The sequence below is a fragment of the Heterodontus francisci genome, chromosome 28 (genome assembly GCF_036365525.1).
Source record: "Heterodontus francisci isolate sHetFra1 chromosome 28, sHetFra1.hap1, whole genome shotgun sequence".
NCBI lineage: Eukaryota > Metazoa > Chordata > Chondrichthyes > Heterodontiformes > Heterodontidae > Heterodontus > Heterodontus francisci.
In genome coordinates, this window is record NC_090398.1 from 37,826,591 (window position 1) to 37,898,679 (window position 72,089).

General features: G+C 44.1%; 1 protein-coding gene across 1 annotated transcript; it reads right to left on the reverse strand.

The window, feature by feature from the left end:
* Window positions 1-49,735: 49,735 nt before the first annotated feature.
* On the reverse strand, window positions 49,736-58,189 carry LOC137345216 (probable G-protein coupled receptor 139). Its single transcript, XM_068008681.1, has 5 exons — window positions 58,105-58,189; window positions 55,909-55,966; window positions 54,546-54,771; window positions 53,290-53,491; window positions 49,736-50,640 (listed from the first exon to the last, which is right to left on the reverse strand). The coding sequence occupies exons 1-5, from the start codon at window positions 58,187-58,189 to the stop codon at window positions 49,736-49,738; spliced, it is 1,476 nt and encodes a 491-aa protein (XP_067864782.1).
* Between the last annotated feature and the right edge of the window lie 13,900 nt (window positions 58,190-72,089).

Sequence of the window (72,089 nt, forward strand, 5' to 3'; positions counted from 1 at the left end):
ACTGAGTTTGATGATAAGCCATGACCTTAATGAATGGCGGAGCAGGCCCGAATGGCCGAATGGCCTACTCCTGCTCCAATTTTCTATGTTTCTATGTGTCACTTGGAAAATTGGTCGTCCTCTATTAACAACCTTGAATATTTCATGCTGAACCTAGAGTTCTCACTTACTGTGAAGAATACACAGGAATACAAAATCATACAGCACAGGAGACCAATCAGTGCTGTGAGACAGTGCCAGCTCTTTGAAAGAGCTATCCAATCTCGCACTCCAGCTCTTTATCCCCCGTCGCCCTGCAAATCATTACAGTTCATGCATTTATCCAATGCTACTTTTGAAAGTTTCTATTGAAACTACTTGCACCGTCATTTCAGATAGTGCATTCCCGATCACAGCATCTCGCTATTTGAAATCGTTTATCCTCATCTCCCACTCTGATCCTTCTACTGCCTGTCTTAAATTCGAGTCCCTCGAAGACGTGTATTGAAACAAATCAGAGGCGGCTTGGGTAAATCGGACACGTCTGCAGGATGGAAGATGGTCACATATACAAAGACCTTCTGTATGGTTAGGTAGCCAGTGCCAGACGACCAGTGCGGCGTCCAAACATCCACTTCAAGGGTACTTGCAAGCATGGCATGAAGGTTCCAAATGTGGAGTATCACACTGGCGTGTCACTCGCTGGTGAAAGAGGTAAATGGCGAAAGGTTTGCACTACCACGATCACCAGATGGTACAGCACCCTGGCAAAACGTGCAAATGTCAAAGAAAAACAAAAAAGAAGCTCAAAGTGTCACTTGGCAACTGACATGCGGTACTTGCGACAGAATCTTCCTCTAAAGGATTGGCCTTCACACAGGGGCAGCAAGAGAAGACACTCCACTTAACTGGATTGTTTGTTGCGTGTCGATCATCTTTCATAGATGGGAGGAAGCGAACTAACATCTCCCTCTGGTTATCGACCCTCCTGCAACTGGAAACAGTTTATCCTTATTTACCCTAGTGAAAGCGCTCCTAATTTTAAACACCTCGATTAAATCTCTCCGAAGCCTAAGCACTAGATGGAAAGCAATCCGAGATTCTCCAGTTCCTCCACATTACCGGAAATCCCTCATCCCTGGTACGTTTCTGGCCAATCTCCTCTCACATCTTGCCCGAGACTCTGACATCCTTCCTAAAGTTTGGTGCCCATAATTTGAAACAACAGTGCAGCTGGGACCCATCTATCGAAGTGTAGTGTAATTTTCACATTTTGTGGGCTGTGATTCTGTTTACAAATGCCAGTATTCAGTCTATGCTTATAATTACCGCTATTTACCTCACCTGCCATAATAAATTCTTGTGTACAAATGTCCTCTGTTTCAGACTTTGTGACATTATCAGTATTGAGGGAAAGCTTCACTGTCCAAGGGTCAGCACTGAGGAAGTGCTGCTGTCAGAGGACAAGTACTGAAGGAGGGCTGCACTGTTGGAGGGCCAGGAGTAAGTTGGCACAACATTAACTGGTAGTCAGGAGTGAAGGAGCACTGCTCAGTCGGAGTGTGAATCCTGAGCAATAGGTAAACTGTTGACCGTTTAGTACTGAGGAAGCGATGTACTTTCGGAGGGACAGATCTGAGGGAGGGCTGTATTGTCGGATGCGCAGTACTGAGGGAACCCTGCACTGTCAGACTGTCAGTGCTGGGGAAGCACTGCACTGTTGGAAGGGCCATGTATGGAGGGAATACAGCACTGTTCAGGGTATATTCTGAGGGAGTACTGTCGTGATGGAAGGGCGGCCCTGAGGCAGTTCTACATTGATGGATCTGCAGTATTTTGATGATATCTTATAACGAAGTTGTGTTTGCCTTGCCGTGTGAAACTAAAAGATTCCACAGACCCTACTGCCTTCGCGAGACCCTCTGTCTCGTTGACACTCTTATGTTTCCCCCAATTTCTTCCTTTCCATCAACTACTTCCATCATTTCTTTATATTTATTTCGAGATACAGCACTACAAACAAGGCCTTCAGCCCACCGGGTCTGTGCCGATCATCAACCACCCATTTATTCTAATACTACACTAATCCCATATTCCTACCACATCCCCACCTTCCCCATATTTCCCCACCACCTACCTATACGAGGGGTAATTTACAATGGCCAACTTACCTATCAACCTGCAAGTCTTTGGCATGTGGGAGGAAACCGGAGCATCCGGCGAAATCCAGCATGGTCACAGTGAGAGTCTTGCAAACTCCACACAGGCAGTACCCAGAATTGAAGCCGGGTCGCTGGAGCTGTGAGGCTGCGTTGCGAACCACTGTGCCACTGTGCCGCCCTTTGGAAGGATCAAGTTTGAGCCGGCTGATTATCCCCCTCCTGTTCCTCTGTAACAGGACGAGGAAGATGGATCGCCTCCTCCTGTTGCAATATAACGGGCTCGTGGGGCGAATGGACTCCTCCTGCCCTGTGTAACAGGCTCAAGGGGGCAATGTCGCCTCTTCACGTACCTGTGTAAAAGAGTCGAGGGACTGAATGGCCTCCTTATATTGTTGTGTTTTCTCTGACTTATCATGCATTATGTTGGGCCGTGAATTCCTCCCCACACCACCCCCACTCTCTGTATAACCCTGTCCTTGCCCGCTTTCTCTTCCCTTCTCTCCCGTCTCCAGGAACATTTGAAGTCTCTTGTCAATGCGATAGTGAAGGTCTCGTCAGAGATTTGCTGCCTGCAGTCTCAGTTTTCCATGTTTTACAATGTGACCCGGCGGTTTCAGGTCCAGATGGATGATGGCGGCAATCTGCTTTTCACTGCACCACCACGACTGAGTGAAGGACATCATTAAAACTACATGAGATCCAAAGATGGGACCGATGGTGTTTGAAAGAACAACACCATTGTTGGCAGAATGCAACTTCTAATTTTCATTAGTTAATGAAAATTGTCCAGTATTTGCAGATTTCTAATTCAATCTTAGTAAATAGAAATATTTTCAGTCAAAACACGGACTGAAAATGATATTGTAATTTTTCAGATGAAATTCAAAGAAGAGAATATTGTGAACGATGTTGCAACGTCAATATCCCAGGGCCAATCCCAATAAGGTGTAGATTAAAGACTCTGGGAATGCATGGTTTTCGAGTTGAATGCACAGAGGCTCTGTGTAGCACACATGCACATTTTACGGTACACAGAAAATGATTGAAAAGTTGTACATTACCTTTTCCTTGCCGTTGTTGGTGTTCCTGTTGACTATAAACATCGAGGTTGTGTAAATTTGTGTGTGAGCTAATTTCTTGTTTTAGTCTGTGTTTAACAATGGTACATATCTATCTAATTGTCATAATTTTGCAGACACTGGATCAGTGATGTAATTTACTTCGGTCAAATGTCATGAATTATTTGTGTGACTTTATTGTTCTTTCCTCAACTATTGATAAATTTCCGTTTGTACCTGACATGCTCACTGAATTAGTATGGCATAGCAATAAATAGAATGTCGTGTCATGTTCAAAAGGACCTCAGTGAATGCAACTTTCTGATATTAGTGGGAGTCTTAGAGAATAAGAAATCAAACAGATTGTGGCTCACTAACCGGAGTGGAACACCTGATCTCAGAGGCCTTGAATTACTCAGAGTATCTGTCACTGTAGAATCATACTGAGTGTGCGGCACTAACCAGAGTGGAACACCTGATCTCAGAGGCCTTGAATTACTCAGAGAAACTGTCACTGTAGAATCGTACAGATTGTGAGTCACTAAATATTGTGGAAAATCTGACACCAGTCATCATATATAATTGGGTGTATCTGTCACTGTAGAATTATAATGAGTAAAATTGTCCAATCCGTTCCTATTTTTGAAATCATTTATTTCAGGTGACTGAATTCTCCATGCCACGGAGCTGCCTCTGTGTTTTATGAATGTAATTGATTGCCAAGGGGAAGATTATTGCAGATTTTGATAAGAAGAGTATACATTGAAATGACTGGGTGGTGTTCTGTTTCCAATTGAAGTCCTCCAACATAAACTGATGTTATTTATTTACTGAAAATTAAATGACAGAGCATTTCTAGTATCCTCTGGAGAATGATTTTTTCTTATTCTGCGTATAGTTTCCGTGAGCACTATTTTTGAGTATTAATTAATCATCTTCCCGCAACACGGTCCTGAGGATTTATGAGTCATGAGAGTCAATTTTAATTTTCTATTACACAGCCTGAATATTTACCTCTGTTTCCTGTAAATTCCACTTCGGTTACTGATTAACGTTAGATGGATCAATTCTTATCAAAGATTCATAGACTTTAACACATGTAACCTGCACAAATCACTGCCCTGACCTAAGTGAGGTGTATCCCTGTGAGGAGAGACTGAGAAACAAACATATCGGGCTTTCATAATGGAGATCTGACAAGGGGCAAATAATTATAACATGAGTAAACTGTTAATGATGGATTAAATAATGCTCTCAGTTCTGGTCTCATTCTGTTTGAAATAATAGCATCTGCTCCAGAGCATCAATAGCCTTTTTTTTTGCAATATGGAGACCAGATCTGTGCACCGTATGCTATGCGTTGCATAACCAAGGTTCTATATTAGTTTCATATCAGCTCTTTGCTTCCTCAATTCCATTCCTCCAGAAATTCAATCCGTTGATCTGTTACATTTTGTCCTGGCCTGTTAACCTGTGTTGTTGCTTTAAATCATTTATGAATCTATCCCTCTGAATCCCTTTTCTCCTCAAACGATGCGTGTTTGGGAAGATTACTCTTCCAACCAAAATTCAGCATCCCAGACTTAGCTGTTGCTATGACCGACTGCACCAGTCAAAGCCCTAATCAAAAAATACGATTCTGATTGTTGTGGGGGAAACACACTTTTAATTCAAACCCGCCCCTCCACAGATCGCCTGACATATCATTGTAAACTTTCCAAATTAAAGAAAGACCCAGCCAAATTGTACCATCTATTAATCCCCGAATGAGGCTAACAAAACCACGTGTCTTTAAATCAACAAAGTAACTGTTTAGTTGGAAAAATAACTAAATTCTTAAACACGATGAAGTTATAAACTACATATATAATGGAAAAAATCCTTGCAAATTTATGCTCCGGCTGAATATGAAAAAGTCCAAGGTTGTTTGAAGTTCCCAGCTGTCTGATGGGAAATAAGATCCTTCAACGGGAGAACAGTCCGTAGTCCAATCTCGAAGTCGAAAGTGTTGATTTCCTTCTGCAGCGATGAATATCTACAATTAACATCTTGCAAAAACGTTATAATGAAACAATGTGGCTTTAGAATTTTTCAGGGAAATGACCTAACCCTAAGACACAACCCCAAGTAATGGGGAAATTGTCATTCAGCCAGGTGGAGTCGGAAACATTCACCTGACCTGTACTGGGTCAGTTCCTTTGATGATCACCCTCAACCATCACAGTGCCGAGTCCTGGACAATTTCTCACATAATCAGCAAAGGTCATCGCTCATTTATATTGACCTTTGCATCCCAGGCATCAACAGTGCAAGAATGATGTAATGGAAATTCCATAAAGCACATTGGCAAAAATACAGCGAGTCCTTGGTTGGCATCATTGTAACAATAGCTATCAGTAATATACCTATGGAAGCACTATATAAACACTTCAGTGCTGCCATTCACAAAGCTGCTTGCACAGCCATGCCTCATAGCTACCTAACCATCTATGTTCCATGCCATAATGCAGAAAGCGCAGCACTTCAAAAGGAATAAGAATCATCTGGTGACGCAGATATAATAGACCACCTCATGCAGTTTCTCAATGCTGCACGTCACTCCAGATGGGAGGAAATCACAGCAGGGCGCAATTTCACTCCTTGCAGTGCTGGAGCCTGATTCGCTACCTTGGAGAAGCTCAGAAATTACCTGTATGAAATCGCCCATCAGTCACCCCGAATCAAGTTATTAGTCATCTTTTCCATTTAGCAATTTCACTATTGGTAAAGAAATAAAAACACCATCAGCTATAATGAGCTGAAAAAAAAGCAACACCAGCAACATGCAGTTCTCATTCTTTCAAGAATACAGAACTGGAGAAACCATTAAAGTGCATGAAAAGTCACAAAACAGCAGGATATGACAACATTGCACCAGAATTCCTGAAATAAATTGGTCATATGCTCGTGTCCAGCTGAATCTGTTCTATACAAGAACCATTAGCTTCAATTCACCATCGGATGTGCGGCATTTGTCAAAATCAATGCCATTCCAGAATACGGAAGAAATCTCACACTGGCGGCCAGTTATCCACCAATTTCACTACATTCTGTGTGCCTTAAGATGTTTGCACGTTTTATCCTGCAAAACGCTTCTCCAGCAGCAGAAGCCATTCTTAATGTCTACCAAGTTGGTTGCCATTAGGAGCGCAGCATATGTGATCATGTTCTGGCACTTACCACCTACATGAAAAGCTGCTTCGAAATGAAGCTGAAGACAATCATACTGTAACTCACAGCTGCCTGTGATAAAGTGTGGCACACTGGCCTTCTCGTAAATATGTCCGTGGTTCTTCCAACCTGGGTCGGGACAGTAGATGAAGCATTCCCTCCTGACAGGTGATTTAGACTCCACATTGGACAAGAGAGAAGTGACAGGAGAAGACTGGCAAACGGAATACCACAAGACTCAATACGAGCCCCAACGCTGTTCAACATACCTGCAAAAGGCCTGCCACAATTATATCTCGCACATTCTTCTATGCTGATGATGTCTATTCCGCAAATCAAGCTAAATACGTCTGCATCCTGAACTGGATACTTAACAAAGACATGACAAAGTTGATGTTCTGCTGCGGAACATGATGCATCACGTGAATCCCCCTAAACCCATATTCAGTACATTCCACATCCACAAAGCCAGTACAGTAAACCAATTGCATATATATCCGGATGGTTTAGAGACTAAAGTATGATCCAAAACCAATACGCTTGGAAGTGACTCTGAAAAGGACTATGTTCTTTCGGCAGCATATGAAAAAAAAGCAGCAAATGGTCAAAACCAGAAACAAACTTGAAAGTTGATAAATCACCACGGCCAGAAGAAATGTACCCTAGGCTGTTAAAAGAAGCAAGAGAGGAAATAGCAGAATGTCTGACCATAATTTTCCGGTCCTCACTGGATACAGGTGTGTTGCCAAAGGATTGGAGAACTGCTAACGTTGTACCTCTGTTTAAAAAGGGGGCGAAGGATAAATCGAATAATTACAGCCCAGTCAGTCTAACCTCAGTAGTGGGCAAATTATTGGAATCTATTCTGAGAAACAGGATAAACTGTCACTTGGAAAGGCACAGGGTAATCAAGGATAGTCAGCATGGATTTATTAAGGGAAGATCTTGTTTGACTAACTTGATGGATTTTTTGAAGAAGTAACAAGGAAGATAGATGAGGGTAGTGCAGTTATTGTGGTCAACATGGATTTTAGCAAGGCTTTTGAAAAGGTCCCACATGGCAGTCAGGGTAAAGAAAGTAAAATCCCATCGGATCCATGGAAATGCAGCAAGGTGGATACATGGCGGCACAGTGACGCAGTGGTTAACACTGCAGCCTCACAGCTCAAGCGACCCGGGTTCAATTCTGGGTACTGCCTGTGCACAGTTTGTAAGTTCTCTCTGTGACCGCGTGGGTTTTCGCTGGGTGCCCTTGTTTCCTCCCATAGCCAAAGACTTGCAGGTTGATAGGTAAATTGGCAATTATAAATTGCCCCCAGTATAGTTAGGTGGTAAGGGAATTGTGGGGATGTGGTAGGAATATGGGATTAATGTAGGATTAGTATAAATGGGTGGTTGATGGCACAGACTCGGTGGGCTGAAGGGCCTGTTTCAGTGCTGTATCTCTAAATAAAAATAAATAAAATAAACTATTGAGAAAGCCTGTTGAATCTACATGGGGAGCTGCTGCCTAAGCACTCTACAACTCAACAGCAGAGTATTGTTTACCTGTCTGGCATAGGTAATCACACACAAATTCAAATGATCATTAAATTTGAATGCAGCAATGCGCATTATAAATGAACACACCATTCAACACGCCTTGCATGGCTTTCTGTTCTTACAAACATCATTCGCCCATACACTCACCGACTGAAGAATACGCACAAGCTGGTTGAAATCATCCGTGCTGCACCTCACTTACCACTCCATAATGACATTTTCCATCCACCGACTGCCCACCTTCCATCGCGATGCCCTATAAGGAGAAAGCTTCATGAGCAAGATCTTCCAGCAGATATCCTTTGGATCATGGAAGGGGAAACACAGGAAGTTACTAATAAGTTTCTTGTGACAAACCCTATCTGTCAAGTGCCTGCTTTTAAGTACCATGGCGAGAGTGGTCCTTGCGAAACAGGGTCAGCACAAGCCAGGGCCCTTGCACACCCAACCTCCCCTACTGAGGCCTCAGTACCAATACTTTCTGCTTTTATGTAAAAACGCGAGAAGTGCTGTACATTATCGAGATCTGTACCATCTACAGACTAAATGCCGGATTATTGACATCAAAATCAGAACATGAAGAGGCTATTGCTTGACTCATTGTATTTGCATTCGTTAAATACTGACGACATTATCTTGTTGCTTGCAAACATTGAAGCCAATGTGCGTTGATGTGGAGGAAATGAATGTTGAAGGTGGTGGATGGGTTTCAAATCAAGTTGGCTGTTTATACACGATGTTGTAGAGCTTTTCGAGTATTGTCGGTGATGTACTCATCCAGGAACGTGGAGAATATTCAATCACACTCCTGACTTGTGCCTGGTAGATGGTGGACGAGCTTTGGCTGATAGGAGCTGAGTTACTCGACGCAGAATTCCCAGCCTCTGACCTGCTCTTATAGTTTATGTGGCTGGTACAGTTCCATCTCTTCAATGGTAACCCAGGTTATAGATAGTGGGGGGTTCAGCGATGGTCATGCCATTGAAAGTCAAGGGGTGCTTGTTGGATTCTCACTTGTTTGAGATGGTCATTGCCCTGCACTTATGTGGTGCAAATGTAACCTGTCCCTTTCCAGCCCATGCCTGAATGATGTTCAGGTCTTACTGCAGATGGACACAAACTGCTTCAGTATCTGAGGAATCGCAAATAGAGCTGAACGTTGTGCAATCTTCAGGGAGCATCCCCACTTCCGACCTAATGATGGAGGGAAGATCATCTATGAATCAGCTGGAAATGGTTGTCACAGGACGCTATCCTGAGGAAATCCTGCAGTAATGCCCTGGGACTGAGATGATTTATCTCCAAACTTGATGAACCGAACACTTTCCCCCCTATCCTCCCATTTTCCACCATCCATATGCTTCAGCTCATCCAACTCTTTATTACCCAATATCCTAACTCACATCAGGTCCAATTCATCCATCTCTTCATTGTTCGCTGCCCAACATTAGATTCTGGTCCGAAAGCATCTCCATTTTGAATACTCATCTTTGTGTTAGAATATCTCCACGGCCTTGCCACTCACCCTAATCTCCGCAAGCACTACACCACACCCAGTCGGGGGAGCGGTGGGGTAGTGGTATTGTCAATGGACTAGTAACCCAGAGACCTAGCGTATTGCTCAGGGGACATGGGTTCAAATCCCACCACAGCAGAAGGTGGAATTTGAATTCAATTAATAAGTCTGGAATTTAAAAAAAGCTAGTCTAATGATGGCCATGAATCCATTGTCGATTGTTGTAAAACCCCATCTGATTCACTAATGTCCTTCAGCGAAGGCAATCTGCTGTCCTTACCTGGTCTGGCCTACATGTGACTCCAGAGGCACAGCAATGTGGTTTACTCTTACATGCCCTCTGAAATGGCCTAGCAAGTTCCTCGGTTGCACCTAGCCGCTAGTAATGTGGGTGTACCTACCCCAAATGGACTGCAGCAGTTCAAGAAGGCAGCTCACCACCACTTTCTCAAGGGCAATTAGAGATGGGCAATATATGCTGCCCTGGCCAGCGATGCCCACATCCCATGAATGAATAAAATGTCTCTAAAATCCTCCACTCCCTCAGTACTAACCTCCACAACACCTGCAATGCCCACATGTATGTAACATCCTCATAGCCCCACAAGCCATCCTAGCTCTGCGACCTGCTCCAACCCTTCAACCCACCATATCTCTATGAAATGCTTCATATATCTAACTCTTTCGCCTTCTCGAATCCTTCCAATCCTTCCTATCAAAGAAACCTCGCCCAGCTCTTAAAATCGTCCATATTTCTGCAATGTCCTCCAGCACCTATAAGTCAGCCTATCTCCACCCATGCAACTTTCGTTATATCTGGAATCTCCCCCTATCCCGAAACTCTCCTAGATCTCTGTGATTCTCTAATTGCAATATCTTGAGAATCCTCAATGAACCCCCACGAGCACCACTATCTGACTCACGGGGTGGGGTGAACAAGAGAGAAAGAAAGCGAGAGAGAGAGAGATGTCAGTGAACAGACTGGGAACTGGATGGAAGATGCATTCAAAAATGTATTGCCAAACAGAGAACAATTAATGATCAACTCACACTGGAATATTTCCAACACCTTTTATTATTAAGAAGCTTGTCCTTCTAAGCATATGTGAGGAACTGAGAATGCAACCAGTGGATCTGGAGGAGAGGCTCTGTCCGCTGTTTCCCCGGCTGCGCTGCTGGAATCGGTTTGACTCTAGGTTGCCCTTCGCCAAGCTCTGAACTCGTGTGCGTGTGGAAGCCACACCCGGTAATCTATATATTGTCGATTCCAACTTGACTATCACCCAGCTGTGCCTTGTCATGTGTGATCAGCCGTCATTGTATTCCAGTAATAAATCTGTCAGTCGCATTTTTCCCCTGGGTGATCAATATTACATTCATGAAAGGAAATAAATGGGACCCGCTCCTGGGTTGCTCTCAGTTGCTACTTTATTCATTAATTGAATAATCCATGCAACTGGATATTTCACCGTGCTCCTGAGCTGCTCCCTGAACTTGGACTGAATCACCGCATAAATAAATGTATTTGTGCAGCAACTTAAAAACCATGGCATATATCCAATTATTTGAAACATATGTTCAGAATCGTTATAATCCACGGGATCTGATCCTTCAATGATATAATAGAAGAAATGTATAACGTACACCAACCAGAGGAGCATGAAGCTGCCAGATACGGTGAAAAGTAACATAACATATTTTCTTCTGCTATCCATCTCTGGGTCACTGCAATTCTCGCCCTTGCTCTGACCCCTCAGTCCCTTACAGACTCGGCTGGCCACTAAAATGTGCCTGACTGTCAGAGCGTTGAGCGTCAGAATTAAAGCAAAGGCGAGCAAAGGGGTAAAAAACCGTGTCAAACTAGTCAAGTCCCACCCATCCAGGATCATTATAACAGTTTGCCTTTAACGCACAAGAACCATGGCATATTGTCCACTATCCATAAAGGTTCATATGTAAAGTATAAGGCGACGTTTTCGATACAAAGTAGAATGCCAGTTGTTGCTAGAACCACAGCTTCAGTTTTCTCGGTGCAATATATATATATTTGTTTTCAGCTTCTGGCAACAAATGGCTACAAATCGATAAAAGGTGAAAGTGACAGTGAACCAGGCAGAAAATTCTGTGGCCGCACAAAACAGGACAGCGACAACAATACATACAGGGGTGATGACCAGGAAGGATCCCAGGAAATCATAAAAAGCAACTCACCACAGTAAGATCCCAGTGATAATGAACAATAGATCCGTCATTGCTATGGCATCCAGGTGTCGAGTGGTGCAGGTGTAGTGGCCGTAATTTCCTTGGGAGAGGTCCACAGTCGCCAATAAATTAGCTGTGAGAGAGAGGAGGGAAAAAAAGACTGGAAATTACTGATCAACTATTTTCTGCATCTGACAGAGACAGAAAGGCCAGGATATTTGCACCACAAACAGGTGCGATGGAAGCGAGTAAGAGTATTTTTAAAATATTAACACGAATCCCAATGTTGTTCTGACCCGCCAACGTCCTGTTTTAATAGCGTCGAGACAGGGGACGGAATGATAACTGCTGCCAGGAGTAGGGTTTTCAATCTGAGTATTTTAATGATCCTGGACATCTTGATTTAATCTGTTTTACAGATGCAAGTCTGGGCGCCATTTTCCCCCGTTTATAACTCCAGCCACAGCTGGGAAGTATACAGTAAATGGCATAACCCTTAGGAGTATTGATGGGCAGAGAGATCTGGGCGTACAGGTCCACAGGTCACTGAAAGTGCAAACGCAGGTGGATAAGGTAGTCAAGAAGACATATGGCATGCTTGCCTTCATCGGCCTGGGCACAGAGTATAAAAATTGGCAAGTCATGCTGCAGCTGTGCAGAACTTTACTTAGGCCACACTTAGAATATTGCATGCAATTTTTGTCGCCACACTACCAGAAGGACGTGGAGGCTTTGGAGAAGGTACAGGAGAGGTTTACCAGGATGTTGCTTGTTCTGGAGGGCATTAGCTATGAGGAGAGGTTGGATAAACTCGGATTGTTTTCACTGGAATGACGGAGGTGGAGTGGTGACATGATAGAGGTTTACAAAGGTATGAGCGGCATGGAAAGAGTGGATGGTCAGAAGCTTTTTTACCATTGTGGAAGAGTCAGTTACCAGGGGACATAGGTTTAAGGTGATAGGGGCAAAGTTTAGAGGGGATGTGCGAGGCAAGTTCTTCACACAGAGGATGGTGAGTGGCTGGAACTTGCTGCCGGTGGAGGTGGTGGCAGCAGGTACGATAGTGATGTTTAAGAGGCATCCTGACAAATACATGAATACGATGGGAATCGAGGGATACGGTCCACGGAAATGCAGAAGGTTCTAGTTTAGGCAGGCATCAGGATTGGCGCAGACTTGGAGGGACGAATGGCCTGTTCGTGTGCTGTACTGTTCTTTGTTCACATAGAAAGACACACGAGGTCAGCAATCCGCGCCAACCCCGTCTCTGGGGTCATGCTGGTCCCACTGTCGTGGATCACGCACAGCAATGGTTAACGTGAACGGTAGAAACCACTCCTCACCGCCCCCCCCCCCCCCCCCACCAACCCCCTCGCCCCCCGCCCCAGCAGAAACCACAGGATTTAGCGCTCTCCGGGATTGGAAACTAGCACAAAAACAGACCCTGCTACCCAGAACCGGATCTTCCATCGTGTTTTGGATCAAACACTTCCCTCACCCGATCTGAGACCATGCTCCAGCATTGTAGGCCCCTCCCCGGTGTTGAGGAACAGAAACCCCCTCCCCCGTCATCCTCCCCATTCGCAAAACATCCTGCACAATAGGCAAATGTCTCTGGGCTAGGGGATTGACCGCTCAGCGATTAGAAATCTCATTTCCTGCACGGTAGGTGGGTGGACACGCCCTAATATCACACAATGAACCCCCTATCGTGTGGGAAGGATCCCGACAGCCGACCCCGAGAGCTGCTCCAGACTCATCCCTGCCCAACTGGAATCCAAGTCCATCAATCGGCCTACTTCACGGTGGGAACTCGCACAAGCATAAAAGAGGCGGTCTGTGGACTTAGAAATCTGAAACTCCTGTTACTACCTATCTCACACCCCTGTTGATATCCAGGATTCAGCATTGTCACGAAAACAACACATTTGAACAGCAGTAAAGCTGATTAATTCGAAAAATGCAGAAAATATTCAGCACGTCAGGCAGTGTCTGTGGGGAAAGAAGAAGTGTTAGCCTTGCCTGTGATCTGTTTTCCTCAGAACCGGAAGAGACTGGAGATTATCTGTTTGCAAGCAATTATACAGCTATTAAAAGTGCGGAATGGGGGAAGAAAGATAAATGGGAAAGGTCTGTCATTGGGTGGAGAACAGGAGTGATTCAGTGATAAAAGGATGATTGTGCAAGGCAAATGATCAACTAAAATAACAGAGGATGGGTCCTGATGTGGTGTGAATTTTAATAACAGAATATCAGCACAAGAGGAGAGAATTAAACATCTATAAAGAAAAGATTGCTCCAGTTGACCTGAAAAGTGGCAGGTAATTCGGGAGGGGGCGAGTAGACCCCAGCGATGTGGATCAGCCTGCCAGCTTTTTAACAAAAGGGGACGTCCTTCCCAAGCAAAAGCCCCACCAACCCTGCAGTTCTAGTGACTTGGGTGCAGCCATCGCCCACATCAGCTCAAGCCATCAGAGAAAGTTTGAGCAATGGTTATAACCGAATGTAATTAATATCAGCGTTGGGGACAACAAGCAATAACATGTCTCATCAGATTATCAGGTGCTGTTCGTCGATGAGGTTCAGTGGACTATTATAGGAGGTCGAGAATAGCAAGGTCGGAGTGGGATGTAAAATTAACGTGACAAGCGATTGGAAGCTCACGGTCATGTTTGTGAACTGAACCGAGAGGTTTAGCAAAGTAATCATTCAATCTACGTTTGCTTCTTTTCTGATGTCCAAGAGAACCAGTCAGGTATTGCAGGAGTCCCCCAAGGATGTTTTCACTCATTAATCGGTTTTCCATTTTGGATAATAGCGAAGGTGATTGGTCCTCAGAGGAGTGCAGTCAGAGCCAAGTTTATGGAACCACAGGTGGCACAGCTGCCCAGGAGGGGATGAAGCGGAATGGAAGAGAAGTAGTGGTTCGATGATTAAGGGGAACAGACAGGCATTTCTGCGGTAGTAAATGTGACTCCAGGCTGGTGTGTAGCCTCCCTGGTGCCAGGATCAGGGATGTCATGGATTGGCTGCAGGACATTCTTTTGGGGGAGGGTGAACAGCCATAGGACGCGATCCACATCGGTACCAATGACATATAGCAGAAGGGGGATGAGGTCCTGAAAGCAGATTTTAGATAGCAAGGAAGGAGATTAAAATCAGGACATCAAAAGCAGTAATATCAGGCTTACTCCCAGTCCCATGTGTAAGTGAGCATTGGATTAGGAGAATTGAGCGATTGAGCACGTTGCTGGAGAACTGATTTAGGAGGGTAAGCCTGGTGAGGTACAGGCGCAGATTGTTAAGTGGAAACATGATGTCGTGGCTATAACAGAGACCTGGCTGAAAGAAGGACAGCACTAGGTGTTAAATTTGATAGATACAAGGTGTTTAGGAAAAGCAGGAAAGGGAAAAGAGGGGCAGCGGTGGCAGCATAGATTATGGAGAGTACTGCAGTGCTCGAGAAAAGGATGTCCCAGAGGGGTCGAGGACAGAATCAATTTGACTGGAGCTAAAGGAACATTAAAGGTGTAGTTACATTGCTCGGTGTTGTCTATCGGGCAGCAGTTGGTGAGAAGGATCAAGGAGAATAAATTTGGAAGGAAATTACAGAAAGGTGCAAAAATTATAGGGTGGTTATAATGGGGCATTATAATTATCCAAACATAGAATGGGATAATAGCAGTGCAAAGGGCTGCGAGGGGCAAGAGTTCCTGGAGTGTGTTCAGGAAATTTTTCGAGCACAGTGTTTTGCTAGTCCAACGAGAAGGGAGGCACTGCTAGACATGGTTCTTGGGAAAAGTGGCCAAGTGGATCAAGTATCAGGAGGAGAGGGGATAGTGACCATTGTGTCATAAGTTTCAGTCCGACTATGGAAAAAGAACAGCGAGCAGTCCAGGGTAGGAATAGTTAACTGAGGGAAGGCTAACATCAATAGCTTAAGAATGGAGCTGGGGCCAATAAACTTGAGTTAAAAGCTGGCAGGAAAACGGGCAGACGAACAACGGGCAACCTTCAAAGAAGAAATAGTTCAGGCACAGTCAAGGTATGTTCCCTCAAAGGGAAAAGGGAAAGAAAACAGATGCAGAACTCCCTGGATCACAAAAAAGGTAGAGATTAAGATAAAGAAGGACACATGCGCTTATGACAGATGCCAGGTCAAGAATATTATTGAGAACCAGGCTGAATATTGAAGTTTCAGGGTGGAATTGAAACAGAAAATAAGGGAAGCAAAGAGGGAATATGGAATGAGACTGGCAGCTGGCATTACAGGAAATCCCAAAGTTTTCTATAGGTGTATAATGCTAAAAGGGTGGTAAAAGGTGGAGCGAGGCCATAAGGGACCATAAAATGGATTTACACATGGAGTCAGAGGGCATAGCTGAGGTAGTAAATGCATTCGTCTTGACCAAGGAAGAAGATGCAACCCGGGCAATGTTGACAGAGGAGGTAAGTCAGACACTGGATGGGTTTAAAACTGATTTAAAAAGAAGTATTAGACAGACTGTCTGTACCTAAAGGGCATAAAGCACCAGGGCCGGATGAGATGCATCCTCTTATATTGAGGGAAATGAGGGTGGAAATCGCAGAGGCTGGACCATAATTTGTCAGCCTACCTTTGACTCAGAGGTGGTTCCAGAGGACTGGAGAATTGCAAACGTTGCACCCGTGTTCAAAAAGGGTGTGAACATAAGCCCAGCAACCATCAACTGGTCATTCTCACATTGGTGCTGAGAAAACTTCCAGAAAAAAATAGGCACAATAGCAATAGTCACATGGACAAATGTGAGTTAATGAGTTAAAGCCAGCATGCATTTCTTAAGGGAAAATCATGTTTAACTAACTTGCTGGAGTTGTTTGGGGAGGGGGGGGGTGGTGGTGACAGATGGTTGATGAAGGCAATGTTGTGGTGTTCATGAACTTTCAAAGGCGTTTGATACAGTGCGACACAACAGACTAGTGAGCAACATACAGCTCTTGGAATAAACGAGACGGTAGAAACATGGATACAAAATTAGCCCAGTGACAGGAAACAAAGAGTCATGGTGAATGTATGTTTTTAGGGCTAGAGAAAGGTTTGTAATTGAGTTTCCCAGGGGTCAGTGTTGGGACCGTTGCCTTTCATGACATATATTAATGATCTAGACCTAGGTGTACAGGGCACAATTTCAAAGGTTGCAGATGATACGAAACTTAGAAGCATTGTGAACTGTGAGGAGGATAGGGCAGAACTTGAAAAGGACATAGACAAGTTGGTGGAATGGACAGACAGGTGGCAGATGAAGTTCAATGCAGAGAAATGTGAAGTGATTCATTTTGGTCGGAAGATCATGGAGTGACAATATAGAATGAAGGGTGTAATTCTAAAATGGGTACAGGAGCAAATGGACCTAGATACATAAGTGCATAAATCATTGAAGGTGGCTGGACAGGTTGAGAGAGCGATTCATAAAGCATACAGTATCCTGGGCTTTATTAACAGGGGCATAGAGCACAAGTGCAAGGCTATATTATAATTGTATAAGGCCTCAACTGGAGCATTGCGTCCAATTCTGGGCGCCACACATGGAGAAAGACGTGAGGGCATTTGGAATAGTACGGGAAAGAGTCATAAGAATGGTCTCACGGATGACGAATTTCCGTTATAAAGTTAGATTGGAGAAGTTAGGACTGTTTTCCTTGGAGGAGAGAAGGCTGAGAGATGATTTCATACAGGCAGTCAAAATTGTGAGAGGTCTGGACAGAGTAGATAGAGAGAAACGGTTCCCATTCGTGAAAAGGATCGAGAATGTGTGGGCACAGATTTTAAGTATGTGGTAAGAGAAGCAAATTCACATGAGAAAAATAAAAGCAAAATACTGCGGATGCTGGAAATCTGAAATAAAAATAAGAAACGCTGGAAATAATGCTCAACTGTTGCCAGATTGCATGAGCTTGATTGTACTGGTCGAGTTCATTTATCCTATCTGGCCCTCGGACTGCTCAGCTCAATATTACTATTTGAAACGTACTGCCGGAATAAATGTACTGATGCTGAGTATTTCCAGCAACACATGAGGATTTTTTTTTCATGCAGCGAGAGGTTATGGTCTGGAATGCCCTGCATGAGAGAGTGGTGGAGACAGATTCAATTAGAGCATTCAAAAGGGAATTAGACAGTTATATGACAAGGACGAATGTGCAGGGTTATGGGGAGACGGCCGTAAAATGGAACTGAGGGAGTTGCTCTGGTGCAGCACGATGGACCAAATGGTCTCCTTCAGCGCTGTAACCATTCTGTGATTTTGTGATAATGGAAATCTTATTGAAAGATGTAAAGAAAAAAAATAAATAAAGGCACACATAATATAATAACGAGCATTCAGCACATATTCCAAAAGGACAAGCCATATTATATCATTTGAATAAGATCTGAACTCGGAGTGTAAACTAAGGAATTGGACAAAATAAAATTGGATTATTGGAAATTCTTCAATAAGATACCACACGCAGACTCATGAATAATTTTAGTGCAAATAGAGATCGACCATTGACATGCTGTTCTCCCTTCGTCAGATACAGAAGAAATGCCGCGAACAACAAAATCCCCTTTACATTGCTTTCATTGATCTCACAAAGGTCTTTGACCTCGTCAGCAGACGTGGTCTCTTCAGACTACTAGAAAAGATTGGATGTCCACCAAAGCAGCTAGGTATCATCACTTCATTGCATGACAATATGAAAGGCACAATACAGCACAGCGGCACCGCTTCACATGCCTTTCATATCCTGAGTGGCGTGAATCAGGGCTGTGTTCACGCACTCACACTGTTCGGGATTTTCTTCTCCCTGCTGCTCTCCCATGCGTTCAAGTCTTCAGAAGAAGGAATTTTCCTCCACACAAGATCAGGGGACAGGTTGTTCAACCTTGCCCGTCTAAGAGCGAAGACCAACGTTCGGAAAGTCATCAGGGAACTCCACTTTGCTGGCGATGCTGCTTTAACATCTTACACTGAAGAGTGCCTGCAGACTCTCATCGACAGGTCTGCGGCTGCCTGCAACGAATTTGGCCTAACCATCAGCCTCAAGAAAACGAACATCATGGGACAGGATGTCAGAAATGCTCCATCCAAAATATCGGCGACCACGCTCTGGAAGTGGTTCAAGAGTTCACCTACCTAGGCTCAACTATCACCAGTAACCTGTCTCTAGATGCATAAATCAACAAGCACATGGGAAAGGCTTCCACTGCTTTGTCCAGACTGGCCAAGAGAGTGTGGGAAAATGGCACACTGACACGAAACACAAAAGTCCGAGTGTATCAAGCCCGTGTCCTTAGTACCTTGCTCTATGGCAGCGAGGCCTGGACAACGTATGTCAGCCAAGAGCGCCATCACAATTCATTCCATCTTCGCTGCCTCCGGAGAATACTTGGAATCAGGTGGTAGGACCGTATCTTCAACACAGAAGTCCTCGAGGGGGCTAACATCCCCAGCCTACATACCCTACTGAGTCAACGGCGCTTGAGATGGCTTGGCCATGTGAGCCGCATGGAAGATGGCAGGATCCCCAAAGAGACATTTTACAGCGAGCTCGCCACTGTATTCAGACCTACCGGCCGTCCATGTCTCCGCTTTAAAGACGTCTGCAAACATGACATGAAGTCCTGTGACATTGATCACAAGTCGGAGGAGTCAGTTGCCAGCGATCGCCAGAGCTGGCGGGCAGCCATATCGGCGGGGCTAAAGTGTGGCGAGTCGAAGAGACTTAATAGTTGGCAGGAAAAAAGACAGAAGCGCAAGGGGAGAACCAAATGGGTAACAGCCCCGACAAACAAATTTTTCTGCAGCACCTGAGGAAGAGTCTGTCACTCTGGAATTGGCCTTTATAGCCACTCCAGGCGCTGCTGCACAAACCACTGACCACCTCCAGAAGCTTATCCATTGTCTCTCGAGATGAGGAGGGCAAAGAAGAAAGAAGAATTAGGGGATAAGTAGCAGAATGAACAGCAAGCTGGCTGCAGAAGGAGGACACGGGGGGAAGGTGCATTACTCTGATTGGCAGGGGAGCAGTGATATTTCCCAGTAATTGACATTGGGAGCCTTGATAATTACCAAATACATAATCGACAGGGAATTGTGAAGCAGAAGCACAAATTCAAAGTGTAAAGACACATCCACATTGAGAGTACAGTTAATACAGAGGAAGAATGCACCTGATGACATTAAGGACCTTCCATATTTGGACATTTAAATGCTTCAATCGTTCAAGGTTTTGATGAAACCACACCAGGTGCACTGTGTACAGTTTTGATCTCTGTTCCCAAGGAAGGATATACTTACCTTACAGGGAGTACACCGACGTTCACTCGACTGATTCCTTTGAGAAGAGGATTGTCTAACAAGAAGATTGAGAAAGTCTGCCCGTATTCTCTGCAATTTAAAAGACTGAAACGTAATCTCAATCATCTATCCAGATTTATTCAACAGTTCAACTCCTGTAGAATCTTCAAATAACATTTGCAAGCGAACATTTCTGTGATATGCAGAATGTCTGATCGGTCACTCACATCCCTTGAAAATGATAATTCGAAGAAAAGTTTCACTCAGGATACCGATGTGCCAAATTATGAGCCTTCACTATTTTCGATATTTCGGGTTCAGGTCGGAATGATCAATTGAGTAAACGGGAGGAGGTGCTACTTCACGTACCAACACTATTTCTACCATAATTATGAAGTGCAGCAATAGTTGGCGGGTTTGTCCAATTCATACAACAGCAACATCATCGCTGCAGCTTATAATCTAAAGATAAATAGAGGGGCTCATCATTCCAATAGATACGTGTAAAATGTGTAAAATGATACAAGATCACATCCGTACATTCAATTTTCCAGTCCAGCCCAGTCTTTGTGAATTCATCTACAGTGAAACAGGAACTGAGGTGTGAAGGATTCAGCCTCAGACTCAGTTCCATAGCCAGAGTTCTGAAGTAGCGTCAGACACACACAGAATGAAATGATATTTAATAAGTTAGAACCAAAAATTACATTGAAATACTGGTTAAACTGAGCCATGTTATTGTGGAGGAAGTACACTGCAGTAACTTCTTGCAACACTGAAACCAAGAGTTGTCTAATTATCAATCACAAAAATCACATTCATAACAACGCTCTAGGACAGGTTAGTTCCACAACATGAAACAGTAAACAATCCTGATTGTCCTATCCCTGCTCTTAGCTAAAACAGTTTCCAATAATATTGCGAGCAACAAATAAAGCTGTGACATTACCCTGGTTGGATAAGCCAACATCATTGCAGAAAAAATGAACTCCAGCAAGATTGAAACAGCAGAGACGGAGGACGTTCCATCAGCGAGCCGCTGGAAGAGAACAGAGGCTGCATAAAATATGCAGTGAGAAAAATATACCAAGTAGAAAAACAAAGTCAACCACGTTTTCCACCATTGACAAATGATATAACAGATTACCAGGAATTCCAACAGCTGCAAGAACAGTAATATTGATGCATTCTATCTGATAATGTACTGGACGTCCGATGTCTGTGAGAACCAGCAACATCTGCTGGTGTGCAACCACCAGCCCTGGCAGGCAATCTGAGCTGATGCATTCTAATGTGCCTTGATTTATCCAGTAGATCAGTCTCCACTGACACGGTTATACCGCTGATCATTGCTATTAGATACACTCCCCTGAACAACAAACATAATATCAGCTGGTTTAACTCGTCACACAATAATAAATGGCTTAATTTGCAGTTTTCATGTAGTTATCTCGAACATGTTCAATCCAGTTGGTTCAATGTTAAATCTTATCGATTTCTCGGCATTGTACATTTTTCCATGGACACAAGCAGACCTGTCACACTTTGTTCTTGCAGTTTCCCACTTAAAATATGAAGTTTGAGTTTCTAACACTGAGACAGTTAAAGGGTACGTTCCGGATTGTCTGGTAATCACTGCAGGTGATATCAGGGCATGGATATTGAAAGTGCCCTCTTCATATTCCTTTCATTGCCATTTTACTAAAGATGGTGGTCTAGTTATTCCACATTGTTCAATGGCTCCAGTAAAATTAGAACTGAGACGCTACTGATTGCATTTCTCCAGTTCACTCCTGACCAGCTTCCATTAATGCCAGCTGATCCTAAACTCTGCTGTCCATGTTCAGCCCTCACCATGACCCATTCTATTATTACTCTCACTCCCACTGACCCACATTGGACCTCAGTTCCCAAGCGCATTCAATTTAAAATTCACATCCATAAATTTGAAGGGCTGTATTTATTTGAGGGGCTGTATTAATTTGAGGATTGTATTAGCTTGAGTTGCTGCATTAGTTTGACGAACTGCAGTAGTCTGAGGTGTTGCATTGGTTTGAGGTGATGTGGGTATTTCAGGCACATAGTTTGAGGGAATGTATTAGTTTTAGAGGCTGTAAAGCCCCTGGGAAGGACAGCATTACCCCTGAAATAATCAAGAGTGCCAGGCCTGCTACACTCTCAGCACTACATGAACTGCTATGCCTGTGCTGGGAGGAGGGAGCTGTACCTCAGGACATGCTCGATGCCAATATCATCACCCTCTATAAAAACAAAGGTGACCGCGGTGACTGCAACAACTACCGTAGAATCTCCCTGCTCAGCATAGTGGGGAAAGTCTTTGCTCGAGTCGCTCTGAACAGGCTCCACAAGCTGGCCGAGCGCGTCTACCCTGAGGCACAGTGTGGCTTTCGTGCAGAGAGATCGACCGTTGACATGCTGCTCTCCCTTGGTCAGGTACAGGAGAAAGGTCGCGAACAACAGATGCCCCTCTACATTGCTTTCATTGATCTCACCAAAGCTTTTGACCTCGTCAGCAGACGTGGTCTCTTCAGACTACTAGAAAAGATTGGATGTCCACCAAAGCTACTAAGTATCATCACCTCATTCCATGACAATATGAAAGGCACAATTCAACATGGTGGCTCCTCATCAGACCCCTTTTCGATCCTGAGTGACGTGAAACAGAGCCGTGTTCTCGCACCCACACTGTTTGGGATTTTCTTCTCCCTGCTGCTTTGATATGCGTTCAAGTCTTCAGAAGAAGGAATTTTCCTCCACACAAGATCAGGGGAGAGGTTGTTCAACCTTGCCCGTCGAAGAGCGAAGTCCAAAGTACGTAAAGTCCTCATCAGGGAACTCCTTTTTGCTGACGATGCTGCTCTAACATCTCACACTGAAGAGTGCCTGAAGAGTCCCATCGACAGGCTTGCGGCTGCCTGCAATGAATTTGGCCTAACTATCAACCTCAAGAAAACGAACATCATGGGGCAGGACGTCAGAAAATGCTCCATCCATCAATATTGGCGACCACGCTCTGGAAGTGGTTCAAGAGTTCACCTACCTGGGTTCGACTATCACCAATAACCTGTCTCCAGATGCAGAAATCAACAAGCGCATGGGAAAGGCTTCCACTGCTATGTCCAGACTGGCCAAGAGAGTGTGGGAAAATGGCGCACTGACACGGAATACAGAAGTCCGAGCGTATCAAGCCTGTGTCCTCAGTAACTTGCTCTTTGGCAGCGAGGCCTGGACAACGTATGTCAGCCAAGAGCGACGTCTCAATTCATTCCATCTTCACTGCCTCCGGAGAATACTTGGCATCAGGTGGCAGGACCGTATCTCCAACACAGAAGTCCTCGAGGCGGCCAACATCCCCATCTTATACACACTACTGAGTCAGCGGCGCTTGGAAGGGCTTGGCCATGTGAGCCGCATGGAAGATTGCAGTATCCCCAAAGACACATTGTACAGCGATGTTAATGATACAGTCACAGTGAGATCTGTCTGCTCGATGCCGGGATCAGCCATACAGACATAGTGGGGTCTGTCGCCACTCCCCCGGCGTCAGTGATACAGACACCGTGGGGCAGTCTGTTTGATCCCGGGTTCAGTGATGCAGACACAGTGAAGTCAATCTGCTCTCCCCGGACACAGTGATGCAGAGAGTATGGTGTCAGTTTGTTCTGCCCAGGGTCAGTGATACAGACAAAGTGGGGTCTGTCTGCTGTCCCCGAGGTCTGTGATACAGACACAGAGGTGTCAGTCTGCGATCCCCGAGGTCTGTGATACAGGCACAATGAGGTCAGTTTGCTCTCCTCCGGGATCAGTAACACAGATACATTGGGGTCAGTCCGCTTTCCTGCGGGGACAGTGATAAAGACACTGTGGGGTCAGTCTGCTCTCCCTGGGGTCAGTGATACAGACACAGTGGGGTCAATCTGCACTCCCCGGGGTCAATGATAGACAGTGTTGTCAGATTGCCGTACCCCTGGGATCAGGGAAAGAGGCACAGTGGGATAAATCTGCTCTCCACAGTGTCAGTGATACACAGTGGGACAAGTCTGCTGCCCCTTCGGTCAGTGATACAGAGACAGTGGGTTCAGTCTGCTTTCCCCGTTGTCAGTGATACAGAGGCAATGGAACCTGTCTGTTCTCCCCGGTGTCAGTGATACAGAGGCAATGGAATCTGTCTGCTCTCCCCAAAGTCACTGATACAGACACAATGGGGTCAGTCTGCGCCCTCCCGGAATCATTGATACAGACACAGTGGGGTCAGTCTGCTCGATTCCCTGGGGTCAGTGATATATATACAGTGGTGTCAGTCTGGTCTCCCCCGGGGACAGTGATACACAGTGGGGTCAGTATGCTGTCGCCTTGGTTCAGTGCTACAGACACATTGTGTTCAGTCTGCTCTCCACGGGCACCGTGATGCAGACCCAGTGGGATCAGTCGCCTCTTCTCCAGGGTCAATGATGCGGACACAGTGGTATCTGTCTGTTCGATCCCAACGTCAGTGATACAGACACAGTTTGGTTAACCTGCTGTCCCCGTGGTCAATGATACAGACACAGTAGGATCAGTCTATTCTCCCCGGGGTCAGAGATGCAGCCACAGCGGGGGCAGTCTGTTCTCACCGCGGTCAATAATGCAGACACAGTTGGGTCAGTCTGCTCTCCTCCATCGTCAGTGATAAAGATACAGTGGGGTCAGTCTGCTCCCCGTGGGGTTCTCTGATACAGTCACTGTGGGGTCAGTCTTCTCTCCTGTGGCGTTAGCGATAAAGATACAGTGGGGGCAGTCTGCTGGACGCTTGCGTCACTGATACAGACACAATGGTTTCCGTCTTTGATCCCCAGGGTCAGTGATACAGAAACAGTGGAGTTATTCAGCTCTCTTCAGGGATCAGTGATGCCGACACAGTGTGGTCAGTCTGCTCTCCCGTCGGGTGAGTGATACAGACACAGTGCAGTCAGCGTGCTCTTCCCCGGCGTCAGTCATACAGACACAGTGATGTCAGTCTGCTCTCCGGAGTCAGTGATGCAGACTTAGTGGGGTCTGTCTGCTCGCCCCCGGAGTCAGTGATAAAGAAACAGTGGGGTCAGTCTGCTCGATCCCGTGGTCAGTGATAAAGAAACAGTGGGTTCAGTCTGCTTGATCCCGGGGTCAGTGATACAGACACAGTGGGGTCAGTCTGCTGTCCCCGGCGGCAGTGATACATACACAGTGATGTCAGCCTGCTCTCCCCTGGAGGCATTGATACAGACACAGTGGAATAAGTCTGCTCGATCCCAGGGTCAGTGAAACAGACAAAGTGGGGTCAGTCTGCTCTATCTAGGGTCAGTGATACAGACACAGTGGGGTCAATCTGCTCTCCCGGGGTCAGTGATACGGAAACCTTGCGGTCAGTCTACTCTCTCCCCCGGGGCCAGTGATGCAGACACAATGAGGCCAGTATGCTGTCCCCTGGGGTCAGTGATACAGACACAGCGGGGGGCATTCTGCTCTCCCTGGTGTTAATGATAAAGACGCATTGAGATCTGTCTGCTCGATGCCGGGGTCAGTCATACAGACACAGTGGGGTCTGTCACCTCACCACCGGCGTCATTAATACAGACACAGTGGGGCAGTCTGTTCGATCCCGGGTTCAGTGATGCAGACACAGTGAGGTCAATCTGCTCTCCCCGGATACAGTGATGCAGAGAGTATGGCGTCAGTCTGTTTTCCCCAGGGTCAGTGATACAGACACAGTGGGGTCAGTCTGCGGTCCCCGAGAACTGTGAAACAGACACAATGGGGCAGTCTGCGGTCCCCTAGGTCTGTGGAATAGTCACATTGAGGTCAGTTAGCTCTCCTCCGGGATCAGTAACACAGATACATTGGGGTCAGTCTGCCTTCCCGCGGGGACAGTGATAAAGACACAGTGGGGTCAGTCTGCTCTCCCTGGGGTCAGTGATACAGACACAGTGGAGTCATTCTGCACTCCCCGGGGTCAGTGATAAACAGTGTTGTCAGATTGCCATACGTCTGGGATCAGGGAAAGAGGCACAGTGGGATAAATCTGCACTCCACAGTGTCTGTACAGTGGGGCCAGTCTGGTGTCCCCTTCGTCAGTGATACAGAGCCAGTGGGGTCAGTCTGCTCTCCCCTGTGTCAGTGATACTGAGGCAATGGAATCTGTCTGTTCCCCCGGGGGTCACTGCTACAGACACAATGGGGTCAGTCTGCTTTTATCAGCACAGTGATGCAGGCAGAGTGGGATCAATCTGCTTTCCATGGGTCAGTGATGCAAACACGATGGGGACAGTCTGCTCTCCCCGTGCCCTAAGATAGAGACACAGTTGGGTCAGACTTCACTCATTCGGAGTCAGTGACACAGACATATTGCAGTCACTCTGCTCTCCCGCGACATAACCGGACTTGTCCAGTGAGCAACAGCATGTTCTGTTTCAACCCACAAATACCAACCAGAGTAGGAAAGATGGAGTTGGTAGACATACATAAATGAAAGACAGAAACGATAAGTGTGATACAAAGTTTTAAAGATGACTTAATAATTTACCCCCAGGAATATGAATATTCTATTCAAACATTGCCCACATGCTTGAGTAAAGAGAGTCAGCAGCTAGAATCCATTGCTGCAGTGTACTACAATGTGCAACAACAGTCGAAGAAGCTACAAGATGAGGTTGATGCGATAATCGATTCTACTTGGTGGGAGGACTTTTGGAACTGGGGGTCAAATGTGCAGATAGACTGCTGGTTTAGAATTATCTCCCATGTCCTGATAGTGGTTTTGGGTATCATGGTGAAATATGTAACGTTTTTAATTTGAAAACTTAAGGGAGACCTGCACTGTTGGATCGTCAGTACGTCTGGAGTGGTCCGCTGTCGGACGGTCACTACTGAGGGAGTGCTGCACTCTCGGAGGGTCAGTACTGAGGGAGTTCTGCACTGTCGCAGGGTCTGCACTGTCACAGGGTCTTTACTGAGGGAGTGCTGCACTGTCAGAAGGTCAATAATGAGTGAGTGCTGCACATTCAGAGGGTCAACTTGCACAAATAATGGGAGCCTGGTACAGGAGCTTGAACAATGATGTGGAAAGCTTCGGCGCCATCAACACATACAACGCTGAGTTTAAACACAAGAGCTTCCACGATCTTCTACCCAACACCCTGAAGACTTTGAGAAAGGACTCCAGAGTGTAATCGAGTCATTTACAGCACAGAAGGAGGCCATTCAGCCCATTGATTCCATGGTAGCTCGCCTTGGAGCAATACAGTCAGTCCCACTCCCCTGCTCTATCCCCGTAGACTTGCAAGTTTATTTCATCAAGTGGCCTTCCAATTTCCTTGTTTGTCTCCAATTCTACCACCCTCATAGGCAGCACGTTCCAGGTCATTTTTGCATGCGATGTAAAATAATCGTCCTCACCTTCCCCTTGCCTCCTTTACCCCTAATCTTCAATCTGTGCCCCCTAGTCCTTGCACCATCAGTTAATGGGAACAGATTTTACTTGTCTAACTTATCAAATCTTGACATAATCTTGTACACCTTTATCAAATCTCCCCTCAATTGCCGTTACACCAAGGAGAACAAGCGCAGCTTCTCCAATGTAACCTTATAACTAATATCCCCCATCCCTGGAACCATTGTGGTAAATCCCTTCTGCAGCCTCTCAAGGACCCTCACATCCTTCCTAAAGTGTTTGTTGGAATATAGGTATAATAGGCTTGATTATGTATAATTTGGAAATTGTTAGTGTATTATTCCCTTAGAGTTAAAGATTGAATAAATAGTTATAGAGCTCACTGAAGTTCCCCTTTAAAATAGTAGAGTTCAACATGTCAAGGTCTCTGTTAGAATAGAATTGCTGTTACCGGGGGTCTCTGTTAAAATATAACTGCTGTTGCCAGGGACATTGGAGATAAACACACACAGTGGAAAAAGAGCTAGCAATTAAGTTTAATTGGTTTATGGGGTTGTCGTTCAGACAAAGGGGCTCTGAGGTTGTTTTGGAGTGCCATGGAAAGGATAATTCATAATAAATGGAATGTACTCACAGCAACAAGAGAGGTCAAGTAAACACAATTATGAACATTTTGACCAGATAAAAGCTCACATATTGCAAATTCCAAAGATCTGGATTTTAAAGGGAACAACAGAAAGGTCACATCGAATGCAAAAGTCACATGGCACCTTAGGAATAGTATAAAATACAAGGTACTAAAGCAAACACATAGGGATGTTGAATCCTCAGCAACACACCTCATCCCATGCCTTATTCGGGGATTTAAGGTGCAAGTTTCCTTTAAATTTTGATGGATATCCTGGATAGTCGAAGATAATTTTGCTGTAACATCAGTAAAGTTAAACTTTTGGATTCGACGTTAGAAATAAGAATATGTGTTGCATCTCTTGGTAATGTTTGATATTGTGATATACCTACACACTTACAGTTTATTGCATGTTAAATAATTTAATAAATATATAAAAGTTAATAAATCATCTCATGTAGTATTCTGTGCAACTACAAGAACTCCCTCTCTGTCTCGTTACGTGGAGAGAAACGCATTGAAGAGAGTTTCCCAGACCCTCACAATATCGGGGATATTTATGACTCATCCATAAAAATATCAAAAATAGGCTATCCGAAAGGTAGTAAAATTCTTTGTTGGTTTTCCTTCTTTAAGGCAAATCTAACATAATTTTTGGACCCAAATAAGCGTCTGAGAATTTGTCTGGTTTGAACTTAATTAAAGGAGATTCGTCGAGATGTGCTCCTGATTTGATTTTGTCCCTACAAGGGGTGAAAGTCATCAATCACTTCAGTGTGGTGACCAGAACTGGGCGCAATACTCCAACTGGAGCCGAACTAGAGCTTTATAAAGGTTCAGCATAACGTACCTGTTTTTAAACTCAATGTCTTTATCTATGAAGCCCAGGATTCCTTACGTTTTGCTAACGACTCTCTCAAAGTATATTGGGGGATGAACAAGTATCATTTGGGGTGATGGAACAAAGAGATGGGATTTGGGAAATCTGCCTCCACTTCCCACAAGGAGACGGTGTCCAAGAGGTGGGAACAAGCACTTTCTTTGTTGCAACCACGTCATACGTGTCGCACTCTGAATCTTCTTGCTCGATGAGATGCTGTCAGGATAGCTGGCATGAGCCTGTACATGTGCTTTAGTCTCAACTACAGTATTGTGCCTAGTTCTGGCAACCATACTTTACTAAAGACATGAAGCCTTTAGAAAGGGCGAAAGAAGAGATTGTCCTGAATGGGAGCAGTGATGAATGACTTTAGTGAATGTGGAAAGATTGGAGAAACTGCGATTATTCTCATTTGAACATGGAATGTTAGGAGGGAAATTGACCAGAACATGAACAAGGATGAGGGCTTCAGTTTATGTGCAGGGACTGGAGAAGCTGTGATTGTTATGCTTAGAAAAGAGGAGATAAAGGGAGAGATTGAACAGAATGGTCCCAGGGATGAGGGACTTCATACCCCATGAAGTTTCAAGGCATCAAGGAAACCTCCTGCCTTGTCTGGATTGGAAGATGCAATCATCTTTGGTCATAAGAATACCTATCAGCAACTGTGCACAATTTCTAATTGCTCTGGTTTAATGTGGGCAATACTTGTATTTGAGAGGATGGGATGAATCTTATAACAATCTCCCAGAGATGGTGAGATTGAGAGATTGGATTAAATGTCAGCAATAGTGCAACGCACATTACATGACGTAGTGAAAAACTCTGCTCCGTTAAAGTTTAATAAATCATACTTGTGGTGCAGTGTGACAATTGCTGATAGTTTTTTTTAACGATAGGGATTGTTTTGCTTGCAGGACTTTCGACTGTACTTTCATTTATTGGCTGATGTACAGAATATAAGAGCTGAGAGGTTATGCTATAACAGCATAAAACAATAGTTAAACCACAGCTAGAGTACTGTGTACAGTTCTGGTCAGCACATTACATGAAGGATGTGATTGCAGGAGAGAGATACAGAGACGATTTACAGAGGCTGTTGTCAGGAATAGGTAACTTTAGTTGTGAGTAAAGATTGGACGAGCGGGGTTGCTTTTTTTTGGAACAGAGGAGGCTGAGGGGATACTTAATTGAAGTGTATAAAATGATGATGGGCCCATATAGTGTGGATCGGACGGAAATATTTCCCTGAGCAAAGTGGTCAATAACCAGGGAGCATAGATTTAAAGTAATTGGTAGAAGGGTTACAGAGAACATAGAACATAGAAAATAGGAGCAGGAGTCGGCCATTCGGCCCTTGGGGCCTGCTCCGCCATTCAAAAAAGATCATAGCTGATCGTCTAATTTCGTAGCCTGTTCCCGCTTTCTCCCCATATCTCTTGATCCCTATGGCATTAAGAAATATATCTATTTCCTTCCTAAATATATTTAATGACTTGGCCCCCACTACATTTGCGGTAGAGAATTCCACAGCTTCACCACCCTCTGAGTGAAGAAATTTCTCCTCATCGTGGTTCTAAAGGGCACGCCCCGTATCCTGAGAATGTGACCCCTGTTCCGGGACTCCACAACCAACAGAAGCATCCTCCCTGCATCTAGCCTGTCTAGTCCTGTTGGAATTTTATAAGCTTCTATGAGATCTCCTCTCATTCTTCTGAACTCGAGTGAATATAAGCCTAGTTGATCCAATCTCTCTTTATTCGTCAATCCTGCCATCCACGGAACGTCCCGAGGAAATTTTCTCTGCACTCCCTCCATGGCAAGAGCACCCTTCCTCAGATAAGGAGACCGAAAGTGCCCACAATACTCCAGATGTGGTCCCACCCAGTCCCTGTATAACTGCAGTAAGCCATCCTTGCTCCTGTATTCAAATCGCCTTGCAATGAAGGCTAACATACCATTCGCCTTCCGAATTGTTTGCTGCACCTGAATGCTTGCTTTCAGTGACTGGTGCACAAGGACACGCAGGTCTCATTGCACCTCCCGCTTTCCCAATCTATCACCATTCAGATAATAATCTACCTTTCTGTTTTTACAACCAAAGTGGATAACCTTACATTTATCCACGTAATACTGCATCTGCCATGCATTTGCCCACTCACCCAACTTGTCCAAATCACATTGCAGCCTCTTTGCATCCTGCTCACAGCTCACATTCCTCCCTAGCTTTGGGTTGTATGCAAAGTTGGAAATGTTACATTTTGCTCCCTCACCCAAGTCATATATATATATATTGGGCGGCGCAGTGGTCAGCACTGCAGCCTCACAGCTCCAGCGACCCAGGTTCAATTCTGGGTACTGCCTGTGTGGAGTTTGCAAGTTCTCCCTGTGTCCGCGTCGGTTTCCTCCGGGTGCTCCGGTTTCCTCCCACATGCCAAAGACTTGCAGGTTGATAGGTAAATTGGCCATTATAAATTGCCCCTAGTATAGGTCGGTGGTAGGGAAATATAGGGACAGGTGGGGATGTGGTAGGAATATGGAATTAATGTGGGATTAGTATAAATGGGTGGTTGATGGTCGGCACAGACTCGGTGGGCCGAAGTGCCTGTTTCAGTGCTGTATCTCTAAAAATATATATATATATTTCTATAATATATATATATTTCTATATAGGTCTATAAATATCATGAATAGCTGGGATCCAAGCACTGATCCCTGCGTTACCCCACTGGTCACTGCCTGCCACTCAGAAAAAAAAACGTTTATTCCTACTCACTGTTTCCTGTATGTCCACCAATTCTCAATCCATGCCAGTCAATTACCCCCAATCCCATGTGCTTTAATTTTGCACACTAACCTCTTATCTTGCACCTTATCGAAGGCCTTCTGAAAATCCGAATACACCTCGTGGATAGCACGTTTGCAGAGGTGGTCACACCGCAGATAATGGCAGCACAGGCAGAAAAGGGATGGGTTACCAACAGGCAGAATAGTAGACGCAGGCAGATCGTACCGGAGTCTCCTGTGGCCATTCCCCTCTCAAACAGATATATCAATTTGGATGCTGTTGGGGGGATGGCCTCCCATGGGAAACCAGCAACAGCCAGGTCAGTGGCACCAAAGATGGCTCTGCTGCAAAGCAGGGAAGAAAAAGGAGTGGAAGAGCTATAGTGATAGGCGATTCAACCGTAAGGCGTGCAGATAGGCGTTTCTGTAGTCGCCAACTGACTCCAGGATGATATGTTGCCTCCCTGATGCTCGGTTCAAGATGTCATGGAGTGGCTGCAGGACATTCTGAAGGGGGAGGAGGAGCAGCCAGAGATCGTGTTACACATTGATACCAACGACACAGGTAATAAAAAGTATGAGGTCCTGCAGCAAGTATTTAGGGACCTAGGTAGCAGATTGAAAAGCAGGAATTCTAAGGTTGCAATCTCTGGATTAATCCCGGTGCCACATGCTAGTGAGTTTAGAAAAAGCAGGATAGAGAAGATCAATGCGTGGCTGAGGAGATGGTGCAGGATGGAGGGCTTTAGTTTCCCCTGGACCACTGGGTCTGTTTCTGGCAAACGTGGACGGGTTGCACCTGAACCGGAATAGGATAAGCATCCTTGCTGGGTGGCTTGATAGTGCTGTTGAATGGGGGTTGGGAGGAGGGGGATATAAACTAATTTGGTGGGGCGATGGGATACAGAGTGGAGGTACAGTAGGGGGTAATATAGAACAGAAATTGACTCTGTTTGGCAGGCAGAGCAAATATAGACCTGGTTATGCACAAGTGAAAAATGTAAGGTTGGATTGCATCTATTTCAACGCAAGGTGTCTTACTAGTAAGGCAGATGAATTGAAGGCACAAGGGATTATGATATTACTGATATCAACAAATTTTCGCGTCATCTGCGAACTTACTGATCATACCTCCTATATTCACGTCTAAATCATTCATGTACACGATAAACAGCAAAGGTCCAAGCACCGATCCCTGTAGTACAGCACCGGTCACAGGCTTCCAATCGCTAAAACAGCCCTCGACCATTACCCTCTGCCTCCTGCCACTCAGTCTATTTTGGATCAAATTTGTCAAATTGCCCTGAATCCCATGATTAGCACATGGGATTATAATATTATTTCTGTCACAGAAACGTGGTTGAAAGAGGGACAGGATTGGCTGCTCAATATTCCAGTGTATATAATCTTCAGGCGGGACAGGGGAGGGGATATTAGAGGAATCAGCATTGCACTGTTGATCAAGGAGTCAATTACTGCAATAAGGAGGGGTGATATCTTAGAAGGTTCCTCAAATAAGGCCATTTAGTTAGAACTTTAAAACAAAAAGGAGACACTCACTGCGCTGGGAGTGCACTACAGGCCTCCAAACCGTCAAGAAGAGATCGAGGAGCAGATATGTAGGCAACTTTCTGAGAGGTGTAAAAATAATAGGGTAATAAATTAGGGGATTTCAACTTCCCCAATATTAACTGGGGTAGTCTTAGTGCAAAAGGATTAAAGGGGACATAACTCTTAAAATACATACAGGAGAGCTTTATGGGCCAGTATGTAGAAAGTCCTACAAGAGAAGGGGCAGTACTGGACCTAATCCTAAGGAATGAAGTTGGTCAATTGGTAGAAGGATCAGTGGGGGAGCATTTCGGGTATATTGACCTTAAAGTAAACACTTTAAGATTTATGGTAGTTATTGAAAAGGACAAAGATGGACCAGAAATAAAGGAAGTGAATTGGGGGAAGATCGATTTCAATATGACAAAACAGAATCTGGCCAAAGTGGACAGGGAGCAGCTACTTGTAGGAAAGTCTACATCACATTCAAAGAGTCATTCAAAAAGGAAATTGTAAGAGTTCAGAGCCAACCCGTTAAGGTGAAGGATAGGACTAACAGGCCCAGGGAAGGTTGGATGTCAAGGGATATCGAGGATTGGATCAGGAAAGAAAAGGAGGCATATGGCAGATCCCAAGCGCTGAAAACAGCAGAGGCATCAGAGGAGTATAGAAAGTGTAGGGTGGCACTTGAAAAAGTAATTAGGAGAGCGAAGAGGGGACATGAAAAAACATCGATGGGGAAGATAATGGAAAATCCTAAGGCATTTTATAAGTATATTCAGGGTACGAGGATAACCAGGGAAAGAGTGGGGTCCATGAGGGACCAATTTGGCAATCTTTGTGTCGAGCCGGAGGAAATAGGTGAGGTCTTAAATGATTACTTTTCATCGGTGTTCACTGGGGAGAAGGACGATGTAGGTGTAGAGATCAGGGAGGGGTATTGTGATATACTTGAACATATTAGCATTGAAAAGGAGGAAGTATTAGCTGTTTTAGCGGGCTTAAAAGTGGATAAAACCTCAGGCCCTGATGGGATGTATCCCAGGCTGTTATGTGAGGCAAGGGAGCCGATAGCAGGGGCTTTGACACAAATTTTCAAATCCTCCCTGGCCATAGGAGAGGTACCAGAGGACTAGAGCATAGCGAATGTGGTACTATTATTCAAGAAGGGTATCAGGGATAAACCAAGTAATTACTGGCCGGTGAGTCTAACATCAGTGCTTGGGCAACTGTTGGAAAACATTCTGAGGGACAGGATTAATCTCCACTCGGAGACGCAGGGATTAATCAGGGATAGTCAGCATGGCTTCGTCAGGGGAGATCATTTCTAACTAACTTGATTGAATTTTTCGAAGAGGTGACTAGATGTGTAGATGACGGTAAAGCAGTAGAATACACGGATTTCAGTAAAGCTGTTTGTAAGGTCCGCATCGGAGATTGGTTAAGAAGGTAAGAGCCCATGGGATTCAGGTCAATTTGGCAAATTGGATCCAAAATTGGCTTCGTGGCAGGATGCAGACGGAATTGGTCGAGGGCTGCTTTAGCGATTGGAAGCCTGTGACCAGTGGTGTACCACAGGGATCTGTGCAGTGACCCTTGCTGTTTGTCGTGTACATTAATGATTTAAACGTGAATATAGGAGGTATGATCAGTAAGTTTGCAGATGACACGAAAATTGGTGGTTTTGTAAATAGTGAGGAGGACAGCCTTAAATTGCATGGAGATATTGAAGAGCTGGTAAGATGGGCAGAGCAGTAGCAAATAGAATTTAATCTTGAAAAGTGTGAGGTAATGTATTTTGGGAGGACTAACAAGGCAATGGAATATACAATGGATGGTAGGACACTCGGAAGCACAGAAGGTCAGAGGGACCTTGATGTACTTGTCCAATGTTCACTGAACGTAGCAGCAGAGGTAGATAAGGTTGTTAGGAAGGCATATGGGATACTTGCCTTTATTAACTGAGGCACAGAATATCACAGCAGGGAGGTTATGATGGAGCTGTATAAAACGCTAGTTAGCCCACAGCTGGAGTATTGTGTACAGTTCTGGTCGCCACACTATAGGAAGGATGTGATTGCACTGGAGAGGGTGCAAAGGAGATTCACCAGGATGTTGCCTGGGCTGGAACATCTCAGCTATGAAGAGAGACTAAAAAGCCTAAGGTTGTTTTCCATGGAGCAGAGAATGCTGAGGGGGGCCATGATTGAGGTGTATAAGATAATGAGGGGCATTAATAGGTTAGATAGGAAGAAACTTTTTCCCTTAGCAGAGGGGTCAATTACCAGGGGGCATAGATTTAAGGTAAGGCGTAGGAGGTTTAGGGGGATTTGAGGAAACACTTTTTCACCCAGAGGCTGGTTGGAATCTGGAACGCACTGCTTGAACAGGTGGTGGTTGCAGGAACCCTCAAAGCATTTAAGAGGTATTTAGATGAGCACTTGAAATGCCATAGCATACAAGGCTACGGGCCAAGTGCAGGAATATGGGATTAGAATAGTTGGGTGCTAGATGGCTGGCACAGACACGATGGGCCGAAGAGCCTGTTTCTGTGCTGCATAACCCTACGACTCTATGACCACATCCATTAGTTCTTCATTATCTATTCTACTAGTTGCACACTCAAGAAACTCCAGCAGGATTGTTAAGCATAATTTCCCTTTCGTAAACCCATGCTCACTTTGTCCAATCCCGTTCAGGCTTTCCAGCTGTTCTGCTATCGCATCCTTTATATTAGACTCTAGCACTTTCCCTTCTACTGATGTAAGGTTAACAGGTCTGTAATTCCCTGTTTTTACTCTCCCTCCTTTTTTAAATAATGTGGTTACATTTGCTCCAATCTGTAGGATATGCTCCAGATGCTATGGAATTTCAGAAGATGACCACCAATCCATCCATTATTTCCAGGGCCACTTCCTTTAGTTCCTTTAGTACTCTGGGATGTAGATTATCAGGCCCCATTAAGTTCCCTAGCACTATCTTTTTTTTAAACTGATACTGATTTCCTTAATTTCCTCCCTTTCATTAGATGCTTAGCTCCTAACATTTCTGGCAGGTTATTTGTGTCCTACTTTATGAAGACATAACCAAAGTATGTGTTTAATTGTTCTGCCTTTTCTTTGTTCCCCGTTATAATTTCCCCCGTTTCTGACTGGAAGGGACCTACATTTGCCTTCACTAATCTACTACTCTTCATTTATTTATAGAAGCTTTTATAGTCAGTTTTTATATTCCCTGCAAGTTTACTCTCAGACTCCATTTTCCTCTACTTAATCAATCTCTTTGCCCTCCTTTGCTGAATTCTAAACTGCTCCCAATACACAGTCTTGCTGCTTTTTCTGGCAATTTTATATGCCTCCTCCTTAGATCTAATACTATCCCTAATTTATTTTGTAAGCCACAGTTGAGACACCTTTCCGGTTTTATTTTTGTGCCAGACAGGAATGAATAATTGTTGTAATTCATACTCACGATCTTTAAATATTATCCATTGTCTATCCACTGGTCACCCTTTTAGTAAAGTTCCCCAATCTACCAGAGCCAACTTGTGCCTGATGCCTTCGTCGTTTCCTTTATGTAGATTCAGGGCCCTCATTTCGGATTCAACTACTTCCCTCTCCATCTTAATGAAAAATTATATCATATTATGTTCACTCTTCCCCAAGGGACCCTTCACAACTAGATTGTTAATCCTTTCTCATTGTACAATACCAGTCTACGACAGCCTGCTCTGTAGTTGGTTCCTCAATGTCTAAAAAAAGTCATATACACACTCCAGGAAATCCTCCTCCACAGTATTATTTCTAATTTGGTTTGACCAATCTATATGTAGATGAAAGTCACCCATGATTACAATAGCAAGCTTATTGCATGCGGCTCTAATTTCCAGTTTAATGCCATCCCTTACATCTTCACTACTGTTTGAGGACTTATAGACAACCCCCACGAAAGTTTTCTCCCCCTTGGTATTTCTTAGTTCCACCCATACAGATTCCACATTATGATTTTCTGAGCCAATATCCTTCCTCACTATTGCATTGATTTCCTCCTTTATTAACAAAGCTAACCCACCTCCTTGACCTTTTTGCCTTTCCTTCCTAAATATTGAATACCGCTGGACGTTCAGTTCCCATCCTTAGTCATCCTGCAAGCACGTCTTCATAATGGCAACTACATCATAAATATTTATATCTATTTGCACTGTTAATTCATCTACCTTGTTAGGAATGCTCTGCCAATTAAGACACAATGCCTTATAGACTTGTCTTTTTGATATTGTTAGTCATCTTAGCTTTATTATACATTATAGTCCCACTTGTTTCTCGCCCTTGTTTTCTCTGCCTCCCACGTTTGCTTCTTACCTTTCTGTCTTCCATTTCTACCCTTGTTTCGCCCTCCTCTGTCTCCCTGCTCAGATTCCCATCCCCATGCATTTCGATTTAAACCCTCCCCATCAGCAGTAGCAAACACTACCCCCCCCCCCCCACCAAACCCCGCCACTCCCCACCCCCCAAGAGAAAATTGGTCCCATTCCTGCCTAGATGCAACCCGTCCAGTTTGTACTGGTCCCACCTTCCCCAGCACCTGACCCAAGAATCTGAATCTCTCCCCACTACACCATTTCTCCAGCCACGTATGCATCTGATATTTCCTTCTACTTATGCTCTCGCCAGCATGTGGCACTGGTAGTTATCCTGAGATTTCTATCTTTGAGGTGTTAGTTTTTAATTTTGTCCTAACTCCCTATTTTCAGATTGTAGGACCTCATCCTTTTTTAACCTATGTCGTTTGTACTGATATGTTCCACGATAACTGGTTGCTCGCCCTCCCCCCTCAGAATGATAACATTCTATTATCTTTCCTAATTACGTGCTGCGCCTGCAGACTAACCTTTTGCAATTCATGCAGTAGGACACCCAGATCCCTCTGAGATGGGGTGAGGGAAAGCGAGAGACGGAGTGAGCTGTAGGGAGAGAGAGAGAGAGAGAGAGAGAGAGAGCGAGCGAGAGAGAGAGAGAGAGACGGGGAGAGGGAGAGATAGGGTGGGGGAGAGAGAGAGATAGGGAGTGACAGAGAGACAGTGGAAAAGGGAGGATGAACAATGTTGTAGGCGAAACTTTACCTGCATTTGAATTCAAAATATTTTATTAAAAGATGAAAGCGACTGGATACTGAAAAAAAAACAGACCGCACACAGCAACCCTGAGACACTTTAAAAATGACAGAAGCGGAGGCAATTTAAATCCACATTGATGTCAGCGTAAATCCCCAAAAATCATCTCAGTAACAATCCTCATTATCTGCCTAGTCCTGTATTGGGAGTTTAGTGCAAAGATTTTAAGGGTGAGAATTGGATCAGTATTTGATATTTTCAATCTTCAGTGAATGAGCTAAAGGTTTTAAAATAACCAATAAAGGTTGAAAACATTGCTGTCCTGGGATGAACACATCAAAGGACAGGAAGAATGGGAAAAGGCTCCTGTTTTAGGATTAGCATACTAATGGTCAGGAAGAATGGGAAAGGTGTCCTGTCCGGCAATGAACATATCAATGGACATGAGGAAGGGAAATGTCGCTTGTCCTGGGATTAACATACCAATGGACAGGAAAAATAAGAAAGGTCTCCTGTCCTGGGATGAACATACCAATGGACAAGAAGAATGGGAAAGCTTTCCTGTCCAGGGATGAACATGTCAAAGGACAGGAAGAATGGGACAGGACTCTTATCATGGGATTAACATATGAATGGACAGGAAGAATGGAAATGGTCTCCTGCCCTGGAATGAATATATCAATGGTCAGGAAAAATGGGAACGGTCTCCTGTCTTGTGATTAACATATCGAAGGACAGACCCCCCTAGGGACCAGATTGAGAGACAGCTCCACATGTCAGAGTCTCAAGGGGCAGAGGTTGCAAGCAACTCGCTGGATAGGTACATCCCAGTTCCAATCTCAAAACCCACCTTTCACTCTCACACACTCTCTCTCTCTCTCTCTCTCTCTCTCGTGTGTGTGTGTGTGTGTGTGTGTGTGTGTGTGTGTGTGTGTGTGTGTGTGTGTGTGTGTGTGTGTGTGTGTGTGTGTGTGTTCCCTCAGTCTAACTCTGGATTATAGCTGTGATTTTATTGTATTTGAACATTGCTGATTGTGTAACTGACAGAGGAAACCCCGGGATCGTGCCGTGCTTTTTTGTTTACAATGTCCTTGTTTTGTATATTAATGCAATGTTTTTCCCTTTCTTTCCCCTGAGAACTTTCTTTAATTTGAAATCTGAGTCGTGAAAATGGAAAGACGGAAAGTTTGGGACGAGGAATCGTTGGACAGGAGCTTCGTCCAGAGGAGACCGTCTGTGGCCTTGTCCCCAGGCTGCACCCAATGGGCCCACGTGAGTTGTGTCTGTTTATTAGTCGGAGGATTAATTTCCTCTCTGTGGCCCTGGGTTTTTGGTGCTTCGGGTTAAGTAGCTCCTGTTGGATTGGGGCCCTGAGGGTTCAACTAGTTTAACGCCTGGGGTTCAAGGCAGCCCGGCCTTTGCAATGTGACACCAGGTGCAGCCCCCATTCGCTGCTCCCAAAGTGCCTGACAAACAGGCCGCCCCATCACAAGAGTATATTAAACATCATCAATGTGAAGCTGTCGTACGACTTGTTATAATTCTAGAATAATGCTGGTGTTTTGGGCAATGCTATGAAGCTGACAGTTTCATAAGATGCACGGTGCCCATTTTAAATGTTTTACTGTAGTTCTGAGGTTAGCCTTCTCTCTGTCTCCACATTCTTTCCCTGTGTCTCTATCTCCCCCATGTTTTCTCTTCTGCTTCTCTGTTTCACACTCACATTCTCTATTTAAACCTTTTCTAGATAAAATCACACAACACACAGCAATGTGATTTGCCGTTATTTGAAATGGTGAGACAGAATCAGCAGCTTGTTCCCAGTATAAAGAGGGAGTTTAACCCTTGCTGGTCACTGAGGGGCTGTCCCTAGAAAGGGAATACACCCGGTTTGGAAGGGCAGGGGGTTTGCAGCAGGTGCGAGGATGGGGACGGAGGGAGTCCCATTTGCCACTTGCTCCTTCCAGCCCTGTCTGTGAGGTTTGGTGTGAGCTGTGGAGGAAATTGATCAGTTTGACTGGGGCTGTTCTTAATATCCAGTTTTAGTGCAGAAGCTGTGAGTAGGGCCAGCATTGTTATATTATCAAACTGCAGCAATGTTCCTCTCTGATAGGGTGAGGGGATGGTGTGGGGAGTGTATTTAAGAGACACAGGATTTGGAGCTTTCCAGGGTGTAGTTACTGCCCAGCTCCCAGCCTATAGAGTCAATCCTCTCAGTCACACCCTTCCACAAGTTCTGATTTACAAAAAATAAATCCTGTGACTGTAATGTTGAAAAATAAATGTTGCCTGAAGGAATTCAAAGAGGGAAGAGTTTAGCCCTTGCTGGGGACTGAGGTGAAATCTGGTTATTATCGCATTGCTACTTGTGGGATCTTGCTGTGCATCAAGTGCCCTGCAGCATTTCCTACATGCCAACAATGAGTACACTTTAAAATTCAACTTCCTCACGGTCTGTGTGTGGATTTCTCTGTGTTTTCTATCCACCTTCCTCTGCTTATATCTTCCCTGCACGTTCTCTATTTTAACCATTAATCAAAAGGTGCCACGATGTTACATTTGGTTATTTTAAATGGCGACAGAAACACTTCAGAGGACGTTTCAATCAAGATTAAATCCGAGATCGGGAAAAAAAAGTAGATGTGGATGGTGTGTGGGGTTGGTTGCGGGGGGTGGAGCAGGAGGAAGACAGAGAGAGGGTTTTTGAGATTTTCAAACTGCAGGAATGTTCCTCGTTCTGGGATCCCTCAACTAACATCAATAAAAAGATGATCTGTCTACTATCACATTGCTGCCTGTGGGATCTTGCTGCGCACAGATTGCTTGCAGAATTCCCTGAATTGTAACAGTGACAACATTTTAGAAGTGAATTCATTGTGTGTAAAGTTATTCTGAATACATGGAATTAAAGTACTGAGCTTGAAGCCGGCATAATTACTGAATAATTCTGGTGTTTTGGGCAGTTATGTGAATTTGAGGTTTAAATGACCTCACAGCAGAATGAGGGAAAAATGTGGGGAGTCAGAGGGGGAGAGGGAAGCGGTCGGTTTGTATCACACAACTGCTGTGGGATCTTTCTGTGCACAAATGGCCTGCAGTGTTTCCAACATTGCAATAGTGATGAGCATTTTAACAATCAGTTCATTGATTGACAAATACTCCCGATTAATTTCGATGCATTTCCCTGAGATTCTCAGTTTATATTTCTCTCTCTGTCTCTCTCCAGCTTTCTTTCCCTGTGTCTCTATTTAAACCTTTAATCGTTAAAACACACACTGCAAAGTGATTTGTTGCTGTTTAAAATGGTGAAACAGAAATATTTCATATATCATTTCAATCAAGATTACATGTGAGATAGAAGGGAAAAAACAGGGAGATATGGACACAGAGAGAGAGAGAGAGAGAAACACAGGGGCGAAAAAAATAGGAGCAGAGAGACAGACAGAGACAGGGAGAGAGGTACAGAGACAGACAGACACACACAAATAGAGGTGGAAGTTGCTGTCTCAATCTTTAAGTCGCTGGTTTATAACTATGACTTGTTTGTATTTGGGTATTGCGGAGAGAGTTTTTGTGCAACTGAGGAGAATTCCTGGTCTCTTGCCGTGCTACTTTGTTTAAAAATGTTTTTGCCTTTTAATCAGTTTGACTAGCACCTGTGCTTGCTGCCGAGGTTTGATGCAGAGTCTGTGAGTGGGGTCAGCACTGTTATATATTATTAACATCACTAAAAACAGATTATCTGCAGACAATCATTGCTGCCCGTGGGATCTTGCTGTGCGCACCTTGCGTGCAGAATTTCCAGCTTTGTTACCGTGGCTACATTTTATAAGTGAATTAATGGTGTGCAAAGCTGTCTTGAAGACCTTGAATTAAAGTCCTGAGCTTGAATCCGGTATAATTCCGGAATAATGCTTGTGCTTTGGGCAGTGCCATGAATTTGAGAGTTAAATGAAATGTGCAGCAGCTATTTGAATTGAGAGTGAGGTTCTGAGAGTGGATTTCCCTGTCTGTCTCTCTCTCCATCTTTCTTTCTGAATGAGAATAGCAGGAGGGAGAGAGACGCAGGAGAGTGAGAGAAACATGGAGAGAATCAAAGGGGGACAGGGGGATAACCGGCTGTTATCCCACTGCTGCTTGTTGGATCATGCTGTGCACAAATGGTTTACAGCATTTCCAACAATGCAAAAGTGAGGACCACTTTAAGAATGAATTCGTTGGTTGTCAAATGTTTTTGTAAATCAGCAATTAAATGGCTAAAATGTGAAGGTTTGTAAAGGCTTGTTATCATTCCGGAATAATGGTGGTGTTTTAGGCTGTTGGCTGAATTTGATAGTGAAATGTAACACTGCGGGGCCATTTGAATTCAGATGTTCAGGGATCGGAATGTGGATCCCTCTCTCGAGCCTTCTACCTTTCTAAAGGAGAGGGGATGGGGGTCACCAGTGTTTGTGGGTGTTTACAATGAGGCAGAACCAGATGTGGAGGAACACACAGATAAATGGAGGGAGAGTGAGAAAGATAGAGAGAGAAAGAGACAGCTGGAAGTAACAGGGTAAACACAGAGGGAGACACACAGGCTCGGGGGTGGGGGTGGGGGTGGGTGTGGGGTGTGTGGTGGGGGATCTGCAGTGTTTTGTCACTACCCAGCTCCCAGCCACTGCATAGAATCCCCCCCAAACCCTGCAAGCCACATCTCCCACTCTTGGGGTTGTCTTGATTTTTAGTTAAATTAAATGCTGGAGAACTGATTAAAGTTGGCACATTCATCTCGCTTTAAAGAGAGAACTTCACACTTTCTGGGAACAGAATGGAGCTGATTGCTGCAAATGTCTCTCTGTAAATTGCAGCAATGTTGTCACAATGTGGCTTTGGTGTGAAAAGTTTGCAGGTCATCAGGAAGAAACTCCTTGTAATGCCTCAGGTATGAGGCCTTGTCCAATCTACATCTTCTCATTTGTTATTTCTTGCCCCACCCACACCTCACTTGTTTATAACTTGTGACATTTCTAGTATTTGTCAGTTCCAAAGAAGGGTCACTGACCCGAAATGTTAACTCTGCTTCTCTTTCCACAGATGCTGCCAGACCTGCTGAGTGTTTTTTTTTTAATTTTTATTCATTCACGGGATGTGGGCATCTCTGGCCAGGCCAGCATTTGTTGTCCATCCCTAATTCCCCTTGAGAAGGTGGTGGTGAGCTGCCTTCTTGAACCGCTGCAGTCCATGTGGGGTAGGTATACCCACAGTGCTGTTGGGAAGGGAGTTGCATGATTTTGACCCAGCGACAGTGAAGGACGGCGATGTAGTTCCAAGTCAGGGTGGTGTGTGACTTGGAGGGGAACTTGCAGGTGGTGGTGTTCCCATGTATTTGCTGCCCTTGTCCTTCTAGTTGGTAGAGGTCATGGGTTTGGAAGGTGCTGCCGAAGGACCTTGGCACATTGCTGCAGTGCATCTTGTAGATGGTACACACTGCTGCCACTGTGCGTCGGTAATGTAGGGAGTGGATGTTTGTAGATGGGGTGCCAATCAAGCGGGCCACTTTATCCTGGATGGTGTCGTGCTTCTTGAGTGTTGTTGGAGCTGCACCCATCCAGGCAAGTGGAGAGTATTCCATCACACTCCTGACTTGTGCCTTGTAGATTGTGGAAAGGCTTTGGGGAGTCAGGAGGTGAGGTACTCGCCTCAGAATTCCTAGCCGCTGACCTGCTCTTGTAGCCACGGTATTTATATGGCTACTCCAGTTCAGCTTTCGGTCAATGGTAGCCCCAAGGATGTCGATAGTGGGGGATTCAGCGATGGGGATGCCTTTGAATGTCAAGGGGAGATGGTTAGATTCTCTTTTGTTGGAGATGGTCATTGCCTGGCACTTGTGTGGCACGAATGTTACTTGCCACTTATCAGCCCAAGCCTGAATGTTGTCCAGGTCTTGCTGCATTTCTACACAGACTGCTTCAGTATCTGAGGAATTGCGAATGGTGCTCAACATTGTGCAATCCTCAGTGAACATCCCCACTTGTGACCTTATGAATGAAGGATGGTCTTTGATGAAGCAGCTGAAGATGGTTGGGCCTAGGACACTACCCTGAGGTACACCTGCATTGATGTCCTGGAGCTCAGATGATTGACCTCCAAAAAACCACAACCATCTTCCTTTGCGTTAGGTATGACTCCAGCCAGTGGAGGGTTTCCCCCCTTATTCCCATTGACCTCAGTTTTGCTATGTCTCCTTGATGCCATACTCTGTCAAATGTTGCCTTGATGTAAAGGGCAGTCACACTCTCTAGAGTTCAGCTCTTTTGTCCATGTTTGAACCAAGGCTGTAATGAGGTCAGGAGCTGAGTGGCCCTGGTGGAACTCAAACTGAGCATCACTGAGCAGGTTGTAGCTAAGCAAGTGCCGCCTGATGGCACTGTTGATGACACCTTCCATCACTTTACTGATGATTGAGAGTTGGCTAATGGGGCGGAATTTGGCCGGGTTGGAGTTGTCCTGCTTTTTGTGTACAGGACATACCTGGGCAATTTTCCACATTGCAGGGTAGATACCAGTGTTGCAGCTGTACTGGAACAGCTTGAGTCGGGGCGCTGCATGTTCTGGAGCACAGATCTTCAGTACTATTGCCGGAATATTGTCAGGGCCCATTGCTTTTGCAGCATCCAGTGCCTTCAGTGATTTCTTGATATCACGTGGAGTGAATCGAATTGGCTGAAGTTTGGCATCTGTGATGCTGGGGACTTCAGGAGGACGCCGAGATGGATCATCAACTCGGCACTTCTGGCTGAAGATTGTTGCAAATGCTTCAGCCTTATCTTTCACACTGATGTCCTGTGCTCCCCCATCATTGAGGATGGGGATCTTTGTGGAGCCACCTCCTCCAGCTAGTTGTTTAATTGTCCACCACCATTCACGGCTGGATGTGGCAGGACTGCAGAGCTTAGATCTGATCCGTTGGTTATGGGATCACTTAGCTCTGTCTATCGCATGCTGCTTACGCAGTTTGGCATGCAAGTAGTCCTGAGTTGACACCTCATTTTGAGGTATGCCTGGTGCTGCTCCTGGCATGCCCTCCTGCACTGTTCATTGAACCAGGGTTGTCTCCTGGCTTGATGGTAATGGTAGCGTGGGGGATATGCCGGTCCATGAGGTTACAGATTGTGGTTGACGACAATTCTGCTGCTGCTGATGGCCCACAGTGCCTCATGGATGCCCAGTTTTGCATTGCTAGATCCGTTCGAAATCTATTGCATTCAGCACTGTTATAGTGCCACACAACACGATGGACGGTATCCTCAAAGTGAAGGCTGGACTTCGTCTCCACAAGGACTGTGCGGTCGTCATGCCTACCAATACTGTCATGGACAGATGCATTCGCGGCAGGCAGACTGGTGAGGACGAGGTCGAGTATGTTCATCCCTCGTGTTGGTTCCCCCACCACCTGCCGCAGACCCAGTCTAGCAGCCATGTCGTTGAGGACTCTGCCAGCTCGGTCAGTAGTGGTGCTACTGAGCCTCTCATGGTGATGAACATTGAAGTCCTCCACCCAGAGTACATATTGTGCCCTTGCCACCCTCAGTGCTTCCTCCAAGTGGTGTTCAACATGGAAGAGTAATGAGTCATCAGCCGAGGGAGGGCGGGAGGTGGTAATCAGTGGGAGGTTACCTTGCCCATATTTAACCTGATACCATGAGACTTCATGAGGTCCGGAGTCGATGTTGAGGACTCCCAGGCAACTCCCTCCCTACTGTATACCACTGTGCCATCACCTCTGCTGGGTCTGTCTTGCCAGTTGGACAGGATGTACCCGGGGATGGTGATTGCAGTGTCTAGGACATTGTCTGTTAGGTATGATTCTGTGAGTATGACTATGTCAGGCTGTTGCTTGACCGGTCTGTGGGACAGCTCTCCCAACCTTGGCACAAGCCCCCAGATGTTAGTAAGGAGGACTTTGCAGGGCCGCAGGGCTGGGTTTGCTGTTATCATTTCCGGTGCCAAGGTCGATGCCGGGTGGTCCGTCCGGTTTCATTCCTTTTTATAGACTTCGTAGCGGTTAGGGACAACTGAGTGGCTTGCTCGGCCATTTCAGAGGGCATGTAAGAGTTAACCACATTGCTGTGGGTCCAGCATTTCTTGTTTTTATTTCTGATTTCCAGCATCCGCAGTATTTTGCTTTTATTATAACAGATTCCTGGGCTCTTGCTGTGTTTGTTTTGTGTTCAAAAATGCTTTGCTTTGTTTTAATCAATTCTGTTTCTCTTATTCCCAAGGAGAATCTTTTCAGAAGTTGCAGCTTTGATGATGCAGAGGGAGAAGCTTTCGGCACGAGGAATTCACAGAAAAGAGCTTTAACCAGAGAGGAAAAAAATAATAAATATATATATGTGTGTTATTGTCGAATTTATTGTTAGATACAGAGAGCAGACCTTTTGTTTTCGGGGCTGATATAAAAACACCGTGCTGGAAATGCTCAGTGTTTCCAGCATGGTTTTTATTTCAGATTTCCAGCTTCCATAGTATTTTTATTGAGTATTTGGGGGGGATGGTGGTGGAGGGCGGGAGCTTTGCACCACAAAGATGGGGGGGAGGGATGGAGGGGTCTCTGAAGCAAATAGTTTGGGAAGGGCTGCTCCAGAACAGTCAATGTAATCACATAGATATCCCCGTCTCCATCTCTTGCTGCAATTTGTTGTCCGCCCCTTCCCTCCATGTTCATAGCTCTGTTTCTTCACATCTTTAAATCCCTATCTCTGCCTCTCTCTACAGTCTCACAAGTTTCCATTTTCATTCTCTTTCTGCAACTCTCGGCATCTTTATCTTTCTCTCAGTCAATTTCTCTCTCACCTGGTTCCACATCTCCTTTCCTGCAAGTATTTCCTCCACATCACCCACCCCACTCTCCGAGACACCCCTCTCTATTCTGAATTTACATTTTACTTGGCATCTCCTCCCTCGACATCTTTCTGCCTCTGCATCGCTCTCGTTGTCTGGGATCTCTCCCAATATCTATATCATTGCTGCATTCTCTCTCGAGACCTCCAGCTCTCTCCTTGTGCATTTATCCATCGATATCCATCTCTGTCTCGCTCTCTGCCCTTCTTGGTATTTCAGCCCTCTGCTCTTAGCTTCTCTCAGTGGTTTCTGACTTCCTGCCTCTCTTTCATTCTCCTTCTTCCTCTTCATTTGGCTCTCCCTCACTCAGTTCTGTCATAATCCCTGGATCTCTGTTTTCAGTATCTCTCTTCCTATATCTGGGGGTGGATTTGAACTCTCTACCATGGTATTGTACAGGGTGAGTGTGAACCAGGATCCTTCTATCCATCTCTTCCACGTTTCTTCCCAATTGAGGTAAAAATAGGGGAGATATTTTGATCGATTCACAACCACCACCGCCACGCAAACCCGGATTACACTATTGGCACCAAGTCCAGGTCCAACCCAGTGTTTCTTTGCCTCTCTGTGTATCTGCTCCCAAACTGTCTCTGCCTGTCTGCTTGTGGCTCAATGCGGGAATGGACAGATCTGCCATGATTAATCATTGGTGGGACACGCTCAAAGGGCTGAAATACCTACTCTTGTCCATGTGCCAACAGCGTGTGTGTGTGTGTGTGTGTGTGTGTGTGTGTGTGTGTGTGTGTGTGTGTGTGTGTGTGTGTGTGTGTGTGTGTGTGTCTGTGAGAGAGAGAGAGAGAGTGTGCGCCTCAGTCTGATTTCCTGATGCTGAGGGAGGTGAAGAGAAGAACAGGTGAAACACCTTTCTGCAGGGAGTGGTGTGTTTGGGGCTGGGATCTTGCTCTGACTTAACGCTCAGAATGCCAGTTCGCATTTGCGGGTCCTTGCTCTATGCCCGGCCCTGTGTTTGGACGGACACGAGTAAAGGTGCCGGGGTTCTGGGAGCCAATTGATAGAATTCCAGTAGCTTATCCAGACTGGAATTAAATGAATTGAAGACTATCGGGAAACGGAGTCACTCCCAGGAAAATGATGGAAATTGAAATTACACAGGGGTGTTCACTGGGACAGGAGGGGGCTGTTCACTAGGGAGTTGATACAGAGTGGGAATTGGAGGGTATCATTTACAGGGCAGGAGGGGTATTTATAAAATGAGGGGTGTCTACAATGGGGGCAGAGGTATAATTAGCGGGCGATATTCACAGAGGGAATTAGGTAATGTTAAAAATGAGGGGGCTTCTCCAGGTTTAAAATGGGAGAGAGGGGGATTCTCCAGGTATAAATGGGAAGTTGTCTTCTCCAGATTTAAAATGAGAAGGGGGTCTTCTCCAAGTTTAAAGTGGGAGGGGTTCTTCTCCAAGTTTAAAATCGGCGAGAGTCTTTACCACGTTTCACGTGGGAGAGGGGTGATTCTGCAGGTTTAAAATGGGATTGTGGGAGTTTACTTCAGGTTTAAAATGGGAGAGGGATTCCCCATGTTGAAAATAGGAGGGGGGATTCCCCATGTTTCAAACGGGAGTGGGAATCTCCAGGTTTAAAATGGGAGGAGGAATTCTCCAGGTATGGAATGGGAGGGCGGACTTTCCAGTTATGGAATAGGAGGACGGATTCTCCAGTTATAGAATAGTGGAGGGATACTCCATATGTAAAATGGGAGTCGGAATTCTCCAGGTATACAATGGGAGGGTGCGATTCCCCAGGTATAAAATGGGAAGGTGGGATTCTCCAGGTATAAAATGGGAGGGTGGGATTCTCCAGGTATGAAATTGGGGGGTGGGATTCTCCAGGTATAAATGGAAGGGTGTATTCTACAGGTTGAAAATTGAATGGCGGGGGAGCCTACTCACATGAGAAATTTGATAGGGGGTATGTTCACAGGTTAAAGGAGGGGGGAGAGTAATTTAAAGGGGTTCTGTTCGAAGGGGTAATTAGTTGGGTGGCTGTTCACACAGAAGTGGTTTTTGTGGGCAGAGAATTAGCAGGGGGAAATTGGCGGTAAGAGGATTTGTGGGGTGGTGGCATTTGCGCGGGGTATTTGCATGCAGTGAGACATGCCTTCCAGCAGACGGAGATGGTGAGCGGAGGACAGTAACTGCAGTGAGGCAGGGACATCAGCAGATGGAGATGGTGTGAGAGGGGCAATAGGTGCAGTAAGACAGGGATACCAGCAGATGGCTATGGTGAGAGGGGGGCAGTAACTGCAGTGAGACAGAGAGACCACCAGATGGGGACGGTGAGAGGTGGCAAAGGAACTCCACCTCAATAGGTCAGATTCTCAACAAAATATAATCTCAGAATCAGATTTAAAATCATTTCAGTTCTCAGTGCTGTGAATATAAAACGGACTTTCTGTCCTGCGAGGACTGTAGTGAATGGAATATGAAATGGGATTTAGTTCCAGTGCTCAGCTCTTTCTATGATTTCACTAATTTAACGATGAGATTGAGAGGGTATTTCACAGCCTTCTTGAGCTCCTGTCTGAATTTAGTCTGGGACACAGCGTAAATACACGTGTTGGTGCAGGAACTGAGAACCTGCAGCATTATTGCTGTGTGATCTGTGATATAGTAAGGGTCAGTGAAGGAGTAATTATACTGAATATCTGCAATTCGCTTATAAGTTTTAAATACAACCAGTGTCATCCATAACAGTATAAAACAGCCGGATATACTGAAGAGTAAAATAATTGATTTTGTCCGATTCTCCATCTCTGGGTCCTTGTGTTTCTCTCCATTGCTGTGACCCTGGAATCCCCTGCGGACTTTACTGGAGAATAAAATCCGTCTGACCGTCAGAACATTGAACAGCAAAATCAGAAAGACAGGGACACAAGGGGTTAAAATGTAAGTAAACAAATCAAATGCTCCCCAAATGGGGGAAGTATAGAAACTTGGTTTATAAATACAAAACATCGGAACATTATCAATAATGTAATATTCTTGATATGTAAAGTACCAAGGGACAGACACTAAACAGCCCAGCACACTCACTGTTGTGACAACCACAGTCGCAGTTTTCTCGGTGCAATATTTTGTTTTCAGCTTCACACAACAAATGGCCACAAATCGATCAAAGGTGAAAGTGACTGTGAGCCAGACTGAAACAACTGTGGCTGCACAAATCAGAACAATAATGAGAGAACACACGGGTGTAATGCTTAGGAATGAAGATGGGAAATACATTAAACCAATATAGTACAATATGGAATCAGTGATAACGACCAGGAGATCAGACACTGCCATTCCCACCAGGTAGACGGTGATACATTTGGAGAGACCGCAAGCTCCTCGGGACAGGATCACAATCGCCACCAAGTTAGCTGGAAGAGAGAGAAAGGGATGCAGAGAAAATACTGATCAGACCTGGAGGCAAAGCAGCAGTTTGACAGGATCTGGGCTGAAATTTCCAGCTTTGTTGCTGCATCGAACAGTGAAAACTGATTCATTGACCTGGGCAGTGCTTTGTCACAGTGTAACGTTTGAAAAACAGTTATTAATAATGAATTTGGGAAATTGATGCAGAAAGTGAATAAAGTCAGCACTGGATTGACTGTAAGTAATGAATGAGGATGCAGTACTGGTGGGCAATTGAAAAGGCGTTTCACAGAGATGGATTCCAATGGGTGAAATGGGAATTTGTCTCCAAACTGTTGGTCGGGAAGTTTGGGGACAGCGGGATGTGCAGATGGTTTTTTGCTGTCGGTTCAGAGAACCGACAGGGGCTGGTACAAAATGGGAACAGGCTGAGAGCTGCTCCGGTGAGTTTGAGGGTTGGGATTTGTTTGGAAGGGGCAGCTGGAGGTGAAGCCAGTGAGTGTGATTGGGAGGGAAATAAGGAAAAGGACATGTTGGAGCTGGAGGAGAGACAGGAGAAGATAGTTTGGCAAAGTGGATAAACTGAAGCAATGGATGAGGAGACAGAGGATTCAATACAGTGAGAGGAGAGGCTGAGATTCACAGGGAGAGAATGCAGCAGAGTGTTAGAGGAAATCTAATCTATAGGTCCCAGTGACCCAACTCAATTGATACACTGAAACAATGATACCGATGGTTATTGGTATTGGAGAACAGTGCATTATTTATACAATATATTCAACACATTTAGTTTCTGCAGGCAATTAAATAGAAATTTAAATTTATTTTTGATATAAGCCAAACTCTTTATTAAATTAATCTGTCACTTAGATCATAAAGTGCCATATTTAAATAATGTATTACCATCAGTGAAGAACTGATCTTATTATGTTTATTCAGTCAGTAAGTCAGGAATAGGACATTTCTGCAATACAAAATGAGGACCTGACAGAAATAAACATCGAGGATCAAGTCAAAAAGTGCAAGGAACAGAATCTGCCAACAGACAACGACAACTCACATATTCTCTCACTAATTAATCTGGATATTCCAGCACTTGACGTCATGTGAATTATTCACACTACTGCTTCTTTCTCTGTCTCTTTCCTTCTGCTTAGCTCTTTTCCTCGGTTTCATTCTCCCTGATCCTTTTCTCCTTCCTTCTCTCATTCGCACCCCATATCTCTCTGGGGAACTGACACCCTGCAAACTGTAACCTAATGCTGCTTTTCTCAAACCATTAATTCCTAACATTCTGCACCTGTGTTCTGTTCACCAGCCACGTGTTTAATGATTCTATTCTCGGAGTCAGTTTGTTCAATGGTGAATCCTCTGTGAATAATCTAATGTGTCAACAGGACAGCCAAGTCTCCACCTGTTCAACTACACTCTTCCTCTTCACTTCATCGTCAATGCATGGAATAAACAGGATCGAAAGCTTCTTACAGAAAAACCTCACAATCATTGAAATTCCTTCCCCTGGAGTTATAAAGTACACCATTAGAATATGGATTTTTTTAATTAATAAAACACAAACATCGGCGCTGTCACTGATAATCTACAGATAAATGGAAAACCCTTTGTTTCCAACTGATAGAGTGTAAACCAATAAAACATCACATCAGTACTTTCTGTTTTACAATGAATTCCAGTGACAGTGAAGGCTCCACAGTGAAGCCGAGAAGGAGATGTGAAAGAGGCAGCAGCAAACTCAATTCAGTAACCAGACCTCTGAAGCAGCATCAGACACACACAGAATGAAATAATATTTTAGAACAGTGATAACTAATAAATTCATTGAAATCCCAGTTAAATTGCACAATATTATTGGGGAGGGATGACATTATGCTGTCCCCTTGTAACCCTGAGACCGTGAGATGTCTCATCATCAATCAGCGAAAAAAAACAGTCATAAAAATATTCCAGGACGGGCTAATTGCACATCGTGAAGCTGTGGAAATCTCCAGGTGGTCTGATTCTTGATCCTAGCTGACATACCTGATTCAAATACATTCAATACACAGAATAATCCAGCAACAATGATAGGGTTAGTTAAATTCAATACAATTGAATACAGCTCCTGCAAGACTGAAAGAGTAGATAATGAGGAGATTCCATCAGTAAATGTGTAAATGTAAATCAGTAGGGTGGCACAGTGGTGCAGTGGTTAGCACCGCAGCCTCACAGCTCCAGGGACCTGGGTTCGATTCCGGGTACTGCCTGTGTGGAGTTTGCAAGTTCTCCCTGTGTCTGCGTGGGTTTTCTCCGGGTGCTCTGGTTTCCTCCCACAAGCTAAAAGACTTGCAGGTTGATAGGTAAATTGGCCATTCTATATTGTCACTAGTGTAGGTAGGTGGTAGGGAAATATAGGGACAGGTGGGGATGTTTGGTAGGAATATGGGATTAGTGGAGGATTAGTATAAATGGGTGGTTGATGTTCGGCACAGACTCGGTGGGCCGAAGGGCCTGTTTCAGTGCTGTATCTCTAAACTAATCTAATCTAAATTGCTGGAAAAGAACAGGCGGTTGTGTGACACCACAGTGAGAAATAATAATGAGTGCAGCAGCACAGTTGATATCGATTTACACCATTAAGAGCTGAAATACTGGCTTACCAGGAACTCCAATTGCTGCAGGTGCACGATAATACACGTCTTCTATCTGATAGATTAGTGGATAGCTGCTTTCTGTGAGAAGAACAGACTTCTGTTCATCTGGAACCAACTGCTTCAGCAGGCATTTTGAGCTGAGCCATTCCTGTGGGTCCTGATTTATACAGGGGATATACCCCTGATCATTGCTTTTAGTTACACCCACCTGAACAAACACATCACATCAGCAGCTTTGACTCTAGTGCACAATGTGGTGGATAAAACACAGTCACTTCAAAGTCAATTACATTTTTTTTCCAGTAAGACCTCTCTCGGGATAAATCCTGAAATCTGTACTCTTACTGGATGGATGCTACAATTATGAACACAGGACATAGAACATAGAACAGTACAGCACAGTACAGGCCCTTCGGCCCACGATGTTGTGTCGAACCTTTAACCAACTCTAAGATCAAATTACCTACATACCCTTCATTCTACTAGCATCCATGTACCTATCCAAGAGTCGCTTAAATGTCCCTAATGTATCTGCTTCTACTACCACCGCTGGCACTGCATTCCATGCACCCACCACTCTCTGTGTAAAAGAACCTATCTCTGACATCTTCCCTAAACCTTCCTCCAATCACCTTAACATTATGCCCCCTGGTGATAGCCCTTTCCGCCCTGGGAAAATGTCTCTGGCTATCCACTCTATCTATGCCTCTCATCATCTTGTACATCTCTATCAGGTCACCTCTCATCCTTCTTCGCTCCAATGAGAAAAGCCCGAGCTCCCTCAACTTTTCTTCATAAGACATGCCCTCCAGTCCAGGCAGCATCCTGGTAAATCTCCTCCGCACCTTCTCTAAAGCATCCACATCCTTCCTATAATGAGGCGACCAGAACTGAACACAATATTCCAAGTGTGGTCTAACTAGGGCTTCATAGAGCTGAAGCACAACCTCGCAGCTCTTAAACTCAATCCCCCTGTTAATGAAAGACAACACACCATACGCCTTCTTAATAACCCTACCAACTTCGGTGGCAACTTTGAGCGATCTATGGACATGGACCCCAAGATCCCTCTGTTCCTCCTCACTACCAAGAATCCTGTCTTTAAGCCTGTATTCTGCATTCAAATCCGACCATCCAAAATGAATCACTTCACACTTTTCCAGGTTGAACTCCATCTGCCACTTCTCAGCCCAGCTCTGCATCCTGTCAATGTCCAGTTGCAACCTACAACAGCCTTCCACACTATCCGCAACTCCAGTAACCTTCGTGTCATCGGCAAACTTGCTAACCCAGCCTTCGACTTCCTTATCCAAGACATTTATAAAAATCACAAAGAGCAGAGTTCCCAGAGCAGATCCCTGGGGAACACCACTGGTCACCGAGCTCCAGGCTGAATACTTTCCATCTACTACCACCATGGGCAGCCAATTTTGTATGCAGCCAGCCACATTTTCCTGTATCCCATGCCTCCTCACTTTCTGAATGAGCCTACCATGGGGAACGTTATGAAACGCCTTGCTAAAATCCATATACACCACATCCACTGCTCTTCCTTCATCAATGTGCTTTGTCACATCCTCAAATAATTCTATAAGGCTTGTGAGGCATGACCTGCTCCTTACAAAGCCATGCTGACTACCTCTAATCAAACTATGCTTTTCCAAATAATCATAAATCCTGTCTCTCAGAATCCTCTCCAATAGTCTGCCCACTACCGACGCAAGACTGACTAGTCTGTAATTCCCAGGGTTATCCCTATTCCCTTTCTTGAACAAGGGAATAACATTTGACACACTCCAATCATCTGGTACTACTCCAGTGGACAGTGAGGACGCAAAGATCATCGCCAAAGGCGCAGCAATCTCTTCCCTTGCTTCCCGTAATAACCTTGGGTATATCCCGTCTGGCCCGGGGACTTACCTATCCTCATATCATTCAAAATTTACAGCACATCCTCCTTCTTAACATCTACCTGGTCGAGCATATCAGCCTGTTTCACGCTGTCCTCACAAACGTCCAGGTCCCTCTCACTCGTGAATACTGAAGCAAAGTATTCATCAAGGACCTCCCCTACCTTCTCCGACTCCAGGCACAAGTTCCCTCCATTATCCCTGATCGGCCCCACCCTCACTCTTGTTTCTCACATAACTGTAGAAAGCCTTGGGATTTTCCTTAATCCTACCCGCCAAGACTTTTTCATGTCCCCTTCTAGCTCTCCTAAGTCCATTCTTCAGATCCTTCCTGGCTACCTTGTAACCCTCTAGAGCCCTGTCTGATCCTTGCTTCCTCAACCTTAAGTAAGCTTCCTTCTTCCTCTTGACTAGCTGTTCCACATCTCTTGTCATCCAAGGTTCCTTCACCCTACCATCCCTTCCTTGCCTCATCAGGACAAACCTATCCAGCAGTCGCAGCAAGTGCTCCCTAAACAACCTCCACATTTCTGTCGTGCATTTCCTTGAGAAAATGTGTTCCCACTTTAAGCTCCGCAGTTCCTGCCTAATAGCATTGTAATTCCCCCTCCCCCAATTAAATATTTTCCCACCCCGTCTGCTCCTATCCCTCTCCATGACTATAGTAAAGGTCAGGGAGTTGTGATCACTATCATAGTGGAGTGGATTCATTTACATTTTCCAAACCATTGTGCTGACCTTGTTCACTCTTGGCATTTCTATTATAAATGTAACTGATGACATAAAAACAAGAAATGCTGGAAGCACTCAGCAGGTCTGGCAGCATCTGTGGAAATAGAAGCAGGGTTAACGTTTCGGGGCAGTAACCCTTCTTCGGAACTGACAAATATTAAAAATGTCACAGGTTATAAGCAAGTGAGGTGGGGGTGGTGCAAGAGATAACAAAGGAGAAGGTGCAGATTGGACAAGGCCATATAGCTGACCAAAAGGTCATGGAGCAAAGGTCATGGAGTGTTCCAGTGAACATCAATGCAAGCTCGAGGAACAGCATCTCATCGACCAATTAGGCACACTACCACCTGCCGGGCTCAACATTGAGTTCAATAATTTCAGAGCATGACAGCCCCCCATTTTACTTTCATTTTTAGCTGCTTTTTTCTTCTTTTTTCCTTTTTTACATTTTTTACAACCTTTTTATGCATTTATTTCATTTCATCTTAGTTTGTTCAGTTTGCTTACCCACTGTTTTTTTCATGTTTGCACTTACTGCTGTTCAATAGGGCGGCGCAGTGGCGCAGTGGTTAGCACCGCAGCCTCGCAGCTCCAAGGACCCGGGTTCGATTCCGGGTACTGCCTGTGTGGAGTTTGCAAGTTCTCCCTGTGTCTGCGTGGGTTTTCTCCGGGTGCTCCTGTTTCCTCCCACAAGCCAAAAGACTTGCAGGTTGATAGATAAATTGGCCATTATTAATTGTCACTAGTATAGGTAGGTGGTAGGGAAATATAGGAACAGGTGGGGATGTTTGGTAGTAATATGGGACTAGTCTAGGATTAGTATAAATGGGTGGTTGATGTTCACCACAGACTCGGTGGGAAGAAGGGCCTATTTCAGTGCTGTATCTCTAATCTAATCTAATATTCAGTCCGTTAACACCTATTCTGTACTAACACTTTGTCTTTCAACATCCCATTAACTTATTGTTTGCCTTTGCTCCATGACCTCTTGGTCAGCTGCGTGGCCTTCTCCTTTTTTATCTCTTGCCCCACCCCCACCTCACTTGCTTATAACCTGTGACAATTTTAATATTTATCAGTTCCGAAGAAGGGTCACTGACCCAAAACGTTAACTCTATTTCTCTTTCCACAGATGTTGCCAGGCCTGCTGAGTGGTTCCAGCATTTCTTGTTTTTATTTCAGATTTGCAGCTTCCGCAGTATTTTGCTTTTATATAACTGATCTGACAGCCGTGTACACTGAATGCAGGGACAAAGTCAATCCCGTTTCACTCTGTTTCTGCCTTTTTCCATTTAAATCTGAACTTTTAGTGTCTGATTTGTGACCACGTTCAGGGTTGCAGCCTAGAAACTACTGTGGGTGATATTAGGGTGCAGGTACTGTACACGTCTATTGGGAGACAGTCATAGGGTGATAATATCACTGAGCTAGCAATCCAGAGGTCCAATGTAAGACCTGGGGACAAGGGTTCAAATCCTACAATGGCATCTGTTGCAATTTAAATTAAATTAATGAACAAAAATCGGCAATTGACAGCTGGTCTCTGTAATGGAGTCATGAGACTGTCATACATGGCTGTAAAAACCCATTTGATTCGCTGTTCCTTTTTAGGGAAGGAAATCTGCCGTCCTTACCTGTTCTGGCCGACATATGGCTACAGACCCAGAGCAATGTGGCTGACTATTAACTGCCCTCTGAAACGGCCCAGTAGGCTGTCATGGGCAGCAGATGCTGACCTTGCTAGTGTAGGGCAAATAACATGAAGGAATAAAATAAAACCTTTTCTCTGCTATTTCACTGCAGATCTTTCCCTATTTAATGGCTCCAGTAAATTAGAACTGTGCCAACTCAAGACTCCTTTGCTCCAGTGCACTGTTGACCCGACACCCAAATTCCACCTCTCCTCACTATCAACTGCTGCAAATCCCTGCTTCCATGTCCAACCCTCACCAAGTCCATCTCAGCCAACATCTTCAGCCGAACTGATCTGCCTTGGCTCCCAGTCCTCTAAGTACTTCAGTTAATAATTCTTATCATTGGATTAACATTCGTACATGTCCTCTTCACTCCTCATCGCCATTCACTGCTCCAAACTTGCAGCAAACCCATCTGACTTCTCCTCATATCTCTGATATTGATATCTTTCGATGGGACTGCCCCCGCCTTGTTGCAATATTACTGATCTGATTGTAACCAGACATCGCCAGCAATGGCCGTTCTTCCCACACCAGCACAATTACCTCTGAAGCCCCGGAACTTCCCATTCTTGCTCTCTACTGTTCCTCATCTACATACTGCCCGCTGATACCATCATCTACAGATATGGGGTGAGCTTCCACATGTGTGCTGACAACACCCAATTCCAGCTCTCCATCATCTCTGTCGACCCTCCACTGCGTTATCAGCCTCCAACAGCCTCCCATGAGCTGCAATTTCCTCCAGTTAAACATTGCGCAGAGCGAAGCCTCCACATTTGGCGCCACCACAAACTCTACAATCTTGTCACTGATTCCATCGCCATTGCAAGCTGTTCTATCAGGCTTAATATAATGTTATGTAAAATGTGCTCCCTCTTCATCCCTGATGCGAGCTTCTGACCTGATGTTGTCTCCATCAGAAGTGACGCCTCCTTCCACCTCCATAACATCTCCGGCCTCTGCCCCTGCTTCATCCCTTCAGGCACTGAAAACGCTCAATCACTCATATGTATAAGATTAGTAGGTTACTATAAGCTATTAACCAGAGTACTAATTGTAAAATCTAGCTATAATAATTTAAAAATTGACGTATTATTATGAACTAACGTTTAGCTTTATTAGAACCCTTCATTGTAGCATGGTAAAATGGGAAATCTTAGCAAATATAGCACAGTATAGACAAGATGTCAAGGTAGAGGAATTCTGGGAGATTATGTCAAGTTTTCAATCGTTTACTTGCTGCAAAAGGGTGAGAACCTGAGAGCAGATAGCGAAAACAGCTTCTGTGTCGATTTGTCTTGTAATGATATAAATAATCTCGAAATGTAAAAGCATTGAGATAAAGTAGTCAACACAATGGCATACTAATTGTACAAGTTCGAAATGTTAACAACCATCACAGCATTATTCTTGGTTGGTTCAGAAATAAATTCTTTAATCCAAGACTAATCACTGATTGGGAGAGGGCAGGATTAACTAGAAAGCTGCCACGAGAAAACAAGTCATGTCTTTGATGCTATATGGCAGAGATGTTTCGAACACCAACGTGACAAGAGAGAGACACTGACCAATAACTTTACGAGCAAAAACTGCAAGAGAAAGAGTTCTGTGCTCTGCTGCCCAGCCTACAATACAGGTAGGAGAACTAGGGGTCACTATTTAAAAATAAAGGATCGCCCATTTAAGACAGAAATGAGGAGAATCTTTTCCTCTCAGGTGGTCATGAGTCTTTGGAATTCCCTTCCTCAAAAGATGGTGGAAGCAGAGTCTTTGAATATTGTTTAAGGCAGAGGTGGATAGATTTTTGATAAGCAAAGGGGTGGAAGGTTATCGGGGATAGGTAGAAATGTGGAGTAATCAGTTCAGCCATGAACGTATTGACTGGTGGAGCAGGCTCGAAGGGCTGAGTTGGCCTACCCCTGTTCCTAATTCGTATGTTCTTTCTAGTATCTGTGTTAGACTGTTAATTACTGCCTGAGCTTGTGACTATGGTTTATCTGAAAACTGAACAAACGTGTCTTTACCTTTATCTCAATAAAGTCAATTCACGGAAAGCTTTGTGTTGGGAAGTCTGTTCCCATCTTAGAAGGGGATATAAACCACCCCTATCTCATCGAATTTCTTCCTCAAAAGGTGGTGGGTGACAACCCAAATGGGACTTGGCACATTGTGAATGCTTTTTGAGAGAAAATAAGCATCTCGAGTTTGTGACACTGGCCAACACGTGTCTTGGGTGCGAAAACCCTTTTGGCAAATGTGGAGAAATTAACGGAACCACCAGTGATCAAAGGCACTTATTCAAAAATATACAAAGAGAATAAATGAATGCATGTTGTTAAAGATCTTAAATGAGTCTTCGAGGAGAAATACAAGGACACAGTAAAGATAAGATCAGTCAAGATAAGGTCTGCCAGAATGAGTTTTTCAAATGGGATTTTTTTTCAAATAAGTTACATAAAGTGACACATCTGAGAATGTTTTGCACTGTCCGCTTTGGAGATAAACTAAGAAATTAACCCCGCTGCAGCCGCTGTTTTCATTTAATTAACTACATAAATTTTGCATTGGTCAGAGTAAAATTTATATATTGGACATTATTTGACTTTCAATTTCTAAATTAAAAATTAAAATTGGGCAAATTAACACATTGGGCTTTGGGGTAGAGCTACAATGGATTCTTTTTACTTCTTTTTTCAAGAAACAGAGGACAATAGTTTCCAGGGTCACATCGGAACTGATGCCAAAGCAAAAGATGCAGCAGCTTTAAGAATTACAGAACTTATCTGCAGACATCAAATGTCATAGAACTGTCACAATTTTGTTTAAAGGCTTTCCCTTCTCAAAATCCTTGGTCATTTGTAATCTTCCCAGACAAAGTGCTTTTAAGGAGAGATAGTTGCAAGCATTCCTGTCTGCAATGTAAAGCTCCATGCCAAAACACCAAGCCTGCGTAGAAGAAATAGGAATACATTAGCGTATTTAAATTCATATGAGTAATTATTTCAAGCACATATAGGAGAATTTATTTGAACCATGAGATCCACAAAAACCATGGGATGCCAGAGAGGAGCAGTGGGAAAGGAGCGGATTTAAAAAACACCAGACATTGGTGAATCAGAGATTAGTAGCGGCAGAGGAATGGATTTAAAACGCACCAAAACTTGATCAATAAGAGACGAGTAGCGGGAAAGGAGCGGATTTAAAATGCACCAAATCCTGGTGACGGTGCAAGGAGCAACACACGCGTTGCAGGTCTTAAAGTTCCACGCACTATAAGTTAGGCCTTATCAGTAACCTTGTCAAAAGTGCCCAGCCATTTGTTCACCATGCAGGCTTGATGCTGAAATAGGATGAATCAGAAACATCCTGCATGACTATCAATACCTGGATCAGAACATTTCTCGCTGTATATCACACAAACCTAGAAACAGGCCGAAGGCCCTGAAACATGTCCAGCCTACCTCAGAATACCCAGGAAGAGTAATGCATCCCAACAAATTGAGCAACAGGTGAAGCTAGCTGTTTCACACTGCTGCTATGCAGTGGTGTTCTCCACAACAGGATGATTCCGTCAAGCCAAAAAAGACGTCCTACCTATCACACAAATGATTAATGTGGTATATGGATTTCAATGTCAATGTGATGCTAGGTAAATAGGCCTTGCATCACATAGACTGGCGGATCATATCAAAGAACATGTCTCTTCTGCTGTTCGCAATGGGGAAGGTACAGGCCATATCCAAACAGCCCATTCTTGGAAAACTCAAAACACAGTGTCCAACATTAGATGTGGGTCCGTGATTAGACAACAATTACACTGAGAACCAAATTAAGAAGGTCAGTAGGGTTCGCAGTGTGGTGCGATTGCGTGTACTGGAAGCTACATATATTAGTACACAGGACCCTGTTCTTTTCAGGCAGAGATTACATATACACACATTACAACTGTTTCAGCGAAACAAATAAGAGACAGCCATTCGCTGGTTCATTCCTCAGGGCAATGCCTTGAAAAATCAGAGTCAACCTGCCTTGTTAAATTTCAAACAAACTTGGCATTAACTGTCAGTCGCAACAAACTGATTCATTCGCCATGGCAATGACTCGACCAGTCATACTGCACTTGCCAACTAATCAGCAATCTCTTTTCATACAGCATAAATTAGTTGCTTTCCCTTGCATTGGTAATCTTCCGATTTGTCCAGATGAGTGCAAGATGAAAGGCTTCAACAAAATGTATTTATTTTCAGTAAAACGCAAATAATACAGTTGTTATAATAGGGATCTTTAATTATCTGAATATAGACTGGGATACTTGTAATGTAAAGGTCGGAGAGGAACTGTTCCTAGAGTGTTTTCAGGAAAAAGCAGTATGTTTCCAGTCCAAAGAGAAAGGAGGCTCTGGTGGACCTTGTTCTTGGGTATGTGGTTGGGACAAGTTGATCAGGTGACAGTAGGAGCATATTTAGGGGACAGTGATCAATAGTATCATAAGATTTAGGTTGGTTATGGGAAGCGACAAAGAGCAATTTGGAATAACAACAGTTAAGTGAGGGAAAGCCAACTTAAATGAGGTAAGAATGGAACTGGGTTGAATAAACTGGAATCAAAGTTTGCCAGGAAAAACAGTAGCAGAGCAATGGTTTACTTTCATACTAATATGTGAACCTACAAACTTATGAATTAGAGCAGGGGTAGGCCACTCGGCCCTTCTAGCCTGCTCCGCCATTCAATATGTTCGTTGCCAAACTGATCATTCCACATTTCCATCTATTCCCGATAACCTTCCACCCCCTTGCTTACCAGGAATCTATTGACATCTTTCTTAAAATCATTTAAAAGACTCTGCACATCGCCTTTTGAGGAAGATAATTCAAAAGACTTAGCACCTTCTAAGAGAAAACAATCCTCTCATCTCATCATCAGAAATGGGCGACCCCTTATTTTTAATCAGTGACTCCTAGTTCTAGATCTCCCATAAGGGGAAACATCCTTCCAACATCCACCCTGTCAAGACCCCTGAGGATGTTATATGCTTCAATCAGATTGCCTCTTACTCTTCTAACTACCAGCTGATACAAACCTAGCCTATCCAACCTTTCCTCATAACACAGCCCGCCCATTCCAGGTATTAGTCTCGTAAACATTCTCTGTACTGCCTCCAACGCATTTACATCCTTCCTTAAATAAGGAGACCACTGCTGTACACAGTACTCTAGATGTGGTCAAAATGCCCTGTATATCTGAAGCATAACCTCCCTATCTCTGTATTCAATTCCCCTTGCAATAAACGATAACATTCTATTTGCTTTCCTAATTACATGCTGAAACTGCATACTAATCTCGACGATTCATGCATTAGGACACCCAGATCACTCTGCATCTCAGAGCTCTGCAATCTCTCACCAATTGGATAATAAGCTTCTTTTTTATTCTTCCTGCCAAAGTGGGCAATTTCCCATTTTCCCACATTATCTTCCTTTTGCCAGGTCTTTGCCCATTCAATTAACCAATCTATATCCCTTTGTAGCCTCCTTATGTCCTCTTCACAAATTACTTTCCTACCTATCTTTGAGTCATCAGCAAATTTAGCACCCATACCTTCGGTCCCTTCATCGTAGTCATTTGTATAAATTGTAAAAAGTTGAGGCCCCAGCACAGATCCCCGTGGCACACCACTTGTTAAATCTTACCAACCAGAATATGACCCAATTATGTCTATCTTTGTTTCCTGTTAGCTAAGCAATCTTCTATCCATGCCAATATGTTACCCCCAAAACCATGACCTTTTATTTTCTGCAATAGCCTTTGATGTGGCAACTCATCAAATGCCTTCTGGAAATCTAAGTACAATATATTCACTGGTTCCTCTTTGTCCATAGCACATGTAACTCCCTCAAAGAACTCCATTGAATTGTTTAAACATGATTTCCCTTTCACAAAACCATGTTGACTCTGTCCGATTACCTTGAATTTTTCTAAATGCCCTGCTTTTAATAATAGTTCAGATCATCGGCCATCTCCTTCGTTTCCATTATGAATTCCCCAGACTCATTTTTTATAGAACCAATGCTTAGTTTGTTAACTCTTTTCAAACAAATATCAATAGAAACTCTTACTATCTGTCCTTATATTTCTAGCTAGTTTTCTCTTGTATTCTAATTTTGCTTTCCTTATCAATCCTTTCTACATTCTTTGGTGTTCAATATATTCTGTCCAATATTGTGACCTGCTTCCCATCTTTTCACAATTATTGGCTTTTTTTCTTTAAGTTTGATACGATCTTTAACTGTTTTACTTAACCACGGATAGCGGGCCCCGCCCTTGGAATTATTCTTTCCCGTTGAAATGTATCTATTATGTGTGTATTCTGAAATATACCCTTAAATGTCAGTTTCTGCATATCGATTGACCTATCCCTTAACCTGATTTGCCAGTACACTTTAACTAGTTCTGTTTTCATGCCCTCATAATTACCCTTATTTAAGTTTAAAATACCAGTCTTGGACTCACTTTTCTCTCCCTCAAACTGAATGTAAAATTCAATCATATTATGAGTTCCACTACCCAGAGGGGCCTTAACTATGAGGTCATTAATTAATCCTATCGAAGATAAGACAGTTCAGGCTCAGTAAAACTACATTCCCTCGAAGGGGAAAAATAGGGCAAGCAAATCCAGAGCCCTCTCAATGACAAACGAGATAAGAATGAAGATGAAGAAGAAAGAAGTGAGCTTATGACAGACTGCAAGTATATAGTACAATGGGGAACAAGGCTGCTTATGTAAGGTGCAGAGGAGAAGTGAAAAACCATTTCACAGAAGCGAAAAGAGAATATGAAAAGAGTCAGGCAGCTAACATAAAAGGGAATCCCAAAGTCTTCTATAGGCATATAAATAGTAAAAGGATGGTAACAGGTGAGTAAAGTTGATTAGGGAAAAAAAGGGGGATGTACACATGGAGGCACAAGAAAAAGCTAAGGTATTAAATTAATACTTTGGACTGTATTTTCCAAGGAAAAAAATGCTACCCAAATCACAGTATAAGAGGTGGTTATTAATACACTAGAATGATCTACAATTGATATGGAAGAGGTATTAGATAGATTGTCCATACTTAAATTTGATAAAGCACCAGGCCGGATGAGATGCATCTAAGGTTACTGACAGAAGTGAGAGTGGAAATTATGAAGGCACTGGTCATAATTTACCAGTCTTCCTTACACTCAGGGATGGTACCAGAGGACTGGAGAATTGAAAATATTACACCTTTGTTCAGAAAAATATTTAAAGATATGCCCAGCTATTACAGTCCAGTCAGTTTAAATTGGGTGGCGGGGAAACTTCTAGAAAGAATAATTTCGGGCAAAATTAATCGTCACATGAACAAATGAAGGTTAATTTATGAAAACCAACATTTATACGTTTACAAAAAAAATCATGTTTAAATAAGTTGTTAGAGTTATTTGAAGGGGTAAACGAGAGGGTTGATAAGGGCAATGCTGTTGATGTGTTGCACATGGACTTCAAAAAGGCATTTGATACGATGCCAAAAAACAGACTTGTGAGCAAAGTTATAGCTCATGGAATAAAAGGGATGGGAGCAACAAGGATACAAAATTAGCTGATTGACAGGAAACAGCATGTAGTGATACTGGATATTCTTCGTGTTGGAGGAAGTTTTGTCGTGGAGTTGCCCAAGGATCAGTTTTGGGAAATTTGCTCTTCCTGATATATATTAATGATTTAGATTTTGGTGTACAGGGCACAATTTTACAGTTTGCAGAGGATAAGAAACGTGGAATCATTGTAAACATTGAGGTGGATAATGTAGAACTTCAAATGTTCATAGAGAGGTGGGTGGAATGGGTGGACAGCTTGCAGATGAAGTTAAATGCTGAGGAATGTGAAGTGATTCATTTTGGTAGGAAAAATATGGAAAAACTGTGTAACATAAAGGGCACAACTCTAAAGTGGGTGGAGGAGCAATGGGACCTGGGGATATAAATGCATAATCACTGAACGTGGTAGAACAGGGTCAGGGAGCAGTCGATAAAGCAAAAAGTATTCTTGGCTTTATAATTGGGGGGCTGTAGTAAAAGAGCAAGGAGTTTATGTTGAAATAAAAACAGAAAGTTCCTGGAAAATTCAGCAAATCTGGCAGCATGTGTGCAGCAAGCAACAGAGTTAAAGTTTCAGGTTGGTAGCATTCCATTAGAACTGGTGAAAGTTAGAAAGATAGTAGTTATTGAACAAGTGAGAATGCGGAACGGGAAGAGAAGAACATAAGATAAATTATGCGACCACAGGAGAGATTAAATGACAAAGACGGCATGGAACAAAGTCAAAGGCAGTGCTAATAGTTGTGTTCAAATCCAAAAGCATTAGTCTAAAAAGAATACTAAAGGCAGAATAATGAACAGTTCTGTCCAAAAAGTAAAATGGTGAAAATAAAAACACGTTTAAAACAGCCGCATGATTAAAAACAAAGTAAAATAAAATAAAATAAACTGTCATGTTCTAAAATTGTTGAACTCAATGTTGAGCCCAGAATGCTGAAGAGCGCCTAATCAGAAGATGAGGTGCTTGTGTTGAGGTTCACTGGATCACTGCAGCAGGCCCAGGACAGAAATGTTGGCCTGGGAGCAGGATGGTGAATTGCAATAGCAAGTAACCAGAAGCTCGGCGTCATGCTTACAGACGGAGTGGAGATATTCCACAAAATGGTCACGCAATCTTCGTTTTACCTCCACCATGTAGATGCAACTGCACTCCGAGAGGTGAATACCGTATACTAAATTGAAAGAAGTATAAGTAAATCGTTGCTTCACGTGAGACAAGGGTCCAGAATCTTGGTAATGGAAACTACGAAGGTATGAGGTGCGTGTTGGCAATGACGGATTGGGACAGGATGTTTAAAGGGCTGACAGTGGACAGGCAATGGCAAACATTTAAAGAGCACATTGATGAACTGCAACAATTTTTTGTCCCAGTCTGGCGCAATATTAAAACGGGAAAGGTAGCCAAACCATGGCTTACAAGGGAAATTAGAAATAGCATTAGATCCAAGGAAGAGGCATATAAATTTGCCAGTTAAAAAAAACAGACCTGAGAATTGGGAACAGTTTAGTATTCAGCAAATAAGGACCAAGGGATTGATTAAGAAGGGGAAAATAAGGTACGAGAGCAAGTTTGCGGGGAACATAAAAAGGAACTGTAAAGTTTCTACAGGGATGTGAAGAGAAAAAGTTTGGTGAAAACAAATGTGGGTCCTTTACAGTCAGAAACGGGAATTTATTATGGGGAATAAAGAAATGGCTGACCTACTAAATGCATACTTTGGTACTGTGTTCACAAAGGAGGACACAAATAACATACCAGAAATGTTGGGGAACACAGGGTTTAGTGAGAGAGACGAACTGAAATAAATCAGTATTAGTAGAGAAATGGTGTTGGGGAAATTGATGGGCTTGAAGATGATAAATCCCCTGGGCCTGTTGGCATGCATCCCAGAGTATTTAAGGAAGTGGCCCTAGAAATAGTGGATGCATTGGTGGTCATCTTTCAAGATTCTATAGGCTCTGCAGCAGTTCCTACAGATTGGAGGGTAGCAAATGCAACCCCACTATTTAAAAAGGGAGGTAAAGAGAAAGCAGGGAATTATAGACCAGTCAGCCTGACGTCGGTAGTGGGGAAAATTCTAGAGTCCATTATCAAAGATTTTATAGCAGAGTACTGGAGAACAGTGGTAGAATCGGACAGAGTCAGCATAGATTGACGAAAGGGAAACCATGCTTGACAAATTTACTGGACTTCTTCGAGGATGTAACCAGTAGAGTTAATGAGGGGGACACAGTGGGTGTGGTATATTTGGACTTTCACAAGACTTTTGACTAAGTCCCACATAAGAGATTAGCATGTAAAATTATAGCACATGGAATTGGGGGTAGTGTATTGCGATGGATATAAAATTGGTTGGCGGACAGGAAACAAAGAGTAGGGATAAATCGGTCTTTTTCCAAATGGCAGGCAGTGACTAGTGGGGTACCGCAAGGTTCGGTGCTAGGACCCCAGCTATTCACAATATACATTAATGGTTTAGATGAGGGAACTAAATGTAATATCTCCAAATTTACCGATGACACAAAACTGGGTGGGAGGGTGAGTTGGGAGGAGGATGCAGAGAGGCTTCAGGGTGATTTGGACACGTTGAGTGAGTGGGCTAATGCATGGCAGATGCAGTATAATGTGAATATATGTGAGGTGGCCCACTTTGGTAGCAAAAGCAGGAAGGCATATTATTATCTTAACGGCTACAAACTGAGAGAGGGGAATATGCAGCGAGAACTGGGTGTTCTCGTACACGAGTCACTGAAGGCAAGCATGCAGGTACAACAGGCGGTAAAAACGGAAAATGGTATGTTGGCCTTCATTGTGAGAGGGTTCGAGTACAGGAACAGGGATGTCTTGCTGCAATTATACAGGGCCTTGTTGAGGCCACACCTGGAAGATTGTGTGCAGGTTTGGTCTCCTTATCTGAGGAAGGATGTTCTTGCTATTGAGGGAGTGCAGCGAAGGTTTACCAGACTGATTCCAGGGATGGCGGGACTGACATGTGTAGATGGATTGAGTCGGTTAGGATTATATTTGCTGGAGTTCATAAGATTGAGGAGGGATCTCATAGAAGCATCTAAAGCTCTAACAGGACGTGACCGGGTAGATTCAGGAAGTATGTTCCCGATGGTGGGTGAGTCCAGAACAAGGGGTCATAGTCTAAGGATATGGGGTAAACCTTTCAGACTGAGAAGAGGAGAAATGTCGTCACCCAGAGAGTGGTGAGCCTGTAGAATTCGCAACCACAGAAAACAGTTGGGGCCAAAAAATTGAATGTTTTCAAAAAGGAGTTAGACATATCTCTTGGGTCTAAAGGGATCAAAGGGTATGAGGTGAAAGCCGGAACTGGTTACTGAGTTGAATGATCAGCCATGATCATAATGAATGGCGGAGCAGGCTCGAAGGCATAATTGTCCTAGTCCTGCTCCTATTTTCTATCTTTCTAAGAAAGGAGTGTTTGAGACCCTGGATGGTGAGGAGATTGAATAGCTTTACCCCTGCTACGATTGCGTGGGACGATGCCGTGGGAAGGGGATGAGTTCGTGGGCGTGATAGAGGAGAGGATCAAGGAGCCCCCGAGGGAATGATCCCTTCGGAATGGTGATGGGGAGGAGAGGGGAAGACGTGTTTGGCGGTGGCATCATATTGGAGGTGGTGGGAATGAGAGACGATGATACTTTGAATGTGCAGGCTGGTGGCATGCAAAATGAGCACAAGGACAACCCTATTGCTGCGCTGGAAGTGCGAGAAATGGGTCATACATGGTCGTGGGCCCTGTCAGCAACAGCGGGGGTGAATCCTCGGTTGGGGATAATGGAAGACTTATCAGAAGCACTGTTGTGGAAAGTTGCATCATCAAAATGGATGCATCTGACATAGCGAAAATGGGATAATGGAATGAAGTCTTAACAAGGGGCAATGTGTAGAAATTTAGTCGAGGTCGCTGTGGAAGCCAATGGGCTTATATTGGATGTTAGTGGCCAAGTGATCCCCAGCGCTGGAGAGAGAGAAGTCGAGGAAGGGAAGGGATGTGTCGGAGAGGGACCATGTGAAGGTTCGAGAAATATTGAAATTGGAAGCAAAGTTGATGATGTTTTCCATTTCGGGACGGGAGCAGGAAACATCACTGATACAGTCATCAATGTACTGGAAACAGAGATGGAGTAGGGGCCGAGCAGTAATGGAACAAGGAATCTTCGACAGATACCACAAAAAGACCATCGTAACAGGGATCCATTTGTGTACCCAGAGCAACATCTTTTATTTGGTTATGTTGAAATTGTATTAGGCACTAGTGCAGCCTCAGTTGGAGTGCTGTGTCGAGTTCTGAGCGCCACATTTAAGGATAGGTGACTTGGATGAGGAATTTCAGTTCTGAAGATAGATTGGAGAAGTGAGACTGTTTTCCTTGGAGAACAGAAGGTGGAGATGTAATTTGCTAGAGGTATTCAAAATCATGAGGGGTCCAGACAGAGTAGATAGAGATAAACTGTTCCCACTCGTGAAAGGATCGAGAACAAAAAGGCACAGATTTAAGCCATTTGGCAAAAGAAGCAATGGCGACATGAGGGAAATTTGGTCAAGCAGTGAATCGGTACGGTCTAGAAATCACTGCCTGAGATCATGCTGGAGGCAGTTTCAATCGAGGCATTCAAGAGGGAATTAAATAGTTACCCGAAAAGAAATAATCTGCAAGGTTATGGGAAGAAGGCAGGGGAACGGCACGAAGTGAATTGCTCACCCAGAGTGCCGGTACAGGCATGCTGGGCCGAATCGCCTCCTTCTCCGATGTAACAATTCTGTGATAATGTATAAAAGAGCAGTTTGACAGGATCTGAGGAGAAATTTAAAGCTTTGTTGCTGCATCGAACGGAGAAAACTGATTAATTGACCTGAACAGTGCTTTGCCACTGGGAATTATTTGAAACATAATTATTAATAATGAATTGAGAAGTCGATACAGAAAGTTAATATGGAACTGGAGGGGAGACAGGATACGAAGGTTTGGGAAAGTGGATAAACTAACGCAATGGTTGAGGAGACAGGATTCAATACAGTGAAAGTCGAGGATGAGATTCACAGGGAGAGACTGCAATAGAGCGTGAGATGAAATCTAATCGATAGATCCCAGTAACACAACTCAATTAATATATTCAAACATCACTCTCTGTAATCATAGATGACGGAGAACAGTACATTGGTTATAAAACATGTTCAATATATTTACTTTACACATTCAATTAATTTTAAATAGCAAATCATTCATAAAATCAGTCTGGGTCTTTATTAAGTTTAACTTTCACAGAGATTTTAAAGCACAGATTTAAATAATGATTCACCATCAGTGTAGAACTGATTCGATTCTGTCATTTAATCAGTCAGTAAGTAAATAAAATGAACTTTCTCCAAAATGGAGTGAGGACCTGCGAGTGATAAGCACAGAGTAGGCGAGACCAACAATAAACCTCACCCAATCTGACAACATCCTAATAAAAACTTCAACTCACACTTTCTCTCACTAATTGTTCTCGTCATTCCAAAAGGTTTACCCTCGTGAGTTATTCATATCGCTGCTTTCCTCTCTCTCTTTCTCTTTCCTTCTGGTTATCTATTTCTGCTTTGCTATCCCTTCTCCTTCTCTCCTTCCTTCTCCCTGTCCCCATCTCTATCCCCCCGGATCACACACGCCCTGCAAACTGTTTCTCAATGCTCCTTTCTCGCATCCTATTTAAGCTTAGAACCCCGCGACTGTATGCTCTTCACCAGCTCCATGTGCAATGGGATAGACATATTTTTGGTCGCTCAGGGAATCAAGGGAATCAAGGGAAGTGGAGAGCGGGCGGGATATTGGAATTGAATCCGAGAGCAGCCATGATCATTTTTGAATGCCGGAGCTGTTCGTTTTTTCAATGATTCTATTCTCAGAGTCACTTTGCTCAATGATGAAACATCTGTGAATAATTTAAGGTGTCTAAAGAGCCCCTATATCTCCACCTGTTCACCTACGTGCTTCACTTCATTTACAATGCATGTAATGAACAGCATCGAAAGATTCTTCCAGAAAAAAACTTCACAATCATTGAAATTCCTTCTCCTGGAATTATAAAGTACTCCGTTATAATGTGGGATTGTTTAATTAATAAAGCACCAACATCAGCGCTGCAGCTGATAATCTACAGATAAATGGAAAGACTCTTGATTCCAACTGATAGAGTGTAAGCCAATAAAACATCACATTCATACTTTCTATTTTACAATGTGGTCCAGTGACAGTGAAAGCTCCGCAAGTGAAGCAGCGAAGGAGATGTGCAAGAGTCAGCAGCATACTCAGTTCAGTAGCCAGACCTCTGAAGCAGCGACAGACACACATAGTATAAAATAATATTTTATAACAAAGATAACCAATAAATACATTGAAATCCTAGTTAAATTGAAGCATGTTATTGAAGAGGGGGGCCATTGTTATGTCCCTTTGTAACACTGAGAACACGAGCTGTCTTATTATCAGTCACTGAAAACACAGTCATAAAAATATTGTAGGACAGGTTTGATCCACAACATGAAACTGTTTACAGCTCCTGATAATCTGATTCCTGCTCTGAGCCGAGATACTTGATTCGAATGCATTCATTACACAGAATAATCCAGGAACAATGCAAGAGATTGACATACAAATGGCATTACAAACATAATGTAGCTCCTACAAGACTGAAAGAGCTAAATGTTAGGAGGTGCCATCAATGAACCTTTGGAAGAGGCAGCTGTGCAAAACGCATAGTGAGAAATAATACCAAGTGCAGCAACGCAGTTAACATCGATTTACACCATTAACAACAGATATACAGGCTTACCAGGAAC

Coding starts and splice junctions, on each gene's coding strand:
- LOC137345216 (XM_068008681.1), bottom strand. CDS start 58,189: ATGGGAAGTTCCGGGGCTTCAGAGGTAATTGTGCTGGTGTGGGAAGAA. Junction 54,772..55,908: donor AGCACAATGGTTTGGAAAAT/GTAAATGAATCC, acceptor TCCCCATGGTAG/GCTCATTCAGAAAGTGAGGA. Junction 53,492..54,545: donor AGTTTGCCGATGACACGAAG/GTTACTGGAGTT, acceptor GTGTTTGTTCAG/GTGGGTGTAACTAAAAGCAA.